The sequence below is a fragment of the Agrilus planipennis genome, unplaced genomic scaffold (genome assembly GCF_000699045.2).
Source record: "Agrilus planipennis isolate EAB-ADULT unplaced genomic scaffold, Apla_2.0 scaffold60, whole genome shotgun sequence".
In the NCBI taxonomy this organism is placed as follows: Eukaryota; Metazoa; Arthropoda; class Insecta; order Coleoptera; family Buprestidae; genus Agrilus; species Agrilus planipennis.
Genome location: NW_020438877.1, coordinates 1,065,384 through 1,132,748, shown reverse-complemented (window position 1 = coordinate 1,132,748; position 67,365 = coordinate 1,065,384). Strand labels below are relative to the sequence as shown.

The window sequence follows — 67,365 nt, the reverse complement described above, 5'->3', positions numbered from 1 at the left end:
AAAGTGATTGTGGGAAGCAGCCGACGGACACGGACGAAGGTCCGGAAGCACCCGTCTGGTGTGCCACAGAGCGCCGCGGAAGCCCCGAGGGGAAAGTACACAGACGAGGTAGGCTAACACGGGGCCACCAACACCATTAGTGGCAATCGCATGGGAACCTCGACAGGCGCCGAAAAGTCAGCAAAACGGATGTCACCCTGCAAGGGGTGCTCCGGAGTAGCTGATGGCGACCGGAGAGCCTATACCGGTACTAGGGAGGCGGGAGGCCCACAGGAGTCTAGCTTCGATTACTGTCCCGCCAATTGTTGTTGGACTCGAGGTGGCAGATGGAACAAGCCATGCTGGGTTAGGGGACTGTGCATCGGATCGCCCGGTTCATTGTGTAGTCCCTGCATTCAACGCTTAAGGGTTAGATAGGCCCGAACTAGGGGGTTACTCGCCTCGTTAACCCTCAGGCACCGCATCGGTGGCTTCCTGGGACCAAACCGTCTGACGGAGGGGAGACCCCAGGGAGTCCTCTTTCATACCATCATGGCTCAGCTGTGTTGGTTTGACGTGTGAATTTACCATCCGTGGTAAGGAGGTGCACGTTAAATCTCCATAAGTTGATGCTGGTAATCACCAACTGATTGAGTGTAGCGTTGCGGACGGTATTTATGAACCAGGGCCGGCATTGAATTTATCTGTACCTTTAACTACGTTTTTTTGGAAAACGGTGAACATTCGGACATACAAACATTCACTTAATTTTCATGTTTTATAGCGCTCTGTCGCCTCCTGCAAGCTCGGCACTTATTTCTGTTACACCTTGCATTTACTCAAAATGAGGCGTTGTCCAGATTAGGGTGATACGGAAAGTGTGCTTCTTGTTGGCTCTTTCTCTAAATATGTGTTTTTTCTCTTATTCTAGGGAGACAGTGGAGGTCCACTCGTATTTCTCAAAAAAAAAAAGTATTACCAAGTTGGTCTGACTAGTCATCTAGCCTTATTACCAATCTGTAGATTGAAGTACAACAATTCTGTACATACACGAGTTTCAGCGTACATTTCGTGGATTTCTAGTGTAACAGGAGTCAATTTTTTCAGACCCAAAAAGCAAAGAAATAGTAGTTGAAGTGTGAATATTGCAATTATTTGATGTTTTAGTAGTATAATGTAGTATCTTTACTATTATAATACGTATAATGTTATCCTTTATTATTATTTGAGTGAAACATCCGGCGTATTATTACTTTTTGTACTTCTCCATGATTTTACCCTTACATTTTTAATCAATCAACGTATCACAAACGAGCAACAATTTTTACTGTAAACAATTTAATTTACGTTTATGATTTACCTACCGATGATTTTCCGGTGGTGGTTTTTATTTTCAGATTTCAGAAAACAGAAAGAAAAATTGAAATCTTTATGTCAAGAACATTGTCTTTATGATATCGCTACGTAATCGATGACATAAAAAGGATAGGTAAGGTTACCCAAAATATTTAATATTATTGAAACACAAATTTAACGACAATTACAAAATTCTGCATGTTGAAGATATAGGTAGGTACAAACCCAAAGTTATTGAAAATTTTAGAAGTTAAGGCTTAATTTAAAACTATTAAACAAACTGACAATTCACCATTTACCACTATCAAATATTTATTAAGGAAGTGTGTAAGATTATGTTGTCCTTTTGTAATATTATGGTAGGCATTTCCCTTTTAAGGGGGTTGAGACCATAGAAAAGTAACAGGGAGATTTTAACGAAGCTTTGAAAATAATAAGACATATTTAAAAAAAAAACGTTTCAATATCATTAGGAGAATGTTTGACAAATATTAAATAAACACATTAAGATGAGAACTTCTTTATCTCAAGACACGTCGGGATTTTTCAAAATAACGTGACAGATACAATTTGATGAAAAGGGGATAATAAGTATACAGGGTTTAACATAAATGAGTGCGGAGCTTTGGAGGGTGTAAACTAGATGCAGTAAACAATCGCACGGTGGGTTCGGCAGGGTGTTTAGGGCAAACAACATTTTTAAGACAGTCACAGTAATTTACAATCTGAAGCCGGTCCTGTGCGTGAAATGGCAACGTAGGTGTCTCCGAATAGCAGGTACATTGACGGAAAATGTATACATTATCGATTATTTATCGAACATCTACGTGTCTAAGATAAACATAAACAATTTAGTACTGCATATAACGTGTAAACTCAATTAATTAAATAAGCACTATATAAATGTAAGAACACGAAAGAAAGAAAACAAAAAAAAATATACAACGTGTAATTATACAGCACGCTGCTGAAGTTAAACTACTTCAAACACACAAACATACCGGGATAGGGGTTAAGGAATTGGTTTAATGGTATTATTTGTACACTATCCTTCGCACTGGTGTAATGCCCATAGTGAATATACTACAGAATGTCTTCATATACAATAATCATAGCTTTTTTGTCATTAGACAATACAAACCGGCCGGTACTGTCGCAACCGCTATCTCACTGCATTTTAAGTCTGTAATATCTTCGAAAATATTCATTTAAATTACATAATGTAAAGGGCCATATTGATCTATATTAAATGCACAATGTATTTAAAAATACCTAATTGGATAAGAATTAATGCTGTATTGCTTAAAATCGCTTCGTAAATAAGCCATTATTTCTCGTAAAAAGTAAAGGATAAAAAATGGTTATGGTGGATTATCCTTAAGAGATAGACATATACCTTCGCGGATTTTTTTGTAGACCTTTTTAAGGTGTACAATACTGTAGTACATTATTTTGATCTACTTCGTAGGGTTCAGCCAGCGTTTGCTATGTAAGCGCAAAAAATGTGTTTATTTACGACTCCACATTACAAACCTCTAAAATTATCAGTGTTTCTCTACTATATTATGTATGTATTATACATATAAACCTTTCTCTTGAATTACTCTATATATTAAAAAAAACTGCATTAAAATCCGTTCCGTAGTTTTAAATATCTAAGCATACACAGGGACAGACAGTGGGTGAAATGCGTTGCATGATTTCGTTACATAGCAACTCGCATGAAATGAACTTACCCTACCGTGCGTAAAGAAGTTTCACTTCAAAAATGTGACTTACGTAAAAATATAAAAGAAATTTTGAGTGCTGTAGCACAGGTCAAAGTCCAACTCTTGCTTTCTATCATTGGGAGTCAAACTATGTTATAAATTACGGGTTCCTGTAATCTAAAGACGGACAGTATTATTGGACTGTCAAACAAATTATATATATAAAAAAAACAACCCTTGCTCTCTAACTATTGCTGTCACATACTAGATGTCGCGTCGATCGCGATTTCGATTTTACTGAATTTCTTTCAACAAAACATACAACGAGTGCTGAATGTTTTGTTCATTAAACTAACAGACAGTTAATAAATTAATAAAATTCTGCTCAGCTCTTAAAATAACAAGCACAGGGCTATGTAATATTACGTAATTAGTATCAGCAATTTCTTATGCTGAAGTGTACGAGGTGTTGCATACCTATCTACAAACAATCCTTTAAATTTAATTTTTCAAACAATTTTTAACACAAATTTTTCACAAAAGTGAATTTCGACCACTCTAAGCAATAATGCTAACAGTTTCGAGCTCACAGTGACTGATAGGGGGGAAGAATTTGTTTTATTAAAGCAAATTTCCACACTACCATTGAGGTATTGCCAAGGCGCGTTACCATTTTTGAGGGTATTAACCAAAAAAGTCAAATACGTTCCCAAAAATTTCACACGAAATAAATTTGTTTGTAAATAACACCAAATGAAGAAAATTAGACTATGCATATTAAAATATGCATAGTCTTTATTTCGAAACCACTCGCGGTTGAAAATCAATTCCGAGTAAGGCTTGCACTCGCTGCAAATGATAAGGTGCAGCAGTTGCAATAGCGACATGACCCAAACCCGTAAATAAGTATCATGTCACATTATTGTAGTTGTTTTATAGTAACATACTGACCTACACTAATCATTGATGTTGTATTGCTGAATAAGTTTATTGTGTGCACATCGATTGCCTTATACAAAGTTTAAACCAAGGTTGATAAAAATCGCAATTTTTTTTTAAAAATCAAAAATTGATATAGAACTTCACTTCAGTGCCTGAAGAAGGTAACCTTGTTACCGAAAAGTGCTTCGGACAACTACAGTGTCGTATTTTGGTGTTGGGGTGAGCTATTTTGTTTGTTCTACAACAACAGCCAAAGTTTTTTCAATCTCCATATCAAAAATTGATTATTTTTTTGAGAAATCACGATTTTTTTAATTTTTTTAGTAAATCTAATTTTGGCTTGTTTTTAAGTTTTAATTAATATAAATAGATACGTGTCAAAAATCTAATTTTTCTATCCATCGGTACCCTATGTCCTCTTTTGTGCCCCTGACAATGTGAAACAAAATTTGACGATGATCGGTTGAGGATCGGTGTGGAATTTTACCAAACAAACAAGAAAACAAACAAACACATTCGCATTTAAAATATTGGTTAGGATTTTCCTGTTTTCTTAGAATTTGGACGATTTATAGTGTACTAACTCGTACATTTAGATATAAGAAATAAACTTGGGTATTATAAAAGTTCAACAATATTTAGTTTTTCTTTACTATCTATGCTCTTTTTTTTATATTAAATTTTTGAAAGTTAGCTAAAAATTGAATTCTAAGTTAATATTTAATTGTGTATCTTGTATATTTTTCATATTAGTTGCACGGTATATTATCAATAAGTTTTTCTCGTGTCTTTAAGAGCCTTCTCGTATAGATGCTATAACGTATGTGTATTAGCCCTTCAGCTTTAAGCAAGCTTATATAATCCGGACTCTTTGTCTTTTCCTTTTTAAAGGAAATTCATCTCAAGCAACCAGTGGCTTTACTTAACTTACGACGTTTCGTCGCGTGACAAAGGTCTCATATCCTTTGGGAACGTTCCTTGATTGGATGGGCTAAATGGCTCCGGTCTGGTTTCATTTTCCGGAGCTAACCGTAGTAGAATGACCGTAGGGAAAATTGCCGGGACAAGTTTATAATTTTTTCATGGGCTACCGGGGAATTACCTGGGTAATTTAAAGCTCCACGCCAGTCAATATCGTGTCTAACGGGTAGCCACCGGGTGACTGACAGTCCTATAGAAACCAACGGCTGTCTTATTTGTTCGCAGTAAAGCGGCAGGATCCTCCAAACGTTCAGTTACCTAGCCTTTTACGAGGAACAAATTGGCTGTCTAAATTTTCCAGAAAAAGATATTGTGATCGAAATATACTAAAATATTTATTCACAGAAATGTTGAAACGAGACGATTAAATTTAATAAATATTTGAAGGGAACTCAGTAAAATAAAAAGTAAAAATGATGACGGTCTTAAAATTTACTAAATCATGCAATTTACTTTCTGAACTATAAGATCTCTATGAGTAAATGAGATAAATAAAATATAATTCCAAAACGATCGTGTCGAGGTTGTATAATGGATTTCTTAAAATATTTCAGTTAGGTATGTAATCAACTATCCTTGACAAAGCTAAAAAGTAATAATGAAGTAGTAAGTAGGTATATCATTATCAGGTAATCGGCAGTCTTAAGATTGGTTGGATACTCTTCTCCACTCTTTCCTATTCTGAGCTAAACTTCACATTTCCCTAAAATTATAACATTCCACCTCCTTAACTATTTATGAACAGTAATCTAATCTAACACCTCTACTCCTCTTAACTCCTGTTTCTGCTTCTAATATGTCTTTAACTAACCCTTCATTCCCGAGAAGGTATCATACGAAGCAATCTCGCCTATTGCTTTTTAACTCTGTTCTCCTACTCATTCCAATACCTCTTCATTTTTAATCTTCTCTATTCACGGTATCCTCATCATTCTTTTCCGAATTTCTAGATTAACGGGCCTCTCTGTTTGCTTCATGGCTCCAAAATTTCACGCTCCGGCTCGTGAAATATTGCATCTTTCCTTTTCCCTGTTGCACTTCTTGATGACATCCCCCGAGGCAGTCCACGCCCGGACATCGAAATGGGGGTCTATTTTACGTCCGGACTGCTTTAGCGCCATAATTTAAGCTTTGATGTGTTATCCTCTGGATATCATAATGTGGTATAAAGTAAACTTTTTCATAAAACGACGAGAGTTTTAGAAAATAACCAACAAATTATTGAGAATAATTGCCTTTATTAAATGTTCGATTTTTCATCTCTACTTAAGTAAAATGGGACACAACAAAGAAAGTAGAAAAAAATTATGATTTTTTATTATCTACACCTATAATAATGTAATGAATGATATTTTCAATGAGCCCCCACTTCCTTTGAATGAGATTTGTTGAAATTTTGCTGGATATCTCCGCTATCATGTAATTAATGAATGCTTCTTAGACCATATGTTAAAGCACCTATAGTTAGGACGTCCAAAAATGGTATAATCCGCAATAAAACTGTTGCATTTACTTTCTCCTTTCAATCTACTAACTAGACTAGAGCAGTTCCTGACAGAACGCCTACTTTTACACACGACAGACGTTCTATGGAATATCGTAAATATAGAAAAGAGATGCCAGGTAGGAATTGCAGTGGACACTAACAAAAAAAAAGAATAGCATTACACCAATTAATGTGTAACAGAAAGAGATGCAGACAAGCATGTTGCCAGCATCGGACATTAGAGAAGGAATTTAAGAAAGCAATGAGGTTTGTTTAAAGATATAATTTCAACCAGGCAGTTACAAAGCCCATCCTGACCTTTTCGTACCTAAGCAACCTTTAACCGCTGCATCGCTTACTATTTGTGGGTTATCTCTTTTTGCTTTTTCCTTGCTTAACACAATATAGCAAATTCGTACAGTCCCAAGTAGAATCAAGAGGGAAGAAACGTCCATTCTCACTGATAATTTATTCCGCACTTTGCCAATTTTGCTCGTCTCAACTATACCTGTTATTTGTCATTAATTACTGGAACATATACTTCGTTTACTTTCTGTAGCGATGTGCCCCTTCCAATGTCTTAGATGCGCGCTGGCAAAATCGTAGATAGGGAGAAAAAAGCTCATTATACTCTCGACTCTTGTTCATCAAACATACTTTTCATACAGTACCTGCCAAAAGTTTTATAAAATCATGAATAATAGTGCGAGTTGAAAACAAACGTTAAAGCCTTTAATATGTTTTCAAATATAAATAAACACCTCGTTTATATTTTCAGTAGTAAATGATACCAATAACAGCACATTTGAGCAATGAAATTGTAGTGGATAAAATGGTCAATTTTTCCGTGCAGTACTGTACGGATTATACGCTCCTCACCGGTTAAGAGTTTGACCGAGAGTGGTCTCCTTCCTTTTCTGGCCTAGTGCTGTTCTTTTCTACTTTGTACAGGTCAAACTGAAGGTCACATCGCTACAGAAAGTAAACGAAGTATAGAAATGGTAGTTTTATTGTTGGTAGAAATCGTGCACCTTGATAATAAGACAATTTACATATGGACTACCTTCTCTTGTGGAGTAAAAAATAATAGTGACATTTACTTAATATTACAATCAAATTGGGCCACTGACCGGTTTTATTTAAATACAGTTGCCGGCTTTGAACTCCGTTTGCTCGTATTCATTAATTGTTGAAAACAAGGGCAAAACTGCAGCTTGTTAGGTACACGATATAAGCACAAAGGTAAAACAAAAACACAGCAACTCAGGAACTTAAAATTAGTAGATAAATAGGAGAGTGCATAGTGTAACAGTAATTATAAAGGTAATGTAATTACGTACTCGAAAAATTTAAAAATAGAAACATCAATTTAATATTCATCGAGCCGTTCGCCTCTAGCTAATTTTCAGAATACAAAATTAAAGTAATATCGCTTTTAAAAATTCACGAATTCCGCAATCAGAATTCTCCTGGCAATAATTACTAATTAAAAACTTGTTCGTAGATTGAAACAATTAGAAAAAGGTGCTTAACAATTTATCACGTAAAAAGTAAGGTATTTAATAATAAATTCTCAACCGAATTACGTAATCCGCCCGAGCATAAATCTTTTTTCACTTGGCAACCTCATCTCTAGCTAAATCTTCCCGATTAATTATTATTTTACGTTGTAGCTTTACAGAGTGAATAATAGAACAGCAATTAACGCTTTTTATTACACTACTATTAAAAATGACTTTAATTACTCTTTTTTCAGGAAATACATTGCTGTTGTAAGCCTCTGCAATCAGTCTCGGCAGAGGCGGTTAATTATTTATTTAGCGGGTTAAGTTCGAGATTTGATCCAAGAAATCTGTTTGAGCTACCTCATTTTACAGCGGACCGAACCCTATCTTGAACTTTTATTTTACTTAGGCCGGCCGCATACCTATATAATACGTCCCAGGCAATTTTATCTTCAACATGTATTACATAATTGTAGCAAGAAAATGTAAACAAAAATTTTTTCACTCACACCACTTCGATAAATTGCAAAAGGTCAGAGAGGAAATTCTTGTACAAATGCTGTTCACTGATCAGGCCATTAGAGATAAATGTCGCTTAAAGTTGCATCAAGATGAGTCGCATTGAATTTGTGTTCACTTAATCCCCAGAGTCTTTATCTTGTCGCGGTTGGGGGGGGGGGTTGAATTCCCATACGAAGTTATAATGTACTGTTGGGTGGGTTCTGCGTGAAATCCGGAAGGGATGCCGCCGGAAGTTGGTAAAAAAAACGTACCGTAAGCCCAGTACAGACGCGGAAGACTGACATGGGAGAAGAACGCGCCCCTCTGACACAAGTAACCTATTGAAAGAGAAATAATTTGAGTACGGTTACAATCGCAGGGAATCCTTGACAGAAACTGAAGTCAGTGATCTTCTGGATGTTATTTGTTCCACCCATGTGCAAACGAAGTAAGTGTCTTGATACAGTGTTGCCCATCAAAGGGAGTTACAGTGTCGAGGGTACCCTGAGTCACTTGGGGGATACGACGTGAAAAGTGTAAGATAGAGCACCTATACGTGGATTGTAAGTATAGTTCGATCCATTGGGAGGTTGCACAATTTTAAGCGAATGCAGAGTTAAGGCATAATCCATTTATGTGACCGGACCAGCTGGGAGGCTGAAAGAGGCTCAGTGTTAAAGATATAGTGTAAAACGTATGACACCAGAGAGGGATGCACCACAGTAGATGATGATCACAGGAATGTATATACCGGTACCTCGAGAACTAGGGTTGCCCAATTGGTGTCGAACTAGAGGTGGTTGTTAATTGATTCTACACATGCTGGGTTAAGGGCTCTGTGGCCAAAGACACAACCTTAGACTATTTTCCCCATTCTTGCTCATTATAAGTATTAACTCAAAATAACAACTCAAAATAACTATTCAGATAATCCAAAGCAATTTGCTTAAAGTAAAACTACGCCATGTTCTTATTTAACGATGCAAAAATATCCAAATCGCTCTATTGATGATTGCTAAATTGCTTACTCAAAAAACTCTTGCACCCTATTTGAGAGAAGGTGAAAAATGGCATACGCACTAGGGAAGAAAATTGACTCCACCTTCCCTGTCTACATAGGTGCGTAATTATATGGAACTTGAGGTCACCGTATAAAAATTCTTACAGTAGAGTCGCTCCTCTGATCTGCCTGACATTTCCTGCAGCTCATTATTAATTAACTTTATGTATGCTGAACTGTCATATACGAGGACGGTTCAATAGCATTACCGAAGTGTTTAGATACAAAATGTATTTGTGCTGTGGCTTGGCAATGACACTCTGTACAAGCCAGTCCCTGTTTAGCGGATAATTCGTAGATGAAATGGTGAACCATCGGCAGGAGAAGGATGTATGGGCTTGGCGGAAGAGTGAACTTTTTCTTTTCAGATTATTCTCGAAGGGGGAAAATCTTCACCACTTGAAGGGGGTAGTGTCGAGTTCGCCGATGCGCCCCCTCTTCGAGTAGGGAGACGCGCCCGAAGGTTGTGACTCCCAAGGGGAGTTTGTTGCGAAGGTTGGGGAGGAGAAGAGGTATGAGTGGGGAGGGGAGTGTTTTGGGGGGAGATGGTGTGGGTGAGAATCGGTGTTCCACCACAAAGAGTAGGGTGGGTACTCGCGCTAAAAAGCGAAACTAGAAATGAGCAAAGGTGAGCAGATCAGAAGAGAAGGTGGCAGGGCCTTCTGAAACGGTCTATTGTTTAGAGGCGAAGTCGCCAAGTGTTAAGATAGGGTTAGGTGACCAGACACTGAGGCACTTACAGTTGTTGCGAATTTGCTAGCAGCCTCGGGGAGAGAAAAGTTGCTCTATTTGATGGGGCGATTGTTTACGATGATGGAGGGACCTGCTTGAGAAGAGGACAATGAACCTACTGTATAGAGTCTTTATAGTGTATCAAGGTGTCTTAGGTTAGGTATAGAGAACACCTTTATCCCCTTCGAAAAGAAGCTGGCTACGTCCTTGGTGGCTAGTAATAAAATTATAATTTAGCAGAAAACAATTGAAATTATACATACATACATATATATGTAACACATTTATCCACATAATTACTGTTAGTTCTACTTGCAGGTACATGACAGAAATATTAATGTAAACAATCGTTGATTATTTTTAATCTATGTTAAAATACAATTAATTATTTGAAATACAGATAAATATGTCAAGCGCATTCATCGAAATACCAAAATACTAATGATTATTGAATCGCATTTGCGAAAACATAAATATTAAAGCGATTACAAGCTTTACAATAATACTCGGTTAGATTGTATGAAACACATGCACTAATAAGTAAAAATTAGAAATGAAACTGGTGGAAAAAGTGTTATTTCTATTTGTGGAAATTAACTTTGGGTTTTATTCATATTGTGATAAAAAATAAATACTTTGCGACCATTATCTTCTATTACTTTGTTAGTGAACTGCACGGTTACATCATCAATATAAGCAGCACAAGCAGAATAGGTAAGACAGTATTTTTTTTTACTAGAAACTAATAGATGCTACGTTGAAGTTTATAATTTATAAAAGTAATTAGATTTTACCTGCGGTTTCGCTCGCGTTGATGTACTAAATATGTGTCAATGGTCATCGACGACCACATAAAACTGATTTTTTTCTATCCCTCGGGAACAGTATTTTTTTCTAGATATAAGGTATCCTACGTCCTTTTATGTACTTCTGACAATGTGTCTACAAAATTTCATGATGACGATCGAATAGTTAAGGAGTGAAATCGATTACATAAGAACAATTCTTCTATCTTTCAGGAACAGTATCTTTTTTCTGGATAAAGGGTATCCTACGTCATTTTCTCTAACCCTGACAGTGTGTCTACAAATTTCATGATGATCGGTTGAGTTGTTAAGGCGTGAAATAGACCACATAGAACTGTACCTTTTGGGAACAGTATTTTTTCTGGATAAAGGCATTCTATGTGTTTTTCTATATCTCTGAAAATGTGTGTACAAAATTTAATTATGATCGGTACCTGCAAGTTTAAATACTTCCCGTCCTCAGTGGTCTGACCGAATGTCGGTCACACAACCGACGCGCGCATCTAGGTGAGTGGAAAATATGTAAATAGTGTAGCTTTAAGTTATACTTCGTTTACTTTCAGTAGCGATGTGACCTTCAGTTGGACCGGCGCAAAGTAGAAAAGAACAGCACTAGGCCAGAAAAGGAAGGAGACAACTCTCGGCCAAACTCTTAACCGGTGAGGAGCATAGTGTAATCCGTACAGTACTGCACGGAAAAATTGACCATTTTATCCACTACAATTTCATTGCTCAAATGTGCTGTTATTGGTACCATTTACTACTGAAAATATCAACGAGATGTTTATTTATATTTGAAGACATATTAAAGGCTTTAACGTTTGTTTTCGACTCGCACTACTATTCATGATTGAACAAAACTTTTGGCAGGTACTGTATGAAAAAGTATGTTTGATGAACAAGAGTCGAGAGTATAATGAACATTTTTCTCCCTACCTACGATTTTGCCAGTGCGCATCCAAGACTTTGGAAGGGGCACATCGCTAGAGAAAGTAAATGAAGTATAATTGTTCTTTAATAAAATAGAGAGATAGATTTATCTCTGAATAAACTTGTGGTTATTCGCATCCTAACCCTCATCGCCGTTAGCAATTAGGACGGTTGCTTACATATATGTATATATGTCAGGATAAATGTCCGCCAACGACCACGGCTAGTCGTTGACAGACTTTGATCCTGACATATACTGAATCATTTCCTGCTATTTGGACTTTCTTGTAGAAGTATATTGATTCGTATAGGTTACATCGGCTGTCCATAAACTGTATGACCCTATTATAGTTTCTTTTTGCACTCCTCCCTTGCTCCTAAATTGTTTGTATGACTTTGTCCTTGAAAATCCCTCCCATCCTGGAACAAACTGGCTCGTTTAACATTTTTGACATTTTCATGCGAACGTTATTTTAACTTTAATTTTTTATTCAAAGGAGTCAGAAAGTGTATATTATATATATCTGGACTAGTCATTCTTGTGAATGTTTATCATATGAAATTCATTTTCAGTCCGACTAATGCATCTACGTCCTCCTCTTCGATCAACAAAAATTTTTATAAAATAATTCGAAGTGGTCTGTATTCTGTCGAAACTGCCAGACGCGGATTGCGATTTCGATCTTTTTGGATCTCATCAGCGCGTCGCAGGCAGCTCCGACAGAAATACAGACCACTTCGAATTATTTTATTCGATTAAGCTAACGTGCTTATCACGTTGAGGTTGGCTACGCCGGGATTCGTTTTCAGCAAGTAGATATCCACACAAGTGGGCCTTGTTGGAGCATACGTAATCCTAAAATGTAGCATCGTGCTACAGATGGCGTTCACGGTGCCGTTTGTAGTATTTTCAAAAATTTTTATTTCTTTAAAAATCAAAATACAATTTGCTGAGGTATCAACTCCCCTTCGTATATAGTACAAAATCGTCATTTATCACATCCCTTCCACCCTTGACGAGTTAACAGTCAGTGCCTAACGTAAACGCAATATCGCACTATTTTACGTTCGTTTTGGTCTAATATTTAAAATATCACTTAGTTTGCCATTGGAACACGAAGAAAGTGCAATTGCTGCAATTAGCGTTGAGTACGGACGGGTGTCAGCAGCTGTTACCGTTCATGGTGGCAGGGGGTTGAAAGATAACATTTTTACGTTTTCTAACTAACGAGTGGGAGTGTCCTTTTGGCATTTCAGTCACCGTAACGAGCACTTTCCGTGATTCCGTCTAATCGCCTTTACCTAAACCTACATGTGTATGCAGGTATTATACAACGTATACATACATGCGGCATACGTACAATTATTATTATGTGGCGAGATTGTAGCAGATCATACGTGTATAGGACGTTGACAGTTGCGAATGCACGTAATACCGGCCATAATCATCGCGTTATCAATTAATTACGAACAAACGCCCTGTGTTGCATTTGCCTGCACGGAGCACTCACGGTACTAACCTCGGGGAACTACACGCCAACATCATATTGTATGTAAAATCACACTATCTTTAAGGTGTAACCACGCAATGCACCGTTACACATGTTGTCAAGTTTCACATTTTCGAAGTGAAATTTTTTATACGAAGTATGCAAGGTACGGTTGATGAGGATTGAAAGTCAGAGTAAACTTGTTCTTGATAAAGAGTCTTGCAGTATAAGTTTTGTTTATCTTGATTTTGAAATAAAAAAAAAAATTTTACAACGATTTATGTATCTATAAAGGGTAGGTTCCACGCCCGCCATTTTGGATCCAAACAATAGGGAGAATGCATAGAGAAATACAAAACAGTACGTGCTATTAGATGCTTAATTTAAACATTGATCTGTCTACAGTCTATTTCAATTTGTTAGAATTGTGACCTTACAAAGTAAAAGTATAAAGATAAAGAGCAGCAATATTTCTTTGTATTTATAAATCCATCCTTAAATGTACAGAGTGTTTCTGAAATAAGTAGCAGGCTGATATACCATACAACTATTTACATAATATACAATTTACCTTAAGTATATATCCAAAAAGCTTAATAACATAAAAAGAATATATAAGTAAAAATACATACTAACAACTTAAAATTAACGATCAATATGAGAGTCAAAGATGCACATATAAAAACCCAGAAAAAGTCAAATGGTGAACGGTGAAGCGTCCTACACTGACACGGCGGTGAGGCGAGAATGCCTTCCGGTTTTCGCAGCTGGGCACTGGGCTTGCTACAAGGTAAGCAAGTTAATTGTTGACTTACTCCCTCTTTCTTGCTTGAGTAGGTGAAATGCCGGAGTGTGTCGGTATTGATTATGTTTTTGTTTTTGTGGAAGATGGGAAATCTTCAAAAGACACCCAGCCATCCCTACGTCTGTGTAGTGTCGAATTCCCGAGGAAGGTGTCCTTAGATCTACCGACTAAAACCCTTCTACCTCAGTCCGTTATAGGACCTATCAATTCAGGCCCTCTTCAGCCGTGTCGGTACTGAGGAAAGCGTGGCAATTTATACCAACCCCAATACCAAGCGAGGGTTGAGGAAACATGGGGTTGAAAGTGGGATAGCAAGGAAAGGCGGAAACAGGCATTATGGTGGTTAGAAAAGACTAGGCATACATTAAAACATAGAATTAGAAAAAATATGGTGTTCCTGTGATAAAAATTAACAAAATAGAAAATAAAAACGTAAAGGAAAACGATAAAAAAGAAAGAAACGCAAGGAAAAAGAAGAGAGGAACATCAGAAGGTAACTACAACCGAATAAGGAAGTGGAATAAGGAAATAATAATACAAATGAAAAAATAAAATAAAGATAAAATAAGTAAAGCAGCGAAAAGTTAAAATAGATAGAAGAGAGTTGTTGTGTACAAGTTTTGTGGCTGCAAGGGGTGGGTCAGGCAGTTGGACAAGGGAATTATGATGCGACATCATGGGTAAAACTAGTAGTAAACGAGCGGTGTGTCAAGGAGTAGTAAGTAATTGGGTTTGAGGAATTGGTTTCGCCATAGTGTATGTATCAAAGCATGCAGAAGGTGATAGGGCACTATAAAACAAGAAAATTAAGTAAATACTTGGTGGTTCGAAAGTCCATGGCTTGGTTACGGAAGAAGAGGTATCGCTCTGTCTCTGTTGCATACAAAGTGTCAGTGTGCCTGAAAATTCGGAAAAAGTGTCTTCTGAGGTAGTCGCTCCTAAGAAGTTAAAGTTTGGCCGGCTCTGCTTGTGACCGTCGTAAGGTTCCCATTAAGCAAGTCATGTATACTTCGTTTAGAACAGCACTAGGCCAGAAAAGAAAGGAAACAACTCTCGGCCAAACTGTTAAAACCGGTGAGGAGCGTATACTCCATACAGTACTGCACGGAAAAATTGACCATTTCATCCACTAAAATTGCATTGCTCAAATGTGCTGTTATTGGTACCAGTTACTACTGAAAATATCAACGAGATGTCTATTTATATTTGAAGACATATTAAAGGCGTTAACGCTTGGTTTGGACTCGCACAACTACTCATGATTGAACAAACCTGTTGGCAGGTACTGTATGAAAATGTATGTTTAACAAGAGTCGAGAGTATAATGAGCTTCTTTCTACCTACCTACGATTTTGCCAGCGCACATAGAAGACATCGGAAGGGGCACATCGCTAGAGAAAGTAAATGAAGTATAAGTTGTTACTCCTTTGTTTAGCCTTCTTGCGATCATAGAATATTATATTTTTCCCCCTCTGATGGATCCAAAATGGCGGACGAGAATATTATTTTTTATAGAGCCTTGTATAAACAAGTATTTTATGTTGTAGTATTGCGTAAAATGTTTTCTATTTCAATGTACCCATTCATTTATTTTCTCTTTGACATGTTTAAGCATTTTATAAAGAGTTACGACGATACATACAAAATATTATAAAATTGAATAGAAACGATAAAACTGCTCTTATCTTTGTTAACTTTAACTACCAAAATCTGACAAATTGGTTGTGACGGAGGCATAATTACTGAAGATTCAACAGATAATAAATATAATTATTAAAGTGAAACTTTTGCAAGTTTCATCCCTCCTAATAACGACTACCGCTGATGTGAGGGCAGTCCCTCCGATCTACACTATAGTCTAGTGTGGGTAATAGGGGTCGTATTAAACTAGCCTAAACAGTGGCAACCTTCTTATTAACCAACTGATTGTAATACAAGTTACTGTTATCCTTCAAAGCAGATATTTGTAAATTCCCTCCTCTTTTTCCTTACGTCCCTTCTTTTTCCCTATCAATTATATTCGAAGAGGTCCATGGGATTTTCGAAATTTTGAAACCTCATTCTAATGGAAAGTCTACCTTCTGAAGGAAAGTCCGCTTTAATCTCCATTTAGGAATCGTAGGAATGGGCGATCGTTGGGGAGAAATAGACGAGACACAAGAAAAGGGAAATATTATTTATTTATCTGTGGAATATTAGTATCCCAGAATTTGCCTAAATCATTTAACGAAAGCACAAAAAATTTAACTAGGGCAGACAGATCCGCAATGGAACCCGTGTCTTCTCGAACGTCAAGTCACGATACATATACATACATATATAATGTGTCTTAAGTACTGCTATAGCTCGCAACAAACCAAAATGTTTACCGAATACAGTAATTTCATATTCCTTTTTATGACTTGCGAGCAAAGTGTCACTTTTATGCTCGCAAGCGGTTAATTTTGAAATTCGAAAAAGATGTACGCAAGTGATGCAGGGTACGAGTGAGAAACATGGACGGTGGGCGCGGCGGAAGAAAAAAGATTAGAAGTATTCGAAATATGGTGTTATAGGCGAATGATGATGATACTGTGGATAGAGAAGGTTAGAAATGAAGAGGTATTAGAAAGAATATAAGACAACAGAGATGGAAGTCAATAAGGAATAGGCGAGATTTGGTAGAACACCTTCTCAGGCATGAAGGTCTAGTCAGGCAAATATTACAAGCAGAAACAGGAGTTAAGAGCACTAGAGGTAGACCTAGATTAGTTTTAGAGAAATGCGACTGACGACTTTGCATAATTTGGTAAACTGTGGAATATCTCTTTCAACCACGTTTATCTTAAAATATTACCTGCTTCCCTAAAAATTGTCCTGAACCAACCCAAGTCTCAAATCTTCAAAGGTTTGAAATTGGATTTATTGAATTTATATTATCTTATTATTTAAACATCTCCTTAATCTACGTCATATTTTTCAAAAGATAATGCCGCCTTTTAAGCTTCGTTTTTACGGTGATGCTAGTCTCACAAAAGTATTTTTATCACAGGAACCTCGATAGTTCTGTGAACAAGTGAGATGTCTACACAATAAACAGTGTTGTGACAGTAAATTCAATAGCAAAATGACCGAAATTGAGATATTAATTGCAATACCAGATGCTGTTGCTGGCGAAATCATTAAAATTGTAAAAAGATTAAGAGAATGTGGGTGAGACAGTAGATTCGAGGAACGAATACATCGGGTGCTTCTATTAATGTTGCATTTTGACTGTACTAGTTCATTCCCAGGTTTTTGCAATAAACGCTTGTTCTCACTATCGGTATATTTCTGCTTCGAATATTCTTTCTGTGTGCTAAGAACTCTATATTATAAATATCTCAAAACAAAAGATAATGTCACAGTGGTCGTATAAACTGTCTGGTTAAACTAGATAGAAGGGATGTTATGGATATGAAATTTTGGATCGGGATCTAAAACAGTTGTTGAAATTGTTATCGGATTATCCTATAGTTTCTGATAATTTGAGTTACGAATGTTCGATTTTTAAGGAACGATTCATAGAAAATACAAAAAAATTATCAGTACTAGTTAGAGTATAATAGAATTTCCTTATGGTAGGTTCTCAATTCGTCTGTAGTAATTGTGAAGAAGAAACCCTTTATAAATCAATAAATGCAATATTAAAGAGTGTTTGAAGAATTAATTGCAATCTAGTTGTTCGTAAAGTATTTATTCCAATGTATAGTTTACCTAATATCTAGATTTTCAAGTATATTGAATATTGCCCTAATCCAAGTTTTGGTTTTCGGAGATACAGCGGTCTGTGAAAGTATTAATGTTTCCTTTATGCACACCTCCCAAAGTGACCTAGTTCAGGTGAATTAATAAATAGCATTATATTTCATTCTGTGTAAATTACATACGCGCGTTAACCCATTTTGTTGGTTTTTAATTTTGTTTAATTAATCTTAAATCTTCAACTATATAATATTCAATTTTAGTCATTTGAACGAACTTATTTTTAAATCTTTAGGTTGACAGAACTACTTGGAAACTATGCGTACGTACAGGGCGTTTCTGAAATAAGTGGTAAGCTTCGGAGGGTGTTAAGGTGCCCCTTTTTAACTCTTTAACGATCTCTATATGCCTCTCGATTCGTTACCGCCCACTTGGAATGCTCTGATGTCTACTGGGGGGCGATAGTCGCCCCCGTTGGGAATCTATGGAGTAAACCCTTCCCGCTCCCTAGGGGAAGCACTGCGTTATGAAAACAACCCCCTTTTAAGTCTCTCACATTAAAAGCATCTACTATTTGCTTAAGATATTACCGTTGTCATTTATCATATACATCACTTAATATTTTGCACGTGTCTTCTTATCTCTATTAATTTTCTGATCTGCTACGTGCTTATTAAATAACTAGTAAACATAGAGAAGTGTTTCTATTTTCAAATATTCGGTAAATACGGTATCGTATAAAATGATATTCTCAGAACGCCATAAAATGTTTGCTAAGTTCTAATAGCGAGTAAGTAGTTGCCTTCTGGCTATGAAGTTCGAGTTAATGAGGATAAATGATTCTGTCGAAAATTATTCCTGGGCGATGCGACATTTAACCGTATAAGGTATGTTCGGAAAATGATGATTGATTGTCTGTTTTTAAAAAATGTGTATGTGAGAGTTTGCGGTGCAGATTACCTACCTTCTCCCAGTAAAGATACCTCAAGGTCCATATAACAGAGGTTGGATTTAAAATTTCGAAGATGTAGGTACAGTTTTGTCAGATCGTCATTCTTAAACACAAACTAACAGTTGCAAAAGTGATTCTTCATAGGAAAACAGTTATAATGGTAATTTAAAGATGACCTTTGAACCTACTGTTTAACATTAAGTATTGATTTTCCTTTGTTGAATGGATGATAGTAGTATATTAAAAAAAAGTTCTATACATATTTACAAAAAAATATCACAAAGCAAAATACATTAAGCTTATAATTTAAACCAATTTAAAGACATTTTTAAATTTTAAACCGACACCTAAACCTTTAAAATTAAATTATACAGCGTTCGAAATATGGTGTTACAGGTGAATGATGAGGATGCCGTGGATAGAGAAGGTTAGAAGTGAAGAGGTATTAGAAACGGTAAGAGAAAAGAAGATTCTATGGAAGTCAATAATAAAAAGGCGAGATAGGTTAGTATCACACCTTCTCAGGCATGAAGGTCTACTCAGGGACATATTATAGGCAGAAACGGAAGAGAGGTAGAGGTAGAGGTAGACCTAGGTTAGATTACTGTTCGCAAATAGTTAAAGATGTGGGTTTATCTAGTTTTAGGGAAATGCAAAGTTTAGCTCAGTATAGGAAAGAGTGGAGGTACGTCTCCAACCAGTCTTAGGACTGACGACCTTATAATTATGACAGAAAAACCAAATTATACTCTTTCTCCCCCTTGCCCCCTGTTCTCCTTTTTAAAATTATCTTTAACCGAGTCATTCTTTCTCACCAACCTAACACATTCTTCTATTGATCTGCCTCCCTCACATCAACCTAACACATGTATTAGATGTTCATCTTTTATTGCACACAGCGTACAGTTTGTTTCTTTGCCTTTCATTAAATACTTGCATCCTTGACATTCTTCTTCTATTCTAAATCTAGTTAGAATATTTATTTTTCTTCCTCCTCCTATATATGCTGGCATTAAATCACCCTGCTAATTATTCCATAACATATTGTAGCGTGCGTCACGCTAACAAATAAAAATGCAGACTCCAGTCTATTTACAAGACTGGAGCTGGATGATGAAGTGACTATGGCTATTTGCAAGTCCAATTGTCAGAAGAAGACTAGTCTGTGTGTAAGACTGATTTATTTAATTGTAAATTGTAAAATGTAAAGTGTTTGTCCAGAAGTTTGGTCCGAGTTGGATGGTTGACCCAATTTGGTCAATCGACAGCGACTCTAGAATGCTGAGTCGTTTGTACACATGATGTGTACTAGTTTAAGTCGGTGAATAGATACAGTTTTCTCCTTGTTGGGCAATTGAACGGTGAATGTGTGGTCGTTCCTGCTGAAAACTTTGAAAAGTCCGTCGTAAGAGAATTGTAGCTGGTTTTTAGGGACATCGTGTCAAATTAGGACGTATTCTGCTGTTTGGAGGTCTTTGTAGATGAATGTCTTCTTTTCCACATGTCGTGTTCTGGATACAGGCTGTAGTAGTTGGAAGTGTTGGCGAAGCTGTTGTATGAAGGTTGATGAGTTATAGTGAAGGTTGAGGTATTGGTCTGTGAGCTTGGTGGAGATAGGAATTCTCCAGGTAGACGTAGTGACTTTCCATATACCATGTCAGCGGTTGTTGCTTTCAAATCCTCCTTCTGTTCGGATGCCTAATAGTAGGGTGGGAAGAATCTGGGTCCAGCTGTTGTTTTGGCTACATGTTATTGCAGCCTTTAATGGGCGATGAAATCGTTCAACCATTTCATTTGCTGCAAGGTGGTATGCCGTAGTATGGATGTGCTTGGTGTTGGTTAGATGCGACAGTTCGTTAAAAATTTGAGATTCGAATTGTTTTCCTTGATCTGTAGGAATCCGTGCACCAAATCTACAAATCCATCCTTTGAAAAAAGCACGTGTTACCGTTGCAGCTTATTGATCATTGATAGGAATTGCTTCGGGATTAGTGGTGAGCTGGGTGAGCTGATCCAGGAGTCAGTAGTTTCTTAAATCTACTAACAATTGACAGTGGGCTAAGAAATCCGCCGCAATTATTGGTTTGTTGACATCCGCAATGCACCATGCGAAATTTCTATGTAAGTCTAAGTTGAGGGACTAGTTGATGTAGCAGTAGGTCGGATTGATGCTTGTAGCGCGAATGATGATTTCTGACGTAGTCCAGGTATTAGCGACTTGGTATATACGTAGATATCAGCACCTGTGTCGACCAGAAATTGCAAACGTGTAACTCTGTCGTAACGGAAAGGGGCCGTTGTATAGGGTGGATATCACTCGTCGCCGCTAGTGATCTGTGTTGTGGTTTTCCGACCGTACTGAACATGGAGAGGCGTACTTGATATCTGCCTTTAAATCTCCGGTAATAATAACACTGACCGTTGAGGTCCATTGTGAGGAAGTTGACCATCTCTACCAGGTTTTGTATTGTGAGACCATTATTGGGGGTTGCACTGGCTATGGTATGTCTGTGGACCGAGTCAATGATGCTGTCGGAAACTTCTGCAACGTCATCCAGGTCCTTGTCTTCCATTGCTGCGAGGATCGGCTGGATGTGGGTTGGAAGGTAACCAGACCAGATGGTTCGTAGAAGGCTGCTGGTGTCGGTGGTACTGCCTAAACTACGTGGAGAGAGAGAGAGAGGGGAAATCTTCAAAATACCCCCAGCCGTCCGTATGACTAGGTAGTATTGGATTCCCGAGAATGAAGTTCTCGTACCTGCCGATCAAAACCTTTCTATCTCAGGCCGTTCTAGGACCAAACAAGGTTCTCTTCAGCAGAATTTATTGCCTATTATCTTTACCTCCCATAGCTATTTTGTCTCCCTATATTCAATTTTCTCTTCGTCCAATATTCTTGCATGATATTCTCCTCTTTTCTGCTCATTTTTCTCATCCTTTTAAATGGGAATGATTGCTTTCATGCAGCGTCAATAGGAACAGTTATGCTCAGTCAACCTCATATTTTAATCTAATAAGGATATATTAACAGGGTGTGGATATTTATAATAAAAGGGTTTGATTGAGATGTTCTAAGGAAAATTGTTTTTGTACATTTTTAATTGAAAAATAAATCATTTGATCAATAGTAAACTATGCAATCCAGTATATACCCTCCCATATCCATGAAGGATAATTTAACCGAGTGAAACCCAATCAACTTTTCTGAATAAGAACCACCCTGCATACTTTCATATTTTATAAGATAAGACTACAATATTCACACCCCATGATGGGGAAGCTTATCTCATTTTGTTAAAAATGGCGTGTAGTATACTTAGACAAGATTCAGTAAGTGATACAGTATAAAGTGTACCTTTTAGTTAAGTTAAATTTAGAAGAACTTTCAAGAAAAAAGTGGCAACGTTCGTTCTCTTCTTGTCGTGTCGATGTAATCGTTGAAGTTTGCAAACTTATAATAAGGGCATAATACTTACTTGGTGTAGTTTACTTCCTCTTCAAGGGCTTATTGATTTATAGTTTGACAGGTAAAATTTCCTAGGTCGGGTCGTATTTCTGGTAATTTTCAACACGCCTTCAGCGCCACGATTAATGGTGTGATTGAAATTTTGCATGACTAATTAAAAATGATCGCTGATTTCTATCTACACAAAAAGAGTTAAATATTATTGAGTGCTGTGGAACTGTTACTAAATAAACACTTAGGTAAAACCCAAAATACCACAAAACGTTTAGAAACCTAAAATGCGATTTGACACCCAAGGATGCGCGTTGGCAAAATCGTAGGTAGGGAGAAAAAAGGTCATTATACTCTCGACTCTTGTTCCTTAAACATACTTTTTCATACAGTACCTGCCAAAAGTTTTGTTCAATCATGCATAATAGCGCGATTCGAAAACAAGCGTTAAAGCCTTTAATATGTCTTCAAATATAAATAAACATCTCGTTGATATTTTCAGTAGTAAATGGTACCAATAACAGTACATTTGAGCAATGAAATTGTAGTGGATAAAATGGTCAATTTTTCCGTGCAGTACTGTACGGATTATACGCTTCTCACCGGTTAACAGTTTGGCCGACACTTGTCTCCTTCCTTTCCTGGCCTACTGCTGTTCTTTCCTACTTTGCGCCAGTCAAGCTAAAGGTCACATCGCTACAGAAAGTAAACGAAGTATACCTGGCCAACATGCAACGTTGTAATGAGCAATTCCATTGAAATTGTATTTTGAAAATGGTCAAGTTCAGTCAAGAGATAAAAGTAATAAATTTTTACGATTTGTTTTTTTGTTCTGATGTATTTATTTTAAGAAAGATGAGGAATAAGTTTTTGAAAAGGTTTGGTAAGCTTCCGTTATAAACATGCGGAACCAAATGCAGAAGAAGTGAAAAACTATGCGGAACTTCCGTAATTACGAAAGTAGAAGCAAAGGTCTGTTACAACAGTAGTATATGACGCGTTCATCAGTCAAAAAAGATCGAATTCATGCCAAAGAAGGTGTCCTACCAACCTATCTCGCCTATTTGTTACTAACTTAACCTTTTCGATCCATGGTATTCACTTGTACCACCACACTTCAAACAGTTTTAACCATTTCATTTCCGCCGCGCTCACCGTCCACGTTTCGCTCTCGTACAGATCCTTGCTCTAGACATGCACTTTTAACAATTTTTTTGAATTTTTTTTGTAAATGGTAAATAAACTCTGCGCTATCATCTGTTTTATATCTCTAATTGCTCCTTCCATCCTGAGTTATTTGACTAAAATTTACAATAAAATTAACTTGAAGACGAAATATGCTTCTAATTCTAAACAATTAATGACAAATATTAACAGAATAGTCCATATTATGCATAAGTCATTTATTTTTGTCATGTTAGCGCGGAAAGCTCGGTTTGCGTACTATGAAATAGGGAATAAATAGCCTCTTTTCAGCCGTGTTTTAATCGGAAGGCAATGAAATTAGCCTTTTGAGCGTATGCGCTGAAGTTTATGGGCGTGCGCAGAAATCAGTTGTTCAACGACAATGTCTTTCTAACCTCTAAATTATTTACTCTAATTTCGCCAACTATCAATTTAATAACGAGCTTTCCGCACAAACATGACAAAAAAGGCAATCTGAAATAACCCTGTTTCTTCCCCAGATACGTAATGTACTATTGTATGAAGTCCTATATTTTCATCTAAACTGCTGTCGTCTAGTATAGATAGTAAGATTATAGTTAAAGTTAATTTAGTAAATACGCAGGATGAACGGTTTATTAAGTTCTCTTGGTAACCAAGTCTGTGCAAGTATAAAGCTACGCGAACCAGGCGTGCCAATCGTTCAATATTCCGTACAGTCGATTGTTAATTTTGTTACGCATTTCACCCTTACAACTTGTGTTTAAACCACTGGTTATGCCGATAACGAATGCTTGCGAAATTTGCAATAACTTCGTTCGCGTCGACGAGCTTTTGCATATTTCATGACGTCAGGACGATTTTAACATTAGAATGCTCTCGAATTTTGTTGAAAGAAAGGAAATGATTGGAGCTGGAGTTAAGTAAAAATGGACAGGTCGTGGGTAATAAAAGCAAAGTACGCATTTTGATATTTTTTTTCTGCTATAGTTTCGTTTTTTTTTTCAGTAAAGTCGAAGGGGTGGGGGAATTGGTTTTCAGTTAAGGGAAAGGTGAAATTAAAAAGAATAAAAATATTGTAAAAAGATGGCTTTTAAATTATTAGTAGAACTTCAAAACAAATAACATAAACTAATTGTTGTCACTCAACCATCCATCCTGAGAGTTTAGTCATTGAATACTTTGATTCTTTGATTCTCAATGTTAATTATTGAATATTATTTTTATGAAGAATGGAAAATGGAAATAGCTATTCACATCCAGAAGAATTTTAAGAAATCAATTGCAATATGGTAGACTACAGATAATAATAGTAAAAAAGCAAATAAACAATAAATAAAATAAATAATTAACGATATCAGCTGATAATAATTAAATTTCACAGCCATCTTCGTAAAAAAACTATTTTGTTTGCTTTTACGAAAATCAGTAAACAATTTGAAAACTAGTGGAGATGGGTATAGGGAACTATTCCGGGACCCTTTCGAAAGGCAATAAAATTCTGTATAAAGCAATGAAAATACATACATGGTATTCCATTTGAAAAAATGGACTTAAGATTGTGAACAAGTGAATTAACTTAACGCTCTACATACCTATAAAACTTTTGCTTTGTTTCCTGTTGCTAATTTATATACATTTTTGTTTTAAGAAATTGCTTAACATTTTCGTCCAGTACTGTACAGTTCTAGCCGATCTCCTAAGACCGCCCTTCGAGATCTCTGCTCGTTGAAGCTTGTTCCAACTATTTCTGTCTTGCTCACGCCTACTGTGTATTCTTTCTATCTTCGCGCAGATTTCTTCAAGGTCACAATTCTAACAAACTTATATGGGCTGTAAATGCGAATGTGAGTTTGTTTGTTATCGTTTCACGCCATAACTGTTAATCGATCATCATAAAATACTGTATACCCATTTTCAGGGGTATAGAAAAATACATAAAATACCTTTTATACCGAAAAAGTACTGTTTCCGAGGTATAAAAAAATACAGTTTCATGTGGTCGATTGTACGCTTTAACTACTCAATCGATTATTATCACGCAATTTGAAATATTTTGACATTTTTTAGAAGTGGTTAGTTTTTAATATGAAATCATGAAATTTTGTCAACTTGTCATAGGGTACCCCTTATCCACAAAAGATTAATGCTGTTAATTTCACGCCTTGACGACTCAATCGATCATCATGAAATTTAATAGAGTACCTTTTATCTAAGAAAAAATACTGTTCCTAAATGATAGAAAAATTAGTTTTATGTGGTCGATTTCACGTCTTAACTTATCAATCGTCCTCATGAAATTTTGTAGACACATTGTCAGGGGTACAGAAAAGGACATAGGGCACCTTTTAACCAGAAAAAGGTACTGTTCCCGAGGGATAGAAAAAATTAGTTTTATGTGGTCGTCGATGACCATTGACACATGTTGTTGAATGTCCTAAAAGACTAATGGTTGATTTTTTATAAAGAATCTAAGAAGAAGACGTGGAAATGGAAATTAACTCAATGGTACACATTATTAATTCAACCACTTTTCGTATTTTTAATGAAATATTCTGAGGCTCTAAAATTAAAAAAACGAAAAATCTCCTTATCATTTGTAATGTGTTGAGTAAACTTTATGTCACTTCATGTCAATAAAATTGTTGAATTTTATATTTAAAATTGCCTCTATTAGTTTTGAGTAAAAAAATACTCTCTTACCTATTCTGCTTGTGCTATTTACATCGATGCATTCGTAATCAATGCTGTATCCATCATAATCAATAGGACATAGGTACACATAGCTTTTTTATTTCTAAATTACTAAAATAAGTTGTGTTTTAAAACAAATTCGCACATAAGAAAGGCATGAAAAGAACGGTGAAAATTTGAAAAGTTTTCTTATGCCTTACTCAAAGTTGTCTGTTGCTAAGTAAGTACTTAAGAACTTAGAAAACAACGACCTGAAAAAGGCTCCACAAACAATTACCAGTTTTAGGTTAATGTCGACGTTTTTATCACTTGCAGCAGCGCTTTTTAGTCGTCTCCTAAAGTTCTCCAAAACGCGAAAAACGACGATGCGCCACTAAAATTCATCGCAATTAAAAGGAAACTCTTTGTGCCAACGATCGGCGGCAAAAACTTCGTTTCTCGCGGACTTTGTTGGTTTTGAAGTTGCCACAAAAAGCTCGGTTGTTGATTCCAAAAGTTGCCTTGAATGTCGGTCACTTGGATTACTGAAAGAAGTGGAACATCGCTAGCTATTAAGTATACACGCAAAGAATACAACTGTAACTAAATTTTCTTTTCTCTGGAAGTTTTTAGGACAGCCGCGTAAAATACAATGCTTTATGTATTGTCACGTAATGTTTATTTCATTTCAACCAAGCCAGCCCCGTAATATACATCTTATCATAAACGTACACATTAATATCTCATAATTACAATAATAATACCCTAGAATACGAGTAATAATAAGTACCTAATACAGTGGATTTCGGGTATAACGACGACGAAGGGACCACTGCAGTTTTGTCGTTATATTCGAAAGCCGTTACAGGCTAAAAGATTCATTAAAAACAGTCGCTACACATAAACTCGTCGTTACATCTGAAGTCGGCAAGGTTAGCCAAGGTATATGACCCGTATGCCCAATCCAGAGCCCAGAATTTTTTTTTTGTTTTCGTGGAAGGGGGGAAATCTTCAGAAGACACCCAGCCGTCCGTACGACTGGATAGTGTCGGATTCCGGAGTTCTCGGACCTACCGACTAAAACCCCTCTACCTCAGGCCGTTTTAGAACCAACTAGGGTCCTCTTCAGCCGGGCCCAGAAACTCACGTACTGGTTAATGCAATAATACTGTTCTACACTTACCTATAACACTGATACATTGACTTACTTCTAATGACTTACGTAATACAAGCTTACAACATTAAAAGTACAAAAAGGTACCCTGGGCTGACTGTAGACATAAAGAACGTCAATTACACTTAATCTTATCTAGCAAACAGCAAACATGAGGCCAAAAATACAAAAGAAGTACAATATCGATGCTGCTATGAGGCAGTTGATTGAATGCGGCGTTGCTGTGCCGTTTTTCCCTGCGTGATCTTACTAGGGTCGGATTGGCTCTTACCTGTACTTTCAAATACGTTTCGCTCGAAAATAATCGACTTTCGATCCTCCAAAAACCCAATGTATGACTTTTACTCAAATTCAAAATTGAGCTAGTTTCATAAATAAATGGCAGGTAAAAGTTTCTAATAACTTATTTTAAATTGAAAGTTTTATATCTAATTTACCAGTTTCGCGAGTGGACAAATTAACTTTCAAATCAAATAATATTTTTTGACTGTTAACAACTACAGACATGAAATTGTTACAATCGGATAAATTCTTACGAATCCGGATTCGATTATTGTCCGATATATAGTTGACAGTATTCATTCACCGCAAATGTTTTGAGCTTGACCATACTTACAAAGAGTATAATCGGGGGTTTGGTACTATAGAAAATGCAAAAGAAGAAAACTTGAGGTATTTGTACAGCAGCACTGATGTGACCCTATCAAATCGGAGTTTTTGGTGCATGAGATGCAAAAAGGAGATGTTATTACTTTGCGTCTTTGCAAGCATTAATGAGTGATCCAAAAACGACTTGAAGTTCAGAATTATTTCATACTTCAAAGGGTTGGATACTCACTTCTTTGAATTTAACTTAAGACTGGATGACACCTATCCTTTTTTATCTCTCTGGATGTTCTCCCCGCATTAGTGGATTGGCACCAACTAGACCACATTTTTACCGATCTCACATTAAAATTTGTACGTATATCTTTAAAATATCACCAGTTTTAAATAAAACCAGAAACTAACAAAAAACACGATTTAACTTGCTATTAAGTACATCCTCCACATCTACTAAAACTATTTTAGATAACTAATGTGATATGACTTACAATACGGACTATGAAAACATATAATTTCATGTTTTTCCATGTTTTCTTCTAATAAAATCTTTCGAATTCGTTTGTTTCTATTTTACAGCTTTAAAAATGTAGATGAATTCAGTGCGAAAGGGTGCAAGTACATTTTTTTAGCGAAAAGAAAAAATTTGGATTTATCCATTTAGTACATAAATTTGAAATAAGTAAGGAGAAACACATTAAAATGACTTGCACACCAATTGATTACGGAACTTATTAGTCATTTAACTTTTGGTATAAATATCTCAAAGCCATGTAAATTCTACTTATACTCTTTCTGTTCTTATCCCTTTATCCCTTTATCTGGGGAGACGGAAAGTCACGCATTTTCATGAAAGAAATTCTGGAAAATAGCCTTGTAAACCTTTATACGATGACCGGGTTCATTCTACCTACTTCTTTTATGCACCATGTCTGCACTTACTCATGAAAAGCCTTAATTAATTATTGTTCGCTTTATAATTGAAGTGGTTTATTTATTACAATGACATTCAATGGACCACTGTTAGAGCCAGCCGCATTTCAGAACATAAATAACTGAGTCTCTCGCGTCACGGTGAATGACCTTATTTTTTCCGTATCAGCTTTGTTACTGCTTCGTTTTTCTCTTTTTTTTATATATATAAAGGTAAAGCAGTATGTGCAGGGAGGTTGGAGCCATCGTTGTAGCCATCTCGTTGAAATATTAAGTAAAGCGTCTGCCATCTCTTTTATATTATCGGTGCTTGTGAGGGACCCTCGGGAACAGTCTTGTAGTAATATTCATAAATCGCAGACGCCTGACTTTCGAGAGACGAAACTATGTACGTACTTTTATGCTGTGACCGAACCAAACCGAACCGAACTGAACTGAATGAGGATATATGTATATGGGCGTTCACATGAACGGGAACAATGTAATCAATTATTTAATGCTGGATAGAGAAGACACGTATTGTCACACGCTCAAACTTGAATTTTAAGCACATGGCACTTTTATAAGAATGCACAAGTTTCTGCTGTAAGTAATAAAGAATGGGGCATTACCAAAACGGTAAACGGAGGTTATTCCTATAAAACGAATTAACCTTACCTAACCTATTTTAGTATACGTCAATTTTTTTCCAATGGACAATGAACACATGTCAGTAATTCGGCCCAGCTAAATTAATAGTTTGAAAGATCTCTACTACGACGCTAACGTAAATTTATTTAAAAGTAGATTTACCTACTAAGCATGATGCAGTGTATCATACCAGCGTCATATTTATACACCTACATACACGTAGATTTATGAAAAAATATAAACACGAAAGCTAAACAGAACACAGAGGAATGTTTGCTGGTGGCCTAGATGTTGACTTAGGCTGAATTCAAAGTCAGTAAAAATTTTAAACAATACTATCCTAAACATTGACAGAGACCAAAATTATATGTTCAGATATGAAAACAATGTAAGTGTTCCTTAATCATATTAAGATCAAACTGTGACATTCTTATTAATATTTTAAAATCTAATACTCGCCTACAGGGGCAAAAGATTACTATGCTTAGATTTGCAGATGATACAGCAGTTACCATCCAGCAAAGAGGAGTTAGAAATAGCTTTAAATAAAATGGAAGCGGTATTGACAGATCAGTACTGTATGAAAATAAATAAAAGTAAAACAAAAATACTGACATGCAAGGGAAAAAAAAGTAGGGAAAGAGCGAATATAAAGACAGGAGACGAAAAATTAGAAGAAGTGACTGATTTTCGGTACGTAGGAAGTCAGATAAATCAGGAGGAAGGAGTATTAGGAATATAAAGGTGAGGATAGCAGAGGGTCAAGTCGCCTTCAATAAAAAGAAGTCACTTCTATGCTGGCGAAAGGTTAATTTAGAAATTTGAAAGAGGTTGTTAAAGGTGTATCTTTGAAGCGAGGCGCTGTTCGGGTGCGAAACATGGACAGTGGGAGCGGTGGAAAAGAAAATGTAAGAAGCGTTCGAAATGTGATGTTACAGGCTAATGAAGAAGATAGCGTCGATAGAGAAGCTTAGAAATGATTAGGTATTAGAAAGAATAGGAGAACAGAGGACTCTATGGAAGTCAATAAGAAGTAGGCGAGATAGGTTGGTAGGACACCTTCTCAGGCATGAAGGTCTGGTCAGAGACTTATTAGAGGCAGAAATGGGCGTTACGAAGAGTAGAGGTAGACCTAAATTAGCTTACTGTTCGAAAATAGTTAAAGATGTGGGATGCTCTAGTTTTGGGGAAATGCGAAGATTAGCTCAGGATAAGAAAAAGTGGAGGTGCGTGTCCAACCACTCTTAGGACTGACGTCCTTATGATGATGATTCACCTGATATTTGAGAAAGATGCAGACAAAATTTACAGAAGTGAGTTTGTGTTCTTGTCCTGGCATTGATTTTGGGTAAATCGTTAGTAACCGAAATTTAAAAAACCTAAGCGCCTCACACAAACAACATTAACCAAAATTTGCTAATATTGGCATTACATAGATGTAAAGTACATTTTCCAACATAGTTTTAATCGCATACTCTATATAAATATTTAAATATTATAATATTAGTATGTTTGCAACTCCACTGTATGACTATTACTGTTTGAAAGAAGACCCAACCTTATAAAATATTGCACTGTTTCTTATTGTAGTATGTAGCTTCTTCAATATTGTCAAAAATTTGCTAGTGTAAACTATATACTAGCGTAAAATATATTTGGTAATATACCTATTACCTTAGTTTTGGCCAAATTATTGTACTAATAAATAAATATTTAATCATTCTAGAGAAGGTTAAAAATGAAGAGGTATTAGAAAGAATAGGAGAACACAGGACTCTATGGAAATCAGTAAGTAATAGGCGAGATAAGTTAGTAAGGCACCTTCTTAAGCATGAAGGGCTACTCTGAGGGGTAAAAATAGACCTAGATAAGATTACTGTTCGTAAATAGTTAAGGATGTGGGATTTTCTAGTTTTAGAGAAATGGGAATGATAGCTCAGAATAGGAAAGAGTGGAGGTGCGTGTCTAACTAGTCTGACGACCTTATGACGGTAACGTAAAAAATCTGACGAAAGGTATCACGACTCAATATGAATCTACCCTAACCTTACTTAACCTAGGTTCGTCCGTTTCTGGAACTCCAGCCAAATCGCTATCGCAAATTACATGTACCAGTAAACGTACGAAAGGAACATGAGATTCTGGGTAGTTAGGGGAAGTCCGGGAGATTTGAACCGCTTTTTGTTTATTAGTGTAGTGTATTATGTAGCTTATTTATTTAGGTTTACTTATGCATAATTACTTTTTCGATATTATAGTACTGAAATGTGATATATATATTTGAATCAAAAATGGGATATGAGTCAACTCTCCCCATCCTTAGGGACATTTTTAAAGTGGAACATTTTGCAGCTTAAATCACAGATATTTTAAACAAAACATCACAAAATGAAATTAAATTATCAAGAAACNGAATCGCCACCTACGAAAACAGACGAGACGAACGACCTCTCAGACGATAGCAGCAGTGCCCTACTGGCCGAATGTATCCAATCGGCCATGCCGAAGCCACGCTTAAAACCCAACGACGTTGGAAATGTGGTAGTGACGCAGCCGCATATGCAAACCAGTACACCACTTGTCAAGACACGAAATAGGCCTAATACGGAAGGGGCTGCACGTAAAGAAGGCGTAGTCAAACGGATTAACCCATCATGTTTTTTGGGGGCCAAGGACGAAACGGAAAGATACGCTGTTGAAAATAGTCCTTGTCATTTTTCATTAAGGTCCAGTCTATCAGACTTGACTATAGATGGAAGCGTGTGTGGTGTTGCCAGGTAAGAAGGATCTCTACTTCTCTTCAATTAATGGAGTGAGTGATTATTTGTTTGCTTCTTGTTTTATCCCCAGACGAATTAACAATGCAGTTGGGGAGACGGAAGAGAAAGCAAGAAAATCTGAAGAAATTCTTTCAGTTGCTGGCCCCAGCGCGTTGGAAAGAGGTAAGGAAATAGTTTGTGTACACTCGCCTTTTTTAAGTTGTTAAAGGTTTAATCGAACGGAAACGCTAAGTCAAATGATGATTAATAGTTAATACCGTATTAAACTCACCGAAGCAAAACAGTTTTTACGGTTTAATTCGTTCGTTCATTCACTAGACTAGACTAGACATCATAACGTTGTGATGAAATAATCGTTATTTGTTTGTACTTCTTTTGACTCTTATAAAGTAGTAGTAGTATCAATAGTTGGTGCCTACCCCTTCCAATAATAATAATATTATTTATTCATTTAAGGGAACATTTCGAACGTCAATCTTTCTCGAAGAGACTCCCTTTCTTCTCTTAGCGTAGAATCCTTTGAACCGACAGAACAAGAGCAAGCGCTTTTAGAGGAATGTATATCGTCTGCTATGCCGAAAAATAAACTTCAAAATGTCTGCGAAAAATCTTCACCAGCTCCCACAGGATCTTCCACGAAGTCGCCTAAATTAACCAAGAGAGAACGCGATTTCGCCTTTCGTCCCATTAATTGGAGCGAAAGGGAAAGGGAGAAGGACTTGTGGCAGGAAGAGGATTTGGAAGAAATAAAGTTGACAAAGACGAATTCAAAAAACGTATTTGTCACGTCTGCTGCCGGGATCACGGTGCCAAAGAAAGGCGAAATGTGTCCCGATCTTCTAGCTACGGTGGCAGGCGGCGAAAACACCGCAACCGAGTCCGCTCCAGGGCCGAATCACAACCCAGAGGATCAAGGGATGCGAACACCAAACAATATAGCAATACGGGACAACCGGTGTTCACATTCCGAAGAAAGGTGCTCGACCGTACTCACGAAGAGTGGGTCTAACACGGCGAGAACTGACGATGAATCTGGTTATGAAACACGAATAATATCCGAACAAGACGATAAAACACCAACTGACATTAAAATTGATAATCGAATGCTCGATCCTGATGCAATGATAGAGTCGTTGGATCGATTTACAGCAGAACTTGTCTCTCAGGCCGAAGTCCATCTCAATAAAGATAAATCGACAATATCAACCACCTTCGAGGGTGATACATGGAATGACGATGATGTTTCCTTCCCCAGTGTATCAGGGAGTGCTCCAAATGTTATTACCTTCAAAAGTGATTCTGATACACCCCCAGAAGATTTTAAACCCCAAGAAATACTCACTGTTGATTCGGTTGATGGCCAGGATAAGGAAGAAGACAAAAAGTCGAATGATTTCTCTTCATTAGACAGTAACACTATGACAGAATCAACTTTAATAGCAATGGAAGCTACAAAGATGGCTACTGTCATTCAGAATCAAGGTGTAATGACCCAGAGCATTGCTAGCATACATTCCTTAGAGCTGGACCTTATCGAACCACCTTCACAAAGTTTTAAATTTCTACATCTATAAAATAAAACTTCAAAAATCCTCATAGAAACACTATAGAGGGAGACATGAACCACTGAGCATATCTCCCGCACCCACCATGGTTCAAGCCTCCCGCATATACTACTTTGACATTAAATTTTACTCACAGGAAATACAATCAAACTTAGCGAAAAAACACTTAGCTCACGTCAAACTACAATAATCAGGCAGTACAATAGTAATGAGACACAATACGTACCTTTATAAACACGGTCGCAATTTCAAAACTACATAAATTAATAAAATTTACTCCGCCGTAACAAAAACACATTTCCGAACTTGAGAGCCAAACAAACGGGCCATTGTAAAAAATGGTGGCGCGCTGGTTATTGGCCTCCCCTGTTCTACCAATGACCGTCTTGGCGTTTCGTTAGCGCGAAATTTAAGTTGAGTGTTAAAAGGTGGTTCAACTCTCCCACCTGAGCAAGTCTCCCGGACTTCCCCTACTTTTGCAACTGTTCTTTCATCAATATTACAGTAATAACGACAATAAAGTACACGAGTTTATTGTAGTAGAAGTGGTAGGGCTCAAAAAGGCCTGTAAAAGAGTCTAGGATGACGTACATATATTATCTATGTGTTATGGTTAATTCACATATTGATAAAATATGACTTTTATAATTGAACTCCAAACGGGTGAAGCTATGAGCACAGCTAGTTTCAAATGAAACAAAAAAGAAAAATAACTAACTTCAAAGGAATTTTTGCGATTGAAAAGACTGAATGTTTTGGTTGTTTTTTAAATTCGATGTTATTTCTGAATCTTCATCATCCCCGCCAACTGTTGAATCCCCAGGATTTCAACCCCATAAGAGGGTCGGTTTGCTGATTCTGAGATGCATGTTGTGACGTGCGTATACACACATACCACTAACCCCTGATCAAATTTAGACATCGTCATAAAAACGCGGTAATGCCCTTTAAATAAACAATTTGTCTTGATAAGGGTGGAAGTGTGCTTTTTCGTAATTTCGGGCGTACCTGAGGGGGTACTTTTCATATTTCACGAGGGCCAAAACAGCCCCTGGGGGACGACGCTTTTGCGGATTCGTCGGGGCCGCGGTCGACGGCACGAAAAAAAAGCGGACGCGTTCCTTCTTGTAGTAAATAAAGTTAGTGCAAGAAAAACTGCCTGGATCCCGCGGGAATATTTTCTGCTTTGCTCCTTCCGCGAGAAAATGTGCACCGAAAGTATTATTGCCCTTTCAAAAAGATGGATACGCGGAAGGAAAATGAACGAGCGGGTTATTTGCCATAAAATAAGGCACCGTGCTACAGGAATTGTTTACAAAAATATACACTTTAACCTTTTTAGTATTCGTTGTGGAACAATTCCTTCAGAACAGGAAAGAAGAATCACGATATCAATACGTGAATGTGGAAATTTCTGGTAATTTATCGATATTGATTACACATTGATGGCTTTAGATAAAATATCGAGAAACGCTATTTATAAAATATTTCTAATTCTTTACAATAAATATCTGCAGTTATTAAAGTTGGACGAATTGCATTTATTGTTTATAAGAGAAGATGTCTGAAGGTATTTGTACGAATTTTCCTATACCACGTCGTATTTTTCAAAAGATGATGCCGCCTTTTGATAACTGTATATAAGAAAACATTTCTACGTTCTGTTCTCAGCTCGCTGTCAGTGTATATCATTCGAACAATGTTGTCGTTGCAACAAGTAGAAAAGTAAAAGATGTTATATCGGTCGGGGTGGATACGAAAACGTCCAAATGCTTATAAATTGTCCTAATTTCCTGTTTACATTTTGACCAAAAAGTGTGGAAATAACGGCATACTAGTCGGAGAAACTAATTCAAACCATAACCCAACTTAAGTTTTTATATTTTAAGGAGAGGCTCCAAAATTCTATTATTTATCAATACTGCAATTGGTCCCCATTTCTTTCTTTTAATTTAATAAGGAAGTACAGCATACATTTATAAGCCAGCTTCTTGAAGGAAAACTAATTAACTTAAAACAAGCTGTCAATACAATAGCTATTTTAAACAATTTAAAGTGCTAAAGATTATTTACTGTATAATATAATAAAAAAATTGAAATTACCTTGTTTAATGGACAGCGATATATTACCTGTATATGAGAACCGAAAAAGAATAGAATTTTACTTTAAGATCATAACAAGAGCATTACGTATAATGCATTAAGGTAAGCTCCTGTTACTTAATTGTTTCACGTCGCCGTCGTGAGTCATTGTTCAGAATGTCGGTGGACATTTTCTGCCAAAACCCGCTTCCGTCAATTCCCTTCGATTTAAGTTTGCTTTTTGCCTGGCATTTACATAAATCAATTTCAGCATGGTTATCGTATATCCATCCACGGTGCGATACTTGTTGTTTTCCTACAATATCCATTACTGCCGGGGAATACACGAGGGGCTGCTACCCCTTGATTTCGTGTTAGACATCGGTGCAGTCCCCGGAGACAGTAGCGGGAAAAATGGTAACGCAATAGATGCATTACGAACGTCAATCAAAACGATAGTTCCTGATTGGTAAACAAAGAAAGGCACTTTGCTTAAAAGGGCCGCCATTTCAAGGGTTATGTATCATCATCAAATGTTTATTCGTGGTAGTTGTTCAGACACAGATAATCTTCAGAACGGTTGTTTCTATTTTCTTTTTATTTCCCTTAGTTATTTTTATAACAAGTAGACTTGTAGGCTCTAGAATATTTTAAGTTATTCTGTAACAGTGCACCTGTTTGGGAAATCGATTCTTAACAAAATTGTATTTGGGATTGACACCCTTTCCTAGAGCGTATTTGTAAAAGACATTGCAAATGGGATCCGCCTGATCAAGGGTGTAGTTTATACTTTGTATAGGGATGGACAGAAAAAGTCATGTTAAATATTTTATTAGAGTTAGATTCATAAATGAGCGATAATTATTGATGGGAATGTGGTAAAGTGAAGGACAGGTTTGATAAACGTAGGGAGAGTTGACTGTTGGTTGACGTTTTGGTTGTTTAAAAAACGAATCAGAAATTAGTGCTTCGTTTGCTTTCCTCTGTATAAGCTTGTGTGTTTGATAGCGGCCATGCCTATTGCAAATGGGAACATTAACCATAAATGTAAACTTAAAGAATATAGGAGTAATGATGGTTACATCATCACTATAGGTTAGACACACACCATCCCTTTTTCAAACCTACATATCAATCTTTGCATTTCTCTAAAGACTAGCACATCTCACTTCTCGAACGGTTGTCGAACAGTAGATGACAGGTGTGTTTCTTCTAAATAAATCTAAAAAGAAGAAATTATTACTGAAAGTTGTAGCTGATTGATGATGATCTAGGAAGTCAGATAACTTAGGACGGAAGGAGCAGCAGAGATATAAAGCAAAGGATAGCGCAAGATAGCATCGCCTTTAACAAAAAGAAGTCACACCTGTGCTCGCGAACGGTTAATTTAGAAATTTGAAAAAGGTTGCTAAAGGTGTATGTTTGGAGCAGGGTGCTGTCCGGTGCAGTGTGGTTTTACAGACGAATAATGAGGATACTATGAATAGAGAAGGTTAGAAATTAGAAAGAGTAGGAGAACAGAAAGCTCTGTGGAAGTTAATAAGGAATAGGTGAGATAGGTTGGTAGGACACTTTCTCAGGCATGAAGGACTACTTAGAGACATATTGAGGTACTTGCGTACTTGTGAACAAGGTTTCCAATGCCCTCTTCAAAAGATATTGCCGTCAGTGAATCTAAATCAGTTTTGATGTTGAATAAAATAATTCGAAATGGTGTGTATTCTGTCGAAACTGCCAGACGCGGATTGCGATTTCGATCTTTTTGGATCTCATCAGCGCGTCGCAGGCAGCTCCGACAGAATACAGACCAACTTTTACCGGCTGTCTTAACAGAGCGTTTTAGAAAATAAATAAAATAATTCGAAGTGGTCTGTATTCTGTCGAAACTGTGCGAAATCGCGATCCGCGTCTGGCGTCTTTATTCGATTATGGTAACGTGCCTCTCACGTTGAGGTTAGCTACGCCGGGATTCGTTTTAGGAAGTAGATATCCATATATTTAAATGGACCTTGTTGGAGCATACGTAATCCTAATATGTAGCATCGTACTACAGATGGCGTTTACCGCGTCATTTGTGGTATTTTCTACAGTTTTGATCTTGTTTTGAACATCCTCGTCAGTTTGAAAGCAGAAAAAAACAGAAACCACTCGGTGCTTATATTAGCTTTTTAAAACAAAAAAAGACATAGGTACTGACTTTGGAATTATTCTGAACCGGGACAATACCTGCCCTTATAACGCTGATGCAACCAAACGGCTTTTGGAGCAATTTCAATATGGCATTTTCGACCTCCCGCCATACAGCCCCGACCTAGCAACAAGTGAAATGCATCCTCTCCTGAATTGAATAAGTTTCTAAACTAACGAGGAGCTTCAAGATAACGTCAAGACTGATTTAAAATCATTACCGGTAACATTTTTTGAAGAAGGTACTGAAGAGCTTGTCCACAGGCACAAGTGTCTCAATCGGCAAGGTGGTTTTATTGAAAAGTAATTACAATTGTATATAACTTTCAGTACTTGATAAAACGTATTTTTCCTGATTGATCTGAATTTAACTTATGGCATATTGGAGGTTAAAAAGGAAACAACCCTTGTACTACCTTTATTTGAATATTTTTTTGTTTCTCTGATTAATTGTATCCTTACTATAGAGTTGCCCGTCATATGGATAAAAGCGTTTATATACATACAATTTAGACAACTTTTAGAAGTGAGTTATTTAATATGAAATATTAATCTGAAAACTAATTTTTGAATGTTTTACTTACTACACGCTACCTTAAATTAATGAGCGAAAAATTGTTGCTGTCGTCACACCCCCGTCGGGAATCGAACCCGGGACCTTTGGCCTTACGTACCAATGTTCTGACTACTAAACTACGAGAGGTAACAACAGCAACTACGACCAACCTACCCATAAGATTAATGATCCGTCGAACTAAGGTAACTATATATACTGAATATACTATGATTAAACATACATATAATTTTAGACAACTTTTTAGAAGTGAGTTAGTTTAATATGAAATATTAATCTGAAAATTCATTTTTATCGTTAACCTTGTAGGTCGGTTGGTCGTTGTTGCTGTTGTCACCTCTCGTAGTTTAGTGGTCAGAACATTGGTGCGTAAAGCCAAACGTCCCGGGTTCGATTCCCGGCGGGGGTGTGACAACAGCAACAATTTTTCCCTCATTAATTTGAGGTAGCGTGTAGTGGGTAAAAAATTCAAAAATGAATTGTCAGAATAATATTTCATACAAAAGCGTTTATTTTAAAATTAATAGATAGACTTATTTTAATTTTGTTTACGTTTCGCATTGATCATTAAATTAACTCAAGGATATTCTTCAGCTTTTTTCCCTAACTCGGTATTAATGGGCACCGAATAAGAGACGTGTTGCCAGGAAATGGAATAATTTTGGAGCGTACCTACAGACTTAAGCATTTTACAAATAATAAGCATCAGAGTCGAGAACGCTGGTAGCCAGTGCCGACCGTATAATACTCACAGACTAGGTAGGAATCTCTGCCGTCGGTCTTTCGTGGATTTTAATAAGCACTTAGAATAACAATGTTCCAGGTTATTCCCAGGAACTCGATTATAATACAACAGGAAAGAATAACGAGATATCCCGTTTAATGAACACAGATTAAATTGAATTAGAATCCCGTCTCGTAGTCCAATTTCCATTACCACTTCCTCCGTCTTCCGCCCTTCTCCGGTCATTTTTCAGCTTGATGAACTAGGAGTGGAAGACAGGGCCCGCGCTTCTCTTTATCTAATTGATTCCAATGGAATCGCGTTGGAAAGCTCAAGTGGCAACTTTCGTTTATTGGTTACGTCAGAAAATTAATTATTTTCAAGTCAACTAGCAATTCGTCTTTAAACTCATTATAATTTCAACTAAGAACTTCAGTTTAGAATCACAGAACTTCGATTAGGATCTGTAAAGTATGATGTGCATAAACAGAAAAGAAACAAAGACGTATCATAAATACCATTCTTCGTCTCTGTGTGATTTGATACTTGCAGATTTCTTTCATATTATAATATGAATACATACAGGATTATAATGTATAATTTATAATTATTTGCATACAAAGGGTTAGTAAGCCAATAGTGGGGTGTATTTATTTTAATAACTCCATCAGTGGTACATTACGTTTGACCAAACATCGCTTAGATAAAATCAATCAAAGTTTTATTTGATTAAAACTATCCCATAGGAAAAATTTCCATTGAAGTTCAATGAGAATCAATGGAGAATTTGTAAATTCCATTCAAAATCATTTGGCATAAATTCATAAATAAATAGATAGATAAATAGAAAATCAATTGTTTCCATTTTGAATGATTCCATTAATCAACGCAATGAAATTTCTATTGAGTTCAGCAATGGAAATCGTATTGAGTTCGGGAATGGGAATCACATNGAAATATTTTTTGGTTTTTGAATTATTTATTTATAAAATCTGTTTCATTACATGGATTTTAGTTTCATCAGTCTCGTTCGAAACGATTAACAATAGGTGTGATTAATTTAAATTGAATATTATTAAATGGTCTCAAAAATATATCCATTCACTATTTTCAAGTCATAAACCCGCTGATATTATATTATTCTTACGAACAGTTTAGGGTAATTTGTTTATTATAACCATTACTGGCTACATACTATACTAGCCTCTTTCGATACAGTTTTTGCTTGCCCAGGTGCAAGAGTAGTGATATTGCCAATTAGGTGGTGGAAAATCAATAATCTAGTTTTTCCTATGCGTGCATGTTGGGGGTACGTGAGGGATCATCACGGCAGTAGAGCGAGAGACAAGCAAAGTAGTAAGACGTTTGATTAAAACGGTAATATTTCATTTAGACGTTGAGCATTTTTGCTCAAAAAAGACGAAAGACGTATTTATGGTGATTACACGAAGACGTATGTATTTTGGAAGACGCGATACATTGAATATTGTATATAAGTTGTATATATTTAGTTCCTGTTTGTTACTCGTTTTGCTGTTTGCTGTTTATATTCATTATTATGTTTATTATATATGTATTCAACTACCCGGAGCCTTTTATTAAACAACCCCTAGACAAGTGAAAAAGCCTACGTTAGAAGCATTGTTTGATGATTTTGAACCATGCCAAACTATAGAGGAGGCCGAAGTCATCTGTGAGAGTGATGTGGTTTTATCAGAAGCAAATGAAAAAAAACTCTAAACACAATGATGAAGAGCCAGACATCCAGGCACGTGCCTTGGTTCAGGTACCTTACGTTCAGCAATGGAAATCCCATTGAGTTCGGGAATGGGAATCCCATTGGCTATTCTCCATTTATTACCATTAATTATTATCAGTGGTAATTAAATCTTTTTAATGGAAATTGAATGGAATTTTTCCTACGGGATGGGATAGGCAGGCATTTATGCTAACTGCACTCGAACCTATTTAGATAGAATACAGTGAAATGATGATAATCACTATCACGAAGAAATGTGGAATAAAGATATTAAAAAGACAAACCTATAGAATCGAAAAACAACTCAAAAAGAAATGGAATATCGGAAAAACAATTATTGAAAGGATTATGTTACCAGCCAAGCTGAAAATCCTTCATGAACTCACTAACAGATCGAATATACTGATTGAAACCACTCAGGTACAAAGGCTGAAGAACTGCCAAAAGAGTATCAGTTATAACATCAATAATACACTGAAGAAGGGGTCAAAAAGAAGTGAATGTTCATCGATTGAGTGCAAAGAATATTGAATACCCCGGTTAAGGATATTTGAATGTTGAAGAATTGCAAAAGGAAGCAATTCATCATCACAGACGAGACCTCAATTAAAGAGGAATTTAATACATTTAAAAAATCAGAAGAACCCAAACCATGACACTCTTGAATAGAGAGAAAATTAATACAAAAATTTCATAGTGTGGATGAGAGTCGCTTTTAATGACAATACCCGTTTTCATTATTTTAATAGAACAGTAAACATTACCTCTCAGAAATTATTGTCAAATAGTAGTACCTGTGTAACATGAATATTTATGTGTCTCATTACAAAATACAAATGAATTTCACGCATTCTCTACAGGCCGTCATTTCAATTCACTTGCAGATGTTTTAACCGCGAATTAAACCACGCATTGCAGAGCCTCTTGTCATCATAAAGCAAACAGGATCAAGCAAGCCGGTTGAAAAATGCTCCTCGACTCCATGAATAATTCAGCGTATTTTACTGAATACACTTACGTACTCTGATACGTATGCTATACATATACGTATGTACGTATACCCGTACGTATAAATGATGGTGATGCGGAGTTTTTCAAGAAAGATCGCTTAGGTGCCACTGAATAAAACAAGCCGCGATGGCATGATTGTCTATTTCAAAAAAAAAAAAAAAAAATGAAAAAGGGGGAAACCTTTTACTACGTACTAGCGCTTTTCTTCTTCGTTTTCTAGACGAATTGTGAAACAATTTGTGCGTTATGATGTAATTTCGAGAGAGATTGTAGTTCCATTACCTATATAAATCATGCCGTAATTAACAATAAAAAAAATTCCATGCATATTGAATATATTGAGATACCTACAGTCTATTTCAATTTGTTAGAATTGTGACCTTGAAGAAATCTTCGCGAAGATAGAAGGAATACACACCAGGCGTGAGCAAGACAGAAATAGTTGGAACGAGCTCGAATGAGCAGAGCTCTCGATGGGCGGTCTTAGGAGATCGGCTAGAACTGTACAGTATTAGACGAAAATGTTTAGCAATTTCTTAAAACAAAAATGTATATAAATTAACAATAGAAAACAGAGCAAAAGTTTTATAGGTGTGTAGAACGTTAAGTTAATTCACTTGATATTATTTTTGGCTAAATATGCTTTTAAATAAAGCATATTCTTAAATTTTAACGAGGCAGTTTAAATAATTTTGCAAATGGCACTGTACACTTTTGTCTAGTTCTCGCTCGATGATCGGTGGAGAAATGAGCTCCGTAGACAAATATGATTGAATTTGGAATTATGCTACGGCGCATCCTAATAAAGGGAAGGGGCATACCTATAACTTCCTGAAACGAACAGTACTTCTTTATTAAAATAACCACATAATGGTATCGAGAGCTACTAAGATGACATCGAAGTGTAAAGGTGCGATGGCGTGGACATTCGGAGGAGACGACTTCTATTTACGTTAATATATTTGATTGGCCAGTATTTTTTAATAAATTCACATATTTTGTGCAGTATTCGTGAAATAATGGACGACCATGTATTTCGGTAATTTTTACAGCAATCTAAGCATTTGGTCTCGTCACATTTCTAAATTCGATTTTCAGGCTAGTCTTGAGTGATAGACGAAGAAAAAAAAGTGTTGTCTTTGTAGGTTTCTTGCTTTTCTTTGTTACCATGGTGTATTTAAGTTTAATATATGCTTGGATCGGCTTACGCTTATCTTATCTATTTGCCGGGCTAGTTTGAATTTATTGTTAATTGCTGAAAACATAAAATTTATAATTGGGAATGACAGTTAATTGGTACGTGTGTACTCTAGAAAAGCACTAGAAACTGATTTTTTCGAATTTGGTCCCTAAAAGAATTAAAAGGGTTATTCATGTGACTGGGTGATAACGCAGTGCGCCTAAAGATGTGAAATTTAGAGAAACAGACGAAAACATTGATGAAGTAAAGAAAACAGCATTGGCCAATCGTTGAATCACCGTTAGAGAAGTTGCTGAGGATGTAAACATATCGATTGACCTCTCGCCATTCGATCTTTATCAATGACTTGGGCATGAAACGGGTCGCCGCGAAATTCGTACCAAAATTGCTCAATTTCTACCAAAACCAGCATCGCATTAATATTGCTAAGGAGCTGTTGGACTACCCAAATTTGTTCCAGTGAGTCATAACTGGTGACGAATCATGGGTCTATGGTTATGACATGGAAACCAAAGCTCAATCATCCCAATGGAAGCTGCCGCACAAGCCAAGACCGAAAAAAGCGCACCAAGTTAGGTCGAATGTGAAGATTTTGTTTACATTTTTTCAATTACAGGGGCGTAATGCATAATCAGTTCTTTCCATAAGGTAGAACGGTCAATAAGGAATATTATCTGTAAGTTATCCGCAATTTGCGCGAAATAATCCGTCAGAAAAGCTCGGATTTGTGGAAGAAGAAAAATTGGCTTTTGTACCATGATAACGCCCCTGCTCAAGCATCGTTGCTTGTGTGCGAATTTTTGGCAAAATACAACTCACTTATAATGGTGCATCCACTGTATTCTCCAGATCTGGCTTCCTATGACTTTTCTTGTTCACGAAACTGAAGGGGCCCATGAAAGGACGATGCTATGCTACGATTGAGGAGATAAAGACAGTATCGAAGGAGGAGCTGAACAAGATCATGAAAAATGATAAATGGATTTGTTCGAATTTGGCTCCTAAAGGAATGAAAAGGGTTGTTAATGTGACTGGGTGCTAATATGCGCCTAAAGATGTGAAATTCAAAGATGATACTCCTTGACTGGAAGGATGCACTAAGGATGTTTTTTTTTTTTAATTTTATCTATGAAGCGGTGAAAAAGGCCGTATAGTTTGGAGGGAGAAACATTGGTAGTTATATATAATAGCTTAGTCTAAGAGGGGGTAAATTGATGGAGGGAGTATGGATAGCACTATACAATAGGTACTTAAAAATTGCATTTAGGTGTGGTTGAAGAGGTAGGGGCGCAAGTGAGGGAATGAATCAAATAAGTAAAAAATTGAACACGCAATGGCAACATATATGTCTAGGGAAGATGTTCGAAAATATTCTGCTCGTGGGCATAGATGTGATTTCTTATTATTGAAACAGATAGCATAGATAATTCAGGTAATCAGCTACTTTTTAAATTATACATGCTCCTTAATTCACAAGTATATTCATTTTATTCAGCTAAGTCTGCAACAATTCCCCTTGTTTAAATATTCAACTTGGTTCTAATACTCCAATTTTCTAACGCTTACTTCCATAAACTTAATTCCACTTTCTACGAATTACGCTTGTACAATATTTCAAACTAACGCGTGCCGATAAAGTTAGAATTGCCGCAAGGGTAACGAACTTCATAAAATGACAAATTACGTCGCAAACGTAATCAGTCTCAGCAACAGATTAATCAGGCTCTTGAACAAAATAGTTCGAGTCAACGGAATCCCGATTACAAATGACTTCGAGAAATGGCAGAGTATTTATTGCGTGCCACCATGTAATTTGAATTATTATTATTTACGCCCTTCGCCGTTCGCCGCAATAAAGTCAACCACCGGAATATTGTCGTGATTGGACTTGTGTATTGTGTTAATACATTTATTTACCGTCCGTCTGTATCGTCGACATGCGACCAATATCTTTGTCATAGACATTTGTAAGGTTAGAACAAAAAATCAAACGCACAAGTAAAAATGGACAATTCATTCTGTTATAGTGAAAACAATACGGTTGTCTCATTTTTACGCTAGACAGAACTTTTCAACGTTCTGAAAAAATTTCCTTCTTCCTCCAATACCTAAAAAAAGATGAAATAAACGAAAAAAATACATCTGTACAAAATTGTAGGTTTTTTCTGAACAAAACTACGATGAATATTATTTGAGATATTTATTTTATTTATTTATTACTTCTATGCTCGCGAACCGTTAATTTAGAAATTTGAAAAAGGTTGTTAAAGGTGTATGTTTGGAGCACGGCGTTGTACGGGTGCGAAACATGGACAGTGGGAGCGGCGGAAAAGAAAAGGTTAGAAGCGTTCGAAATGTGGTGTTATAGGCGGATGATGAGGATATCGTGGGTAGAAAAGGTTAGAAATGAAGAGGTATTGGAAAGAATAGGAGAACAGAGGACTCTATGGAAGTCAATAAAAAATAGGCGAGATAGGTTGGTAGGACACCTTCTCAGGCATGAAGGTCTAGTCAGAGACATGTTAGAGGCGGAAACAGGAGTTAGAAGGGGTAGACGTAGACCTAGATTAGAGTACTCTTCACAAATAGTTAAGGATGTGGCTGTTCTAGTTTTAGTGAAATGCGAAGTTTAGCTCAGGGCAGGAAAGAGTGGAGGTACGTGTCCAACCAGTCTTAGGACTGATGACCTTATGAAGATGATGATTACTTCTCGTAAGTCAGTGAGCCTTTACACTCTGTTCTTATACATGCTAACTATCTTAAACTACTTACATACTACGTTACAACGTTTTACACATTAACCAACTTAACACTATTTATTTATATACTTTCTCTCATTTTTTCTTTACGTACCCTTATATACTCACATACTTTCTAGCACACTTCTCCTCTCACCATTTCTATTATCATTTCCCCCAATTCCTGTTCACACCTGTCACCTCTCCATACTCTCATGAACTCTTTAACTCTCTCACTCTGACTCTGTATGACTACTCCACAACAAAATAAGTGAGCTAAGGTTTCTTCAGAGCCTCCGCATGACCTACATTCCCAGTCCCTATATTCCTTCTTATTCGCTCTCCCTATATTCCCGCATCTAATTTTCGCCCACATTTCCTTATCGTCTTTCTTATTATTTATTTTGTTTAAGTATTCCGCCCCTCAGTTACCTGGTATTAGTTCCTTGATATTATTCGAGATATTGCCGTTGTAAATAAGTTTGTACATTAGTGTAGTCCTTCAAATTACTTGTGCAATTGAATATCCGTAAAATTGAAGATTACAACTAAAAAACCGATCATATTTTTACACATTTCGTAGGAGGGGTAGTTCGTATCAGTTCAGAATTTGCAATTAAGCAATTATTATCGACAAAGAGGGGATTTTAACTCATCATAAATGCACCATTAAAAAATTTGGAGCTGTTGAAACTAATAATCTTTTGGCGGTTTTTAAGGGTTTAAAAATTTAAATTATCGATAATTTACAAACCAGTTTACGAATAATATGGTTATTGTACATACAGCAATATTATTTTATCGATGTACTGCTAAAATATGTTACTTTTTAATTTTTTCTCAAAAAAGGTTGTTCTCATCTCTTAAAAATTAAATTTACAAATCAGAAACATATACCTTTCATAAAGAAGTGTAAGACAATAATAATTACCAGTGTTCGGTGGTTGCAGTATTCGCTCACTGCCCCATATATTCTTTCGGATCTTGTTGATGAATAAATCACTTTTTTGGTTTGTTTGGTTTATTTTGTACAATATAATACACTATGTACACTTACTATTTTATTGTATATTGAATATTGGTTGATAATTGAATTGTTGTTGAATGTGAATTGATTTGATGTTAAAGCTTGAATGTTGGTTTTCGAAATACTAAAAATTTGAATTCGCGTTGTTTAAATAACGTTGGCACAAAATAGGCAACGCCTATCGTGCACAACCAGTTTTCATTAAAATTGGTGCTGTTAATGTCCTATTGTTTCCGTCATCCACCCGACTATGAGTTTTTATTGGCAGTTGTTAGTATTTCTCTTTATTGTTTTATATTGATCTGAAAGATGATATAGGAGTATTAGCATCTAGCAAGGAGGACTTTAAATAAAATGGAAGCGGTACTGACGACAGACCAGTACTCTATGAAAATAAATAAAAATAAAACTAAAATACTCGTATTAAGGGAAGAAAAAGTAGGGAAAGATGGAATATAAAGATAGGAGACGAAAAATTAAAAGAATTAGATATCTAGGAAGATAAGTCGAGTCGCCTTCAATAAAAAGAAGTCACTTCTATGCCCGAGAACGGCTAAGTTGGAAATTTGGAAAAGATTGTTAAAGGTGTATATGTTTGGAGCGTGTCGCTGTATGGTTGCGAAACATGAACAGTCGGCGCGGCGGAAAAGAAAAGGTTGGAAGCGTTCGAAATGTGCTGTTACAGGCGAATGATGAGGATACCGTGGATAGAGAAGGTTAGAAATGAAGAGGTATTAGAAAGAATAGGAGAACAGAGGACTCTATGGATGTCAACAAAAAACAAAAAATAGGCGAGATAAGTTGGTAGGACACCTTCTCAGGTATGAAGGTCTAGTCAGAGACATTAGAGGTAGAAACGGGAGTTAGAAAGGGTAGAGGTGGACCTAGATTAGATTACTGTTCGCAAATAGTTAAGGATGTGGGTTATTGTTCTAGTTTTAGCGAAATGGGAAGATTAGCTAAGGATGAGAAACATTGGAGATACGTATCCAACCAAGGACTGACGACCTTATGATGATCGACCTCTTTCTTAGTCGAGAATTAGTGAAATAATAATTTTGGATTATACCTAAAAAAAATACTTTATAACGGACATGATATGATCCTAATGCAAAACAAAATTAACTTTATGTTTCCCTTTATTAATATTTTTAGGGCTTACGCGTTTAATCACATGCCACCGTTGAAATCTGTAATCAGTTTTCTAATTAAAAACAGCCAGTGCCTCATTTGCAAAAAATAAACAAACGCAATAAAGGCATTGACAAACGCATGCGAATATGAAGAAAATTATTCATAGAGATAAAATGAGAAGCAGTCGTTGTTTTACATTGACGTTCTCCCAGTGAAGTAATACACGCGTTGTAATTTGCCTAAATCACAAGGGCACATTGTGTTTATGCAGTATGTAGATTTTTCCATTTCAGTCACGTTAACCAGAATACAGAGTGGGGCTTTGAGAGAAGAACAAAAGAGAATAAATTCGGAGGGAATCCCAGCAGACGGAAGCGGTTGCGAATTCCATTGGAAACCTAAGCTATAATAAATAAAATCATCTCTGATGGTAAGGAAAATATATAGATAGGAAATATTTGCTTGTACCTACAGGTATTTTATACCTCGTAGACGGAGAGATAGTGACACGTAATCGTAATAACTCAATTTTTACTAGTATGGCACTCTTTCAAAGGTCGAATTACGTAACTAGATAATGAAAAAGAAATTCGTAGTCGTAATTCGAAGAGTATCTAACAACTTTTTACATAATGAATTTTGCATTTTCCGATAAACTATGGAAAACAATCCGATCCAAGCAAAATGGCTCACTCACGCGGTGGTGTCTAATACCGTCTATACCAGGGATGGCGAACCTTTACATATCGACATGCCATTTTTATATAGAAAAGTTTAATCAGGTCATAGACGTGCCATCAAATAATTTTGTGTTGTGATTATGGGGAAAATAATAATAATAAATAATATGAACTCAAAATTATTTATTTACTACAAACAAATAATAAAAATTTGCAATGTTTAAATTATACGTGTAATTTAAATTAAAGTAAAATTAGTGTGACTTCTGTAGTTGCAGATTAGATGACAAATAACTTATGTTAGTGTTGTAAGAATGCATGCTGAACTGGAGTCATCTGTCAAACGGTTTCTAACCGAGTTTTTAATGTAATTCATCTCTGAAAATAATCACACGCAGGCATAGGTTGATAAAAACATTGTTGAAATAGTATAAGTCAGCTTCTTCAAATAATTCAACGTGTTTGGTAACGCATTCCATGCTTCCAAAGTTTTGTTATTAGCATTTTCTCTTGTATTACCTGTCAATCTTTCTGTTTCAATTATTCAATTCTCTGGACTGAGAAAATCTCGCTGAAAATTCCTTGATTAAAGAAACAATCGCAGAAACAAATTCTTCAGTAACTTGATCTTAGTCTGGTTTCTCATGTATTTCTAAATTGTTGTTATATTTTTTCAAATTTGGAAATTACTTGTAGATTCTTGTGATGACGTCGTTCTTGAAAACTGGTAGTTTAGCCTCAAAAGCGCGAATGACATCTCTATGCCTTGAAGCTTCACTCAGGGTTGCTCGTCATAGAATACCTACTTCAGACTTTTTTTCGTAGTGCATAATGAAATTTGTGATTGAAATTAGTGTCGTGCCTAAAATATTGTGTCGCGTGCCACTAATGGCACGCGTGCCATTGGTTCGCCATCCCTGGTCAATACTAATTGAAATTGATCATTTTTTTATTTTCTATAGACATTTACTAAAATCGCTGTCATACGGTTCTGACGAGCCAAAATATTCGTCATACTACTGTGATGAAACAGATTGTTTGGGGGAATGAACAAAGCAAGATCTTGGTCTTGCTTATTAATTCTTACTCTTTCTAATTTAAGCACAAATTTTCTGTCATACATGCGAGCTTATCATTACTTTTAATGAAGATAGTGTCGATAGTTGTGAAAACTCGAGAATTTACCCTTCCTCCAATGCATAAATTGACCTTTACGAACAATAGGTTCTGTTCGTTTCAAGAAATTGGAGATATGCCCCTTCCCTTTATTAGGATGCGCCGTAGCATAATTTCAAATTCAGTCATATTTGTCTGCGTAGCTCATTTCTTCACCGATCATTGAACGACAGCTAGACACAAGTGTGCAGTACCATTTGAAAAATTATTTAAATTACCTCCTTAAATTTTAAGAATATGCTTTATTTAAAAGCATATTTAGCCAAAAATAATAACAAGTGAATTAACTTAACGTTCTACACACCTATAAAACTTTTGTTTTGTTTTCTATTGTTAATTGCTAAACATTTTCGCCTAGTGCTGTACAGTTCTAGCCGATCTCCTAAGATCGTTCAGCTTGTTCCAACTATTTCTGTCTTGCTCACGCCTAGTGTGTAATTTTTCTATCTCCTCGCAGATTTCTTCAAGGTCACAATTCAAACAAATTGAAATGGGCTGTACAACGTAGTTGTCTCTATTCAACCATGTGTTATCCAGACATAGGAAGAAACAACACTTCCTCTGAGGACAATCTTGTAGATCTCTTTTTTCAAACAGTGGTACAATTAATTTAAGAGAATTTGAGATTATCTGAAGTTGATATTCTTTATATTTTTTGGTAAAGCAAATTTTCAAACATTAAAGTTACTTCAAACAACTCATAAATCCACCGGAAGTAATAATTTTTCGATTAGTATTGCGTATGTGGTCTTGGTCTTACATATTTGGTCTTGGTTTTAGTATTGGTCTTGTTTGTTCGTTCTTGGTTTAAATCTTGATCTTGTTTGTTCGGTTTTGGCCTTGCTACTATAAAGAGAGTCTTGATTTAGGTCTTGGTTTGCATTATATTTTCGCAAGATCAAGCCCGTGACTGCAACACCAAGACCAATTTTGCTCATCGCTAGGAAGGGTTGTGAGACTCACTGCATGAGTATGACATTTTATTCAGCTGTATTTTTTCCATAAACTATACTTCGTTTACTTTCTGTAGCGATGTAACCTTCAGTTTGACCGGCGCAAAGTAGAAAAGAACTGCACTAGGCCAGAAAAGGAAGGAGACAACTCTCGGCCAAACTCTTAACCGGTGAGGAGCGTATAATCCGTACAGTACTGCACGGAAAAATTGACCATTTTATCCACTACAATTTCATTGCTCAAATGTGCTGTTATTGGTACCAGTTACTACTGAAAATATCAACGAAATGTTTATTTATATTTGAAGACATATTAAAGGCTTTAAAGCTTGTTTTCGACTCGCACTACTATTCATGACTGAATAAAACTTTAGGCACGTAGTGTATGAAAAAGTATGTTTAATGAACAAGAGTTGAGAGTATAATGAGCTTTTTTCTCCCTACCTACGATTTTGCCAGCGCGTATCCAAGACATTGGAAGGGGGATCATCGCTAGAGAAGGTAAATGAGGTATACTAGAAAATCGAGATTCTTAATGCCAAAAAATAGCTAAAAATCCTGTATTTATCTAACATGCTTGTTTCTTTGTCCAGCGTAAAAAATAAATCTGGATTTTGTGTCACTATTTCCCGGTCTATCGAGATCAATTTAATAAGACTGATGTTCGGTTTAGCAAATCCAATAATGCATCTGAAATAATGTAAGTTTAATGAGTTGCCTTTTGGTGGCCATTTTATTCGCTTTTTATAGCTTAAAGCAATTTCCCGATAAATTGAGGCAAATATTATTCCAAATTTTTAAGTAAGTACGTAAGTATTTACTGGCAAAAGTGAATAAGAAATAACTATAAAATGAAGTAACTGTATTAGTAATGAGACTCCATTCAAATTTTTGTAGGGTTAAATTCAAAGCATTAGTGAATTAATTTTTTGAATTAACTGTACCCACCACAGATTACCTCAAATTAATGAGAAAAAACAGTTGCTGTTGTCACTCCCTCACCGGGAATCGAACTCGAGTCCCTGGTTTTCCGTAACAGTGCTCTACCACTAAGCTACAAGGAGGTGACAGCAGGAAACCGACGATACGTCTTCATTAAATCGATAAAAGCAACAACAAGGAATAATAGCTAGGATAGGTCAGGTGCTGTCTGCAAGTTCCCTCCCTCTTCATCGCGGGGATTCGAATTTTACAGAGTGACTGAATTTACATTAACAAGACCGTAGAGGCCGGATGAGGGAAGCTGGCGAACGGTAGCGCAGGTACATGCCCATTTATGACCTATTTGGGTAGTCACTCGGAACCGATATACAAATAAGCTTTCAGATATTTATTTTAAATATTTAATCTTCGCCGCTGATAGGAATACTGAAGAAAGAGGGTTGCAATCATTATACCTAAAACTGCCTACTTTTGCCACCGCGCATCCACGCCATTTTAAAATTTCCGCCAGCTTCCAGCGTCAGGCCTGTACCTTCTTCTAGGTATTTGTGTAGTAATGACCGGCCACATCCCTAACCAAATTTGAGGATCTACGACTTTCTATAGTTAAAACCATCATTGGATAGCAGCGGGTAGTTTTATAGAAATAATGTGAGACCAAACGTTCTCTGAACATAGGAATTACACATTTTTTCAGCATTTTATCTTTCCATGTATCACACGATTGAAAATGCAGAAGTTGGTGAACGTGTGGCATAGTTTTTTTCAATTACGATTATCTGAAAACTGACTCTAACTAATTCTAAACAAAATGTAACACTCTTCATTAAATTTTCTTTAGTGGGCTAATATTACCTTATAATTTATATAATATGAAAAGACAGCTAAAGTTATTCGTACGGATTTTCCTATAGCATGTCCTATTCTTCAAAAGTTAATAGTTTGATAATTTCATGTAATAAAATGTCTCTATGTTCGGTTTTCTGCTCGTCACTGGTGTACATTTGTTTTACCAATAATATGTAAATTAAATATGTATGTTTGGAGTGCTTGACGGAAAAGAAAAGGTTAAAAGCATTCGAAATGTGGTGTTACAGGCGAATAATAAGGATACCGTGGATAGGGAAGGTTAGTAATGAAGATGTATTAGAAAGAATAGGAGAACAGAGAAATCAATAAGAAATAGGCGAGATAGGTTGGCAGGACACCTTCTCAAGCACGAAGGGCTACTTAAAGACATATTCGAAGCAGAAATAGGAGTTAAAAGGGGTAGAGGTAGACTGAGATTAAATTATTTCCCACAAATAGTTATGGAATGCTCTAGTTTTAGGCAAATGCAAAGATTAGCTCAGAATAGGAAGGAGTGGAAGTGCGTGTTGAAGCAGCATTAGGACTGACGGCCTTATGATGATGGTGATGATTAATATTGATGTGATTTTTTTGTTTATATGTATTTTTCATTAAACATTCAATCATGTTTATTATTCTGAAAAAAATTGCTTACTAAATAAATAGCAAATGGAGATTTTGAAACGAATTTTTTATTTAAAAATGAATAAAGATCTAAACGCTGTAGTTGTTCCTAATCTTTTTAATATTCTCAAACCCTGTAAATGTTATTAGTGTTATAGGAATGAAGGAAAAAGAATACATTTGTGTAATAAGGAAGCAGACAAAGAAGTGTAATATTATGTTGCTTTTGATTCTGAAGTGAGGGATGGAATATTTATTCCAGAATTAAAGAAAGCAATTTCATCGCCTTTCATGAGGAGATTTATAAAAATAGGTTCAGCTGTAGGAGCAATTTTTCGTCGGAAATCACCATGAAAATAGTTTAGAAAGGGCAAATATTTTCTCATGTCAACGAATCATTTCTTTCCAGCTTAGCGTTTGCTACTTTCTCATGCATTGAACAAAATCCGGGCGTTTAGTCAACGTCAAAAACACCGACAACTATAAAAATGTTATCTCCGTATCTCCTTGCAAGAATAAAACGGTTGGAACCGCAAACTTGGCCTTTACGTTTATACAAAACTTGACACGAAGATATAAACACATGTAATTTTTTTTTGTTATTATGTAGGTAATCGGTAAATACGAGGGTGGATTGATAAGTTTCCGGCCTAACCAAGAGATGACGCCACTAGGCCTACCTTGAGGTGACATTCTATAGTACCATCCTTTGATAGCTTGTAGCTATAGTTTCAGCCCGATCTCCTTGCTAGTGTAGGTTTGACAGCACGCTGAACAAGACGCCTCTGTGGTTTTCGTAAAAATGGAAAAGCAGGAAAATCGTGCTGTCATCAAATACTTTTATTTGAAGGGGTTAACGCCGAAGGAAATTAAAAAAGAGATGGACTCAACACTGGGGACATCCTCCCCGTCATATTCAACCGTTAAGCAGTGGGTTTCCGAGTTTAAAAAGGGTCGTGTGAGCACCTCTGATGGGCCTCGCTCAGGACGCCCCGTTGAGGTCACAACTCCAGATATGATCGAAAAAATTCATCAAATAGTGCTGGGAGACCGCAGATTGAAAGTGCGTGAGATAGCTGAGACCTGTAAGATGTCATATGAACGTGTGCAACATATTTTGCACCAACATTTGCATATGGAAAAGCTCTGTGCAAGATGGGTGCCGCGTTTGCTAACAGTCGACCAAAAATTGATTCGAAAAAACATTTCTACCGCAAATTTGTCATTGTATAAGCGTAATCCAAGCGAATTTTTGCGTCGATTCGTAACCGTTGACGAAACGTGGGTCCACCACTACACTCCTGAAACCAAAGAACAGTCTAAACAGTGGATTGGACCAGGGGAACCAACTCCAAAGAAGGCAAAAACAATTTTTTCGGCGAACAAGGTTATGGCTACTGTTTTTTGGGATGCAAGAGGTATTATATACATTGATTACCTTGCAAAGGGTAATACTATCACTGGTCAATACTACGCAGACTTATTGCAACGTTTGAGCCACGAGGTGAAAATTAAACGACCTCATCTGGCGAAGAAAAAAATCTTGTTTCATCACGATAACGCACCAGCGCACACGTCAATCGTTGCGACGGCTAAAATCAACGATCTAAAGTTTGAATTGATGCCGCACCCTCCTTACTCTCCAGACCTAGCCCCGAGTGACTATTTTCTGTTCCCTAATCTCAAAAAATGGCTTGGCGGTAAGAGATTTGCGGACAATGAAGAAGTAATCGAAGCTGTAAATGGTTATTTTGAGGAGCTTGACGAATCAGTCTATAGAGATGGCATTAATAGACTGGAACACCGCTATGAGAAATGTATCAGCCTTGGAGGAGATTATGTTGAGAAATAAAAAAAAAAATTTTTAAAAACCTTGTTTTTCTTGGTCAGGCCGGAAACTTATCAATCCACCCTCGTACATCATGTATTGGTAATTGAACAGTTTTGAGGTTTGTAGTGATTGTCCGTCTAAAATCTCTTTGTTTAACAGTACCCGTAGGAAAAATTTCCATTGAAGTTCAATGAGAATCAATGGAAAATTTGTAAATTCTATATAAAACCATTCAAAAATAAATAGATAGATAAATAGAAAATCAATTGTTTCCATTTTGAATAATTCCATTAATGTTCTTATCGTTAGATATGAATGGAAAAGTTTTATTTCCCAAAGAATTCCAATGAAATAATTAATTAAGAAATGAAATATATTTTGGTTATTGAATTATTTATTTATAAAATTTGTTTCATTACTTGGATTTTAGTTTCATCAGTCTCGTTCGAAACGATTAACAATAGGTGTGATCAATGTTTGTATGTTATTCAATTCTGAATGAGATATTTGCATGCGTACACATTGAAATAGAATATTATTAAATGGTTTAAAAAATATATCCATCCACTATTTCCAAGTCATAAACCCGCTGATATTATATTATTCTTACGAATTGTTTAGGGTAATTCGTTTATTATAACCATTAATGGCCACATACTATTAGCCTTTTTCGATACAGTTTTTGCTTGCCCAGGTGCAAGAGTAGTAATATTTTACCTATGCATGCGTTAGGGTACGTGAGGGACCACCACGGCAGTAGAGTGAGAGACAAGCAAGGTAGTAAGACGTTTGATTAAAACGGTGTATTTCATTTAGACGTTGAGCATTTTTGCTCAAAAAAGACGGAAGACGTATTTATGGTGATTACACGAAGACGGATGTATTTTGGAAGACGCGATACATTGAATATTGTATATATTTAATTTCTGTTTATTACTCGTTTTGCTGTTTATATTCATTATTATGTTTATTATATATGTATTCAACTACCCGGAGCCTTTTATTAAACAACCCCTAGACAAGTGAAAAAGCCTACATTAGAAACACTGTTTGATGATTTTGAACTATGCTAGAATATAGAGGAGGCCGAAGTCATCTGTGAGAGTGATGTAGCTTTATCAGAAGCAAGAGAAAAAAGAAATTTAAACAAACTGATGAAGAGCCAGACATCCAGGCACGTCCCTTGGTTCAGGTACATGAAGAACCAAATTCTCAACAAAATAATATGGATTATGGAAAAAAGCATGCTGATGAAGTTCCAATGGAACGCAATGGGATTTACATTGCTCAACGCAATGAAATTTCCATTGAGTTCAGCAATGGTAATGCCATTGCGTTCAGCAATGGAAATCCCATTCAGTTCAGGAGTGGGAATCCTATTGGCAATTCTCCATTTATTACCATTAATTATTATCAGTGGTAATTAACTGGCATTTTTTTAATGGAAATTGAATGCAAAATTTTCCTACGGGTAGGTATGTTCGCGTTTATACATAGACATAAGGTTTTTCGTTTAAACCCGCCCCCCCTCGAAATCAAAAGAATACTCTAAATACTAAGTGATAACACCACAAAAGAAACAAGTGATAGTGAAGGATCTATTTAAAGATGAAAAGGTTACTATAATAAATCGTAGAATTTATCTTTAAAAATATGTAAAGGGTAATAACAGCAAAGAATGGTAATTTTGTAAGAAATATGGTTTATAGTACGGGTTTGAACCCAGCAACTGTATCTTTTTGGACGATTGGATAAAAAGGAGAGACAAGACTGTGAATGAAAAAGAAAGATGGTAACTGAAAACAGGCATATTACTGTGTGTTAGCAATTTTATATTCATTGAATTTAGTATTTGTTTGGAAGAATATTTCATAGCATGATATTAAAAATTAACAATATTATGCAAGTATAATATTTAGGAATGATAATGTTGGTAACAAAGGATTAGACTGACACTGAAACAGATATGATAGTGTATAAACATAGCAACAGGACAACTAGTGAAGAATTAAACTGCACCTTTAGTGTTAGTAAGACTTTTTTCCATGGTAAACCGATACAATTGTACCAGGATGAAAAAGAACCCCTTGAGATCTTCCCTGTCAGTATCAGTACGAGGTACTTTATCGACCCTGAAATTTGCCCGATCCCCTAACCGTCAACTCCAACTGGAAGACATAGACGTACCTAGGTCGTTAGATCCGGTTGCAATTCCTATCTTGTGGTTTGACTACCAGGGCGTGGGTTTGAGATACGCTAATTGCTGTACCGTGTCAGGGCCCACCGCTACTAGTATCTCCTAAAAGGTGAGCAAGGTAACCACATCAATTGCCAGTGCAACCTTAGACTGTTAGACAGGTAGAGTGATTTCTCTAGTGGGACCTTGTGTGGTACAAATATCCATTACTGGACAATGGTAAGTCGTCTCGGGTTTATTGACTGGGCGACTCTGTCCCTTTTTGATGAGTATAACGGATGAGGTCATTTTCACGAACCTCTCCTACACATCTTCACTAAGATTCCAGACTTTTCCCACATTTCGTAGGATCGATTGCGGGTGATCTTAGTTTTAGGGATGTCATAAACAGCCAAAAAGATTAAGACACATAAAATTCAGTTCAGTCACAGAATTGTATAACATTTGCCTGTTTGTATGTTTACTTTTATTGTCAGTATTTAGTGAATTTTAATGCATATTAAGTGACATTATTACAGCATACACATGAATTTTTTTAACAATCTCGAGGTTATATAGAGAGTTGGAAATTCCTCTTAAACTATTTCTGAATTTATCGTAGTAAATAAACTACTTAAATTCCTTAGTCTTTTTTAATATGACCACTAATTGTTTAGTGTTGATCAATTTATTATTAATTGTTGTAGTGTTTTCTTCTTCAATGAACTACTAAATGCCTGCAGTAATAAAAATGATCTATTTGAAATTATGCCTACATCAGATATTACAGTTATTATTATTTTAAGATTCAGCATAGTTGTACATACAAAGTCATCATCATCATCATCATAAGGTCGTCAGTCCTAAGACTGGTTGGACACGTACCTCTACTCTTTCCTATCCTGAGTTAAACTTCGCATTTCCCTAAAACTAGAACAGCCCACATCCTTAACTATTTGCGAACAGTAATCTAATCTAGGTCCACCTTTACCCCTCTTAACTCCTGTTTCTGCCTCTAAAATGTCTCTTACTAGACCTTCATGTCTGAGAAGGTGTCCTACTAACCTAACTCGCCTATTTTTTATTGACTTTCATAGAGTCCTCTGATTTCCTACTCTTTCCAATACCTCTTCATTCTCAACACATACAAAGTAAAGCCAAATATTGAAAAGTGCATTTACCTTTCTAATTATTAACCAAAGTCATTCTCATGACTGAACTTGGGCCATTTTCTAATATTTTTATTTCGGCATTTTACCCGATCCTTCTTGGCGCATTGAAAATTTAAATACTATCCCGGATCCCAAAACACTCTGTATTTACGTACTCTGTAGTTATATTTGCAGAAGATATCACAAGTGATCGGGAGTATAATGGTAGCTTCTTTATTTCCTAGTGAAATGGAATATTTGATAAGGGGTTGTACGCAACTCTAGTTGATACAGAGAGCTCTCCGATACATAAATATTTTCTGTTGGGATTTATGAAAAAGCCACAGGAAAATCTGTCGTCTCCTTTAACAATGGCCCGAGGATGGTAAGTCAACAATACATAGAATCCATTGCGATATAAGAGGAAAGCAAACACGCCAAAAGGAAAGGATTGTAAAAAAGGGATTGGCAAGTGAAGTAAGCTTTCGACACGCGAAGATTTAAATGTGCTCAAGAGACAGAGTTCTTTAAAGTTCACGCTTGATGATTCTGACGTTTATGAAATTAAATGAGTATGAACATTGCTAAATTGTTAAATTTAAAGGATGGATCCGAAAATATTCATCATCATCATAAGGTCATCAGTCCTTAGACTGGTTGGACACGTACCTCCACTCTTTCCTATCCTGAGCTAAACTTCGCATTTCCCTAAAACTAGAACAGCCCACATCCTTAACTATTTGCGAACAGTAATCTAATCTAGGTCTACCTCTACCCCTCCTAACTCCTGTTTCTGCCTCTAATATGTCTCTGACTAGACCTTCATGCCTGAGAAGGTGTCCTACCAACCTATCTCGCCTATTTTTTATTGACTTCCATAGAGTCCTCTGTTCTCCTATTCTTTCCAATACCTCTTCATTTCTAACCTTTTCTACCCACGATATCCTCATCATCCGCCTATAACACCACATTTCGAACGCTTCTAACCTTTTCTTTTCCGCCGCTCCCACTGTCCATGTTTCGCACCCGTACAACGCCGTGCTCCAAACATACACCTTTAACAACCTTTTTCGAATTTCTAAATTAACCGTTCGCGAGCATAGAAGTGACTTCTTTTTATTAAAGGCGACACGACCCTGCGCTATCCTCTGCTTTATATCCCTACTACTCCTTCCATCCTCACTTATCTGACTTCCTAGGTATCTAAAATCAGCCACTTCTTCTAATTTTTCGTCTCCTATCTTTATATTCGCTCTTTCCCTACTTTTTCTTCCCTTGCATATCAGTATTTTAGTTTTACTTTTATTTATTTTCATACAGTACTGATCTGTCAGTACCGCTTCCATTTTATTTAAAGCTATCTCTGGGTCCTCCTTGCTAGATGCTAATACTGCTATATCATCTGCAAATCTAAGCATACTAATCTTTTGCCCATGCACGCCTATCCCTACAGTTGTACCGAAAATATGAACAGGCGAAAAACCCGTACGTTTTAAAAAAACTTTTTGTAAAAGCCAAACAATTAATAATGATATTTGAGCGTAACGATTTTGAATTCGATTGTTGTTAAGTGAAGATTTGTGAGCTACATTTTTTGTTAAGCAAAACGCCAGTATTTTACCAACGACTGATGTTTGGTGATTGTTAGCAGCAAAAATAACTAGACGGCGATATAGCTACTGCTTGTTGCTTGATATTATATTATTACCTTCAATGGAGAAACAACGGTTTGGTTAATGATTTATGAAAACTGTACATGATGTGCTGATGAGAGCCAAAAAGTACGAAAGCGCTATTCACGTATTCACGTATGACAGTTTCATTAAATTCATCATCATAAGATCGTCAGTCCTAAGACTGGTTGGACATGTACCTCCACTCCTTCCTATATCCTGAGCTTATCTTCGCATTTCTTTCAGTCACGACTCGGCACCTGCCCAGTCACCACTGAAGACGCCGTCAGCAAAGAACGGCCAAACGTTTAGAAAAGTAAAATTCCATGGACCACGGTCAAAAAGCCCGGAAGAAAACACCGCCTATTGTCTTCCTGTCGGCTACGGACATATGACACGACCTTCATCCCTAAAACAAAGTCACCCACAACCGATTCTATGGAATTTGGGAAAAGTCTGGAATATGGAATATGAAATATGTGTAGGAGAGGTTCGTGAAAATGACCTCATCCGTTATACTCATCAAATAGGGACGGAGTCGCCTAGTCAACATGTGTTAAGGATTAAGGTGCGATTGTGATTCCATAAAATCTGAGATGGCTTACCACTGTCACAGTGCAAGTAATACGACTTGGAGGAAGATTCGCCGTTGTAATTGGTGAGTTTTGCGATGCCACTTTATCGGTTCCGCTTTTGACGAAATGATTATAAAAAGCCATGGTTTTACCACCTGTAACTACAAAAGCCTTCGCCTTTGAATCACGTTGCACTGACTTTAGGAAAGGTACCCATACTACATAACCCATGTTTTTACAGTTATTTACCCCACTTAGATGACCACTCGTAGTATATGCCAAGACTCCTTCCCCTTTTAGTCATGATTTTTTGCAAACAGAAAGCTTTGAATGTAGGTCGAAAAGGCGTGAGATTTCCCTAGAGGATATTAACTACCTAACGGAAACCTAAGCCGCCCTTCAACCCTGTGACCGAACGTATATATTTGAAACCAACCCCCTTTCTAACGGGTCACAGTATGGGCAGATGGGTACATTCCCTTATTCATACTTATATTAATATTCATATAAGATAGGTTGGATGCCTTGCACATTGTTCCACTTTAATTGATTATCTTATTCGCTTATTCTTGTGGAACGATTGGAACGGGACACAAGTTTAAGAGACATTTGGTAAGTTCTAAATTGAGCAAACTACTAAAATATTCTTGCTTGATTTGGAGCTTCCTCTGGGAAGCTTACTAGTGCCGATGTGTTTCTACCTCTGATTTTTCTTAATGGGAGATCTAATCTGATATAAACACATATGTTCTATGTTTACTACAGTGGAAATTGTTTTGAAAATTTTACAAAATTAATCACTACCCATTACAGTAGTTTCTCGTGAACACCTATCCAAGTAAAGTGAAATTCCCTGATGAACGTATCCAGCGGCGGAAAAATGTACTGTCAATCCATATGGGTGCAGAAGATAATTTGGGGTACTTCTACTTAATCGCCTTATAAAATAAAAGGCATAGATTTTAAATGCAAAATTAATAGAACTGAAAGGCAGGTAGTGTGCCACCCTGTTCTTGTATTTGACTGTACAAAAGAGTCTACGTACAATTCCGGGGTTCTCAGGAAAATATTATTGCAATGAGCTAGATGGTGGAGTAGCGTGGGAGAAATAAATAACGTAAAACAGGGTATTCCCAAATTTATTCCTTTTGCAGTTGTATCAAAAAAAAAACTCAAAACGAAAAGTAACTAAATTTAAAAAAACAATAAAAGGAGAACGGATCAGATTTGACCTTAACTGTTGGCTTTCGTGGCCCAATCCGGCGTCCTAAAATGGCCGGTTCGAATCGGGTCACTGACTCTGCTTCGGTCTTTTTGTCACCTTCTTAAAGAACTGGATCCTCTTATTATCCTCCGAAACACTGTCAACACGTCTTTACTCGACAGCTGCCACACCTCTTCTCCACCTTGATTTTACCTTCGATGCGTTCACTGCGATCGATGTATGGACTGCGCTACGCTGCACTAAACCGACGTTTCACTTGAAGCAAAATGGGTTGCCCACACCACGCATCCTTCACGCACCAACTTTCTTAAAAACCAAATTTACAATATTAAAGGATATCACTGCAGGCAGTAAATATAATATTTGGGTAATTCAGAAAGGTCTAGTATGACAACGAAATCCACGCCTTTGATAATCCTCGACAAATTGTTGTGAACATTGCCGTACAATTGTAAAGTGATTTATATTTTGTTTCGCTTGATTCGAAGGAGTTATTCATGTTAGCCCCTATTCCATCAATTTCAAATAATTACACTAAATCCTCTTGTTCTCATTAGCAATTTAACCATTTAAAATGACGTAAGCGTTAATAGCATATTAATTAATGGAAGCAAATTTGTTAAAAGAATTATTTCTACTATTCTCTAATACAAAAACGAAAACTTCTTAGGTAGGGATCCACATTTTCTTCATGCTGTAGGCATCAGCATTACATTTTCGTCTCATTCAACATAAAAAGATGTTTTGTTCAGCGCTCATGTTAGCTAATGTACTAGTCTAGTTGGAGTAAAATTTTGTGTGAGAGAAGTGTCAAGAATAACGTCAGCTACTTTGAAGTCACACACGAGTTACAAATAAATTATCATTAATCGTGGTACAGGAGCCTAACGTACTTTTACGTTTAAGCTTTTAGCACATTAAAGTTACCGCGGAATTAATGACTCCCTAGATTACTTGTTGGAAGTCTCTTTAAGAAAAGCCAGATGCTTAAGCAGAAACTAATTCAGTCGCCTTCTTCTTTCCGACAGCAAGCCAAGAATGAATTGTATACAGTTTATATAGAGAAATTTAATGAAGATAAACTATCACTAAAATAAATGTAAAAAATAATGGTAATGGTAATAAAAGTAGAACCTTTCATTATAATTTTTCTTAAATTATAATGCACTAACAGATGTTTACGAGATATTAAAAAAAATGTCAGTTTTAGTCATGTCACTAATGAATCAGTGGCGTAACAGGGGGAACGGATAGGGGACTCGTATTCTGGGACGTTTAAGCAAGGACCCACAGAAGCAAAATAACGAGACTGGCAAGTTTTTTTAGTTTGTTGGTACCTATGAATAGTACAGCGGTGAATTTATTTAAACGAAAAGTTATTTGGTGGTGCTTTTATGATATATGAATATTTGTATAATTACAAAAGGCATATCGTGATTCTTGAGTGTGTTACTATTGCGATAGTTTAGACTATTCAGTGATATGTCGTGACTATTCCATTTTTGTCTCGTTGTGTATTGATGTTCGAGGTGATGAAATAATAAAAAGCGGAATAAAACAATAACAAACTTTAATAAAACAAGAACGGAAAATGAAGACTAGAATTTATGAAAATAGTTAGGAAGGATAAGTCAGAACTGATAGTGGATTGAAAATTAGAATACTACTTAGATTATAAAGGAGGAGCTAGAAGAATAAAACTAAAGTAGGGAACGAATCCGAAGTGTAACAGTTTGGGAAATTTTAGGATAAGAAATATTGAAAGAAATATCGTTGACCCCAAAGCTCTGAAGAAACCCATCGTAAAGTTGAAATTAGAAAGTAACAATATTAATAAATATCATGCAGTTAGTCACAGGGTTGAAATGTTATTTAGATATTATAGAAAAATATGAAGACAATTAAGTTATTTGTTAAATAAAAGTAAAACTAAAATACTGGTATGCAAGGGAAGAAAAAGTAGGGAAAGAGCGAATATAAATATAGGAGACGAAAAATTAGAAGAAGTGGCTGATATTAGATATCTAGGAAGTCAGATAAATCAGGACGGAAGGAGTAGTAGTGATATAAAGCAGAGGATAGCGCAGGGTCGTGTCGCCTTTAATAAAAAGAAGTCACTTCCATGCTCATGAACGGTTAATTTAGAAGTTCGAAAAAGGTTGTTGAAGGTGTATGTTTGGAGCACGGCACTGTACGGGTGCGAAACATTGACAGTAGGCGCGGCGGAAAAGAGAAGGTTAGAAGCGTCCGAAATGTGGTGTTATAGGCGAATGAGGATAACGTGGATAGAAAAGGTTGAAATGAAGAAGTATTAGAAATAGTAGGCTTCTCAGGCATGAAGGTTTAGTCAGAGACATATTATAGACAGAAATAAGAGTTGTAGATGTAGACCTAGATTAGATTACATAGTTTAGGATGTGGGTTGTTCTAGTTTTAGAGAAATGCGAAGATTAGCTTAGGATATGAAAGAGTGGAGGTACGTGTCCAACCAGTCTTATGACTGACGACCTTATAATGATGATGATGACAGAGAAGGAAAGGTGCAGAGCAGGTAGTACAGAAATAGAATTTTTCAGAAAAATTAAGAAATATTTATATAATCATCAGGAATAACGTCAACTTTGGACCTTCAAATAGATTAAATAGTCATATTTAAAAAAATATATAGGCTCATATGTGGACATAGACTGAAGGTGTTACGAAGTGTGGGGTGTGAAGGGTTAGTGGGTAATATACTATACTAAACGTTCATCGGTGCATAGTATTGAAACATCTCTTGCATGGGTCCCAAAATGAATCGTTACGCCGCTGCCCTGTATATAAAAAAATTGGTCGATAAAAGTATGACAGAGCGTCATCTTAACGAACTGTCAGTCACACTAAAAGTGTAGTTCCCATTTCTTAAAGTTTCTATGATGACAGGAAATAGCTAAAAGGAGGAACATTACCGGGACGTCCATCCGTGGTCGATCCATCATGATTAGCGAAATTGCGCTCTGCTGAGCGTTCTACGAGAGTAAAGGGCTCAGTCACTGTTCGTAATTAATTTTCATAATCTAGGTGGCAAACTGATTGGTTGACTTATTTGGACATGTATATTTTGATGCCATATAAAAGCAACGAATTCAATTGTAACACCTATTCGTTCCTCCTTCGAGGGGAATGATTGTAAAAGGAAACTCCATTAGATAGGTTTATTCGCTTAGTCATATTTTTCTTCAATTCATATAAGAAATACAAAGAAGAGTATTATTTTCCATGACATTGTCATAAATTATTTCGTGCGTGCACGATTGCTTGTACCTCATGTATCTATAAACATTAATACAATGTTAAAATAAAGAAAACCATAATGAATTATGAGCGATTTATTCAGATTAGATTTTCCTTTCCTCGAAAGCAAGTGAATAAATACTTCCTTACTTTTTCAAAAGTAGCGTCAGTGCACCAACGAACACCCTAGAAATAAGATTAGCTGAAATTTATCATAGCATTTTAGATTATTGGTAGTAAAGTCTACGCCCAACTCTAATTGGATCTGTAGTTATTGATTTAACATCTGGTTTCGTTAGGTCATTATTCGAAATAGAGTTCTACTTGCTTCCTGAAAGCGTATAAACATATTAATGTTTCAATGAACATGAAAGCAACAAAGCTTTAAAGAATACTGAATAAGCTGCAGCGGCAACTCAATCAGTTGAACCATACAGTTTCGTAAGTAAATGGAGAGAATTCCATCAAGAACCAAGTCGAAACTTTTCTTTTGCAGGATGAGTGGAAACATGGAACCTAAATATGTAGAAAAGAGGTTAGCCGACTTCAGGCCGAAGAAACAAACGTAAGTAATTGTATTTAATAGCAGAAGGTATCTTGTTGTATTCTGTTAGACCACCAACAAGTACCCGACGGACAATCCTTGCAATATATGTATGTCTTTCCGGATATGATAAATTCCCTTATACACGATATAAGAACAAAGGCTTTCACGTCCGGAATCCATAGTAGAATGATGATTCGGGCTATAGGGCCGTGGTCTAAGTGAACTATTCTGTCCAGACTGTCATTCTACTATCCCTTGATAAGTCTTTGCTTTCCTTTGAAGCAGTTTATTCACACATACTTAATCCTAACTTATATACTAACACTACAACTAGAAGAACAAACATGAAACAAAATATATACAGTGAAAAAAAAAAAACAAATAAAGGCAAGAAATATATATATACAAAGTAAAGAGTTTGAGCAAGACCAAAAAAACACTGATTGGAACACTTACTCAACACAAGTGACANCATGAAACAAAATATATACAGTGAAAAAAATACAAATCAAGGCAAGAAATATATATATACAAAAAAAAGTCTGAACAAGACCAAAAAACGCTGGTTGGAACACTTACTCAACAAACTGGCACTCGGAGGCTAACGGCTAGGCGAAAGCAAAGAAAACGGGGGTGGCTGGTGATGGAACTCCTTCTTCCTTGACGTGGGTCGGTGGAATATTGGAGCTGCTGGTACTGAAAAAAAAAAATTTTGGGTGTTTCATTCCCACCAGCCACTAGTGCTGGTGGGCGGGCAGTCCCTCCGGACTACGCCGGAAGTAGGGCGGAGGGCCCTCTTCAGCCTGCTTTCAGGAATCGTGGGAATGGGTGGGTGGTGGTTCGGGTGAGAAAGTTGAGACGGACGAAATGAAGACAGAAGAGATTACTGCCTCAGCATTTGCCTAAGTGATCCAAGGCAACCACAGAAAAACATGGACCAAGGCAGACGGACCCGGAATCGAACCGGCGTCCTCCCGAATGCTAAGCAATGGTCTAGACCTCTAGGCCATGTCGCTCGGTGCTGCTACTGAAAAGAAAAAAAACTTTTGGGTGTTTTATTCCCACCAGGGCAGTCCCTCCGGACTATGCCGGAAGGTAGGGCGGAAGGCCCTCTTCAGCCTGCTTTCAGGAATCGTGGGAATGGGTGGGTGGTGGTTTGACTGAGAAAGATGAAACGGCTGAAATGACGACAGAAGAGAATGAATGAAAGATTATCTGTGGAATATTACTGCCTCAGCATTTGCCTAAGTGATCCAAGGAAACCACAGAAAAACTTGGACCAAGGCAGACGGACCCGGAATCGAACCGGCGTCCTCC

At 36.5% G+C, this 67,365-nt stretch overlaps 2 protein-coding genes across 2 annotated transcripts in view; both read left to right on the top strand.

The window, feature by feature from the left end:
* Positions 1-1,214, top strand: part of LOC108735962 (urokinase-type plasminogen activator) — a gene marked incomplete in the record, with an annotated part of 8,855 nt that extends 7,641 nt beyond the window's left edge. The window contains 1 exon segment of the mRNA XM_018468204.2: positions 911-1,214. Within this exon segment, the coding sequence (XP_018323706.2) occupies positions 911-1,114 (204 nt within the window).
* A 30,765-nt stretch (positions 1,215-31,979) lies between these two features.
* LOC112906720 lies at positions 31,980-33,945 on the top strand. The gene is made up of 3 exons (XM_025981434.1): positions 31,980-32,368; positions 32,442-32,533; positions 32,828-33,945. The coding sequence occupies exons 1-3, from the start codon at positions 31,980-31,982 to the stop codon at positions 33,943-33,945; spliced, it is 1,599 nt and encodes a 532-aa protein (XP_025837219.1).
* The last annotated feature ends 33,420 nt before the right edge of the window (positions 33,946-67,365 follow it).